Genomic DNA, 72,089 nt, shown 5'->3' on the forward strand with positions numbered 1-72,089 from the left:
TGATAAATTTTATGTTTATATGTACTTTACTGCATTTTAAAATATATATATACTTTTATTTCTTCTAACACAGTAGAGACAATGTAATCTAAAAATACATCTGCAAGGACTTCCCTGGTGGCGCAGTGGTTAAGAATCCACCTGCCAATGCAAGGGACATAGGTTCGAGCCCTGGTTCAGGAAGATTCCCATGTGCCGCGGAGCACATGTGTGCCACAACTACTGAGCCTGCGCTCTAGAGCCCGCGAGCCACAACTACTGAAGCCAGCGCAGCTAGAGCCGGTGCTCTGCCACAAGAGAAGCCACTTCAATGAGAAGCCCGCGCACCGCAACAAAGAGTAGCCCCCGCTCGCCACAACTAGAGAAAGCCTGCGTGCAGCAATGAAGACCCAAGTCAGCCAAATTAATTAATTGATTGATTAATTAATTAAAAATACATCTGCTACAAAATACCTATAAATTCTAGGTGATTTATAAGATCTTTTTTAAATGAATAATCTTATAAAATCCCATAGAATTTCATATCATATATAACCTGGCAATTACCAAATTTATATATATAATGTGGACATTTCCTCTCATGTCTCCCAGCATCATATATTCAACTATCAATCTACATCTCCATTTGTATGGCTTAACAGACATCTCAAGCTTATGATCTAAGTGTCCAAAACCAAATTCTTGATTTTCCTCCACCAAACTGTTCTATCCAGTCTTCCTCATCTCAGCAAATAGCAATACATTTCTTGCCAGTTGTCTAAGCCTAAAAACCTTGAAGTCTCTCCCATATATTCAATATTCAGTTTATTATCAAATCCTATTTTCTCCACCTTCAAACCATACCCAGAATTTTACCACTTCTCACCACCTCTACCATAACCACCCAAGTGTACACCATCATCACCTCTCACCCACAATACTGCACGAGCCTTCAACTTTGTCTCCCTACTTCCATCCTCGGGCCCCATGGTCTATTTTCTAACTGCAACCAGACAAATCCATTTAAAATACAAATCAGATCACATTCTTGCATGTCATCTCTTTGCTCAAAACCCTCCAATGATTTTTCATCTCACTGAGAGTATAAGCAAAAAATCTTGTCCTGACTCACAAGGCCTTACATGTTCTTGCCTCTCATTACCTCTCTGGCTTCATATCCTGCCATCATTGCCCCTCATTCATTACCCTCCAGCCTCACTGGCTTTCTTATTTTCACTCAGACAGGAGGCAAGGGGCCTGAAATCCCTGCATAAGCCTGAATCTTCAAAGGGCTACTCTCAGAGAAAGGGAGAACTGGAAAAAAATATACCCATGAAAGATGACAAAGAAGTTTGTCGGTCTTGTCCTAGACTCTGATAGAAAAGGGGAAGTCTCCCTTTATGAGTTAGTAAGCACATACCTGCCTTGATAAAGGTCTGAAATTCTAATCCATACTACCTGTTCAATTCAGGAAACCTCAATCCAATAACTAAGTAAATAAATAAGCAAGTAAGCTGGGGCTAATTCCCTAGGGGAACTTGACAGAAACAAATACAAACTCTTTCTGAATTCACACACTCAAACCAAACCACACAGAATTCCCATGGTAAATCCCGCCAACCATAATATGATTCACAATCCAGATTTACAACAACATGAGAAAACCATCTAGGGGACATCCCTGGGGGCACAGTGGTTAAGACTCTGCACTCCCGATGCAGGGGGCCCAGGTTCGATCCCTGGTCAGGGAACTAGATCCCACACACATGCTGCAACTAAGAGTTCACATGCCACAGCTAAGGAGCACGCAAGCCGGGCTCCTTTTTTAATATTCTCACCAATATCATGAGATCGTAAGTCTCTCCAAAAGCCTTCCCTCTGGTCCTGAAGTGTAATGCACTTTATTTGACAGCTCTCTTGGTTTTCTTGGAGCTTCCCTGATCCATTAGCCCTGGAACAGATAAGGCACCCGCCTCCATGCTCCAAAGAGTTCTCCCTAAAACTTTAAGTCACCATACTTGAACAGCAAAACAGTCATCCAGAATCCAATAGTTTTCTACATAAAAAATCTCTTAGCTACACCACAACAATAATAGCTATTACGTCCTCCCAAATTAAAAAGAAGGTCATTCAAAGATGATGTGAGGTTCATGTTCATTTCAATGCCCGAAGAAGTAACAGGCTAATTTTCTGTTTCCCTTTTTTGAAGGTCTGGTCTATACACTGAAATAATGGAACAGATTGAACCCAATGAGGTCTCAGCGTGTAACTATAAGTCTGCTCTTTGCTGTAAGAGGTAATGCTTAGGGAAATGGTTCTCAAATTGACTGGACGTCTTAGAATCACCGGGAGGGCTTTTTAAAAACAGAAATTCCCCAGTTTTTACACTGAAAATTAGGTCTGGAATAGGGTCCCCAAATCTATTCTTGTTTGTTAACTCCCTGTGTAACGCTGCTAAATTTTAGAACTACTGCTTTAGAGGATGACATTCTTACTCAGCCTCAGTCCTGATCTGGCTCCAACATAATGGTCTTCAGGGTCAGAAGTTAGAGTTGTTGTTAAATATGGCAGCATATTCCTAAGCAATTCATGGGTCAAAGAGAATACCAAACCTGCAAGTACAGAAACAGTCTAGAAAGTCTAGAAATAGACCTACAAGATATATTCAACTGATTTTCTTTCTTTTTTTTTTAAATTTATTTTATTTATTTTTGGCTGCATTGGGTCTTCGTTGCTGCTCGCAGGCTTTCTCTAGTTGCAGCGAGTGGGGGCTTCTCTTTGTTGCGGTGCACGGGCTTCTCACTGAGGTGGCTTCGCTTGTTGCGGAACTCAGGCTCTAGGTGCGCGGGCTTCATTATTTGTGGCTCACAGGCTTAGTAGTTATGGCTCACGGGCTCTAGAGCGCAGGCTCAGTAGTTGTGGCACACAGGCTTAGTTGCTCCGCAGCATGTGGGATCTTCCCGGACCAGGGCTCGAACCCATGTCCCCTGCATTGGCAGGCGGATTCTTAACCACTGTGCCACCAGGGAAGCCCTCAACTGATTTACAACAAAGGCACCAAGATAATTCAATAGGAAGTGGACAGTTTTTTCTACAAATGGTGTTGGAACAACCAAAGAGCTACTGGGTAAAAAATAATGAATCCTGACCTCTACACTTCATCCCAAAAGTTAATTGGGAATGATAGGATCAAAAAAAGCTAAAACTATAAAGCTTCTACATGAAAATATAGAATATATTTGCAATATTCAGGTAGGTAAAATTTTCTTAAATGAAACACAAAAAACAATAACCATAAAAGAAAAAATTACAAGAATGGAATTCATTAAAATTAAAACCTCCTATTCTTCAGAAGACACTGCAAAGAAAAGATAAACCACAGACTAGAAGAAAATATTTAGAATCATAAATCTGACAAAGAACTCATATCCAGAACATATTTATATAAAGAATTCCTACAACTCAAATAACAAAAAGACAACCCAATTTAAAAATAGGCAAAAGGCTTGAACACTTAACAGAAAAAGCTATATAAATGGCCAAGAAGAAGCACACAAAAAGATGCCTAATATCATTAGACAACAGAGAAATACAAATTAAAACCACAATGAGATTCTATTTTATACCCCCAAAAATGACTAAAATGAAAGACTGACAATACCAATTGTTAGTAAGGATGTGAACAACTAGAGTCTCATGCATTTCCGGATGGAGTCTGTAATGGTACAACTACTGGAAAAAGATTGGCACTTTCTTTAAAATTAAGCATACATCTACCCCTTGGCCCAGCAATGCCATTAAGTATTTACCCAAAAGAAATGAAAACATATCCACAAGAAGACTTTTACAGGAATGTCCAGGCAGCTTTATTCATAATAGCCCAACACTGGAAACACCCCAAAAGTCCATCCAGAGGACATAGGATAAACTGTGGTACAGTCATACGATACAATTTTTAAAACTCAGTAATTTTAAAACTCAGCAGTTTAAAAAAAAATGTGCCGCTGATACAAGCAACAATATGGATTAACCTAAAAATCATTATGCTGAGGGAAAGAACTCAGACACAGAGAGCACTACTGTATGATTTCATTCATATGAAGTTCAAGAATCAACAAAATGACTCTGGTGATAGAACTCCAAACAGTGGTTGCCCGGTGGGTGACTGATTGGAAGGGCGGCAGAAGGAAAGCTCAAGGGAGGGGTTCTGCATATTGCTTGGTGTGTTGGTTACACAGACTTGTCAAAACTCAACAAACTGTACAATTAAGAAATGTATTTCACTGTACATAAATTTTACTTCAATAAAAAACTTATCAAACTGTACTATTCAAATATGTGCATTTTAATGTTTGTAAATTATACTCAATTTTTACAAAAGTTTAAAAAAAGTGCAGCTATAAAACATTACACCTATAAAAGCAACAAAATCTACAAATCAAAATTGATATGATGAGGACAACTACATTCAGAAGAAATCTCACAGCCTTAAATATATTTATTTTTAAAAACAAAAAATGGAAATAAATTTGAAAAAATGTCAAAAAAGAAGAGAAACCTGAGAGATAAGGAGAAATGAATTAATAATGATGTAAAAGTAGAAATTATCAGAAAACAAAAATATGAAAAATAAATCCTAGAAATAATTTCTTTGAAAATATCAATAAAATAGACAAAGCTTACAGATTTAGACAACAGAAAATACATTCAAATCATTATAAATGAGAACCAGGCTTTATTCACAGATATACAAGTACCCTGTAATGCTATAAGAAATTTAAATGCGCCACTCTAAGCTAAAAATTCCAAAAATAAGGATGAAACACACGATTTTCTAAAAAACACATAACCTTCCAGAAATGATTTGAGAAAGTAGTCCATCTGGATACCAACAACCATGGAAGAAATGGAAATTTTTGCCTAGGGAATAACTCCAAACGCTGTACCATTTCTAGACAATTTTACTAGTGAGTTCTAGCAGAGCTTCAAGGAAAGATAATTCACATATCACTTAAAGTGTTCCAGAGTACAGAAAAAGATGGCACACTGCCCAATTCATTTTCCCAAACCAGCAATACTCTAATCCCCAAGTCCAACAAATAGAGCACAAAAAAGTAAATCACAAACTAATCTCCCTATATAACATGTTAATCCAGTAGCATGTAAAATATAGCAGTCAGTTAATTACTCACTTCAGTACCTCAGAAGATTAAAAAATAGTTCTTTTAATAAATGCAAAGATTAAAAAATTAATGAAATATTAAAATAAATACAAAAGCTTCCTGACAATAGAAGAAAACCTCCTTAATCAATTAGAGAATAGTTATTGTATAGAGATAGCCAATATTAGAGTTAATGATGAAATACTAGAGCCCATTCCCATTAAATTTAGCAACAAGAGCAGTGTGCTGGTTATTATTTAGCACTTTCCTGGAAGTTCTAGCCAATGCAATAAAGGATAGAAGAATCTTTTAATTGGTAAATTTTAGAAACATGGGGACAAATTAACCTCTATTTTCAGATCATGCTTCTTTAAATGGTAAACCTAAGTAAATCAAATGAAAATTCACTAGTAGAAGTCATTAAGGTAATTAGTTTTAAAATATAAAAAAGTCGAGAGACCTTCAAGATAGCGGAGGAGTAAGATGTGGAGATCACCTTCCTCCTCACAAATACATCAGAAATACATCTACATGTGGAACAACTCCTACAGAACACCTACTGAATGCTGGCAGAAAACCTCAGACTTCCCAAAAGGCAAGAAACTCTCCACGTACCTGGCCGAGTGGCTGACAGGTCTTGGTGCTCCGGCCAGGTGTCAGGCCTGAGCCTCCAAGGTGGGAGAGCCGAGTACAGGACACTGGTCCACAAGAGACCTCCCAGCACCATGTAATATCAAACAGCAAAAGCTCTCCCAGAGATCTCCATCTCAACGCTAAGACCCAGCTCTACTCAACAACCGGCAAGCTACAGTGCTGGACACCCTATGCCAAACAACTAGCAAGACAGGAACACAACCCCACCCATTAGCATAGAGGCTACCAAAAATCATAATAAGGTCACAAACACCCCAAAACACATCACTGGACAGGGTCCTGCCCACCAGAAAGACAAGATCCAGCCTCATCCACCAGAACACAGGCACTACTCCTCTCCATCAGGGAGCCGACACACCCCACTGAATCAACCTTAGCCACTAGGGGCAGACACCAGAAACAATGGGAACTAAGAACCTGCAGCCTGCCAAAAGGAGACCCCAAACACAGTAAGTTAAGCAAAATGAGAAGACAGAGAAACACACAGCAGATGAAGGAGCAAGGTAAAAACCCATCAGACCAAACAAATGAAGAGGCAATAGGCAGTCTACCTGAAAAAGAATTCAGAGTAATGATAGTAAAGATGATCCAAAATCTTGGAAATAGAATGGAGAAAATAAAAGAAAGGTTTAACAAGGACCTAGAAGAACTAAAGAGCAAACAAACAATGATGAACAGCACAATAAATGAAATTAAAAATTCTCCAGAAGGAATCAATAGCAGAATAACTGAGGCAGAAGAACGGATAAGTGACCTGGAAGATAAAATAGTGGAAATAACTACCACAGAGCAGAATAAAGAAAAAAGAATGAAAAGAATTGAGGACAGTCTCAGAGACCTCTGGGACAACATTAAATGCAACAACATTTGAATTATAGGGGTCCCAGAAGAAGAAGAGAAAAAGAAAGAGACTGAGAAAATATTTGATGAGATTATAGTTGAAAACATCCCTAATATGGGAAAGGAAGTATTCACTCAAGCCCAGGAAGCACAAAGAGTCCCATACAGGATAAATCCAAGGAGAAACACACCAAGACACATATTAATCAAACTACCAAAAATTAAATTCAAAGAAAAAATATTAAAAGCAGGAAGGGAAAAGCAACAAATAACATACAAGGGAATCCCCATAAGGTTATCAGCTGATCTTTCAGCAGAAACTCTGCAAGCCAGAAGGGAGTGGCAGGACATATTTAAAGTGATGAAAGGGAAACACCTACAACCAAGATTACTCTACCCAGCAAGGATCTCATTCAGATTCGACGGAGAAATTAAAACGTTTACAGACAAGCAAAAGCTAAGAGAATTCAGCACCACCAAACCAGCTTTACAACAAATGCTAAAGGAACTTCTCTAGGCAGGAAACACAAGACAAGGAAAAGACCTGCAATAACAAAGCCAAAACAATTAAGAAAATGGTAATAGGAACATACATATCGATAATTACCTTAAATGTAAATGGATTAAATGCTCCCACCAAACGACACATAGACTGGCTGAATGGATACAAAAACAAGACCCGTATATATGCTGTCTACAAGAGACCCACTTCAGACCTAGAGACACATACAGACTGAAAGTGAGGGGATGGAAAAAGATATTCCATGCAAATGGAAATCAAAAGAAAGCTGGAGTAGCAATTCTCATATCAGACAAAATAGACTTTAAAATAAAGACTATTATAAGAGACAAAGAAGGACACTACATACTGATCAAGGGATCAATCCAAGAAGAAGATATAACAATTGTAAATATTTATGCACCAACATAGGAGAACCTCAATACATAAGGCAAATGCTAACAGCCATAAAAGGGGAAATCGACAGTAACCCAATCATACTAGGGGACTTTAACACCCCACTTTCACCAATGGACAGATCATCCAAAATGAAACTAAATAAGGAAACACAAGCTTTAAATGATACATTAAACAAGATGGACTTAATTGATACTTATAGGACATTCCATCCAAAAACAACAGAACACACTTTCTTCTCAAGTGCTCATGCAACATTCTCCAGGATAGATCATATCTTGGGTCACAAATCAAGCCTCGGTAAATTTAAGAAAATTGAAATCATATCAAGTATCTTTTCTGACCACAACGCTATGAGACTAGATATCGATTACAGGAAAAAATCTGTAAAAAATACAAACACATGGAGGCTAAACAATACACTACTAAATAACCAAGAGATCACTGAAGAAATCAAAGAGGAAATCAAAAAATACCTAGAAACAAATAACAATGAAAACACAACAACCCAAAACCTTTAGGATGCAGCAAAAGCAGCTCTAAGAGGGAAGTTTATAGCAATACAATCCTACCTCAAGAAAAAAGAAACATTTCAAATAAACAACCTAACCTTACACCTAAAGCAGACAGAGAAAGAAGAACAAAAAAACCCCAAATTTAGCAGAAGGAAAGAAATCATAAAGATCAGATCAGAAATAAATGAAAAAGAAATGAAGGGAACGATAGCAAAGATCAGTAAAACTAAAACCTGGTTTTTGAGAAGATAAACAAAATTGATAAACCATTAGCCAGACTCATCAAGAAAAAAAGGGAGAGGACTCAAATCAATAGAATTAGAAATGAAAAAAGAGACGTAAGAATTGACATGGCAGAAATACAAAGGATCATGAGAGGTTACTAAAAGCAACTATATGCCAATAAAATGAAAAACCTGGAAGAAATGGACAAATTCTTAGAAAAGCACAACCTCCCAAGACCTAACCAGGAAGAAATAGAAAATATAAACAGATCTATCACAAGCACTGGAATTGAAACCGTGATTAAAAATCTTCCAGCAAACAAAAGCCCAGGACCAGATGGATTCACAGGTGAATTCTACCAAACATTTAGAGAAGAGCTAACAACTATCCTTCTCAAACTCTTCCAAAATATTGCAGAGGGAGGAACACTCCCCAACTCATTCTACGAGGCACCATCACCCTGATACCAAAACCAGACAAAGATGTCACAGAAAAAGAAAGCTACAGGCCAATATCACTGATGAATATAGATGCAAAAATCCTCAACAAAATACTAGCAAACAGAATCCAACAGCACATTAAAGGGATCATACACCATGATCAAGTGGGGTTTATCCCAGGAATGCAAGGATTATTCAATACATGCAAATCCATCAATGTGATACACCATATTAACAAACTGAAGGATAAAAACCATATGATCATCTCAATAGATGCAGAAAAAGCTTTCGACAAAATTCAACACCCTCCAGAAAGTAGGCATAGAGGGAACTTACCTCAACATAATAAAGGCCATATATGACAAACCCACAGCCAACATCGTTCTCAATGGTGAAAAAATGAAACCATTTCCACTAAGATCAGGAACAAGACAAGGTTGCCCACTCTCACCACTATTACTCAACATAGTTTTGGAAGTTTTAGCCACAGCAATCAGAGAAGAAAAAGAAATAAAAGGAGTCCAAATCAGAAAAGAAGAAGTGAAACTGTCACTGTTTGCAGATGACATGATACTATACATAGAGAATCCAAAGATGCTACCAGAAAACTACTAGAACTAATCAATGAATTTGGTAAAGTAGCAGGATACAAAATTAATGCACAGAAATCTCTTGCATTCCTATACACTAATGATGAAAAATGTGAAAGAGAAATTAAGGAAACACTCCCATTTACCACTGCAACAAAAAGAATAAAATACCTAGGAATAAACCTACCTAAGGAGACAAAAGACCTGTATGCAGAAAAGTATAACACACTGATGAAAGAAATTAAAGATGATACAAATAGATGGAGAGGTATACCATGTTCTTGGATTGGAAGAATCAACATTCTGAAAACGACTATACTACCCAAAGCAATCTACAGATTCAATGCAATCCCTATCAAACTACCAGTGGCATTTTTCACAGAACTAGAACAAAAAATTTCACAATTTGTATGTAAACACAAAAGACCCCGAATAGCCAAAGCAATCTTGAGAAAGAAAAACGGAGCTGGAGGAATCAGGCTCCCTGACTTCAGACTATAATACAAAGCTACAGTAATCAAGACAGTATGATACTGGCACACAAACAGAAATATAGATCAATGGAACAGGATAGAAAGCCCAGAGATAAACCCACACACATATGGTCACCTTATCTTTGATAAAGGAGGCAAGAGTATACAATGGAGAAAAGACAGACTCTTCAATAAGTGGTGCTGGGAGAACTGGACAGCTACATGTAAAAGAATGAAATTAGAACACTCCCTAACACCATACACAAAAATAAACTCAAAATGGATTAAAGACCTAAATGTAAGGCCAGACACTATAAAACTCTTAGAGAAAAACATAGGCAGAACACTCTATGACATAAACCACAGCAAGATCCTTTTTGACCCACCTCCTAGAGTAATGGAAATAAAATCAAGAGTAAACAAATGGGACCTAATGAAACTTAAAAGCTTTTGCACAGCAAAGGAAAGCATAAACAAGACAAGAAGACAACCCTCAGAATGGGAGAAAATATTTGCAAATGAAGCAACTGACAAAGGATTAATCTCCAAAATATACAAGCAGCTCATGCAGCTCAATATCAAAAAAACAACCCAATCCAAAAATGGGCAGAAGACCTAAATAGACATTTCTCCAAAGAAGATATACAGATTGACAACAAACACATGAAAGGATGCTCAACATCACTAATCATTAGAGAAATGCAAATCAAAACTACAATGAGATATCACCTCACACCAGTCAGAATGGCCATCATCAAAAAATCTACAAACAATAAATGCTGGAGAAGGTGTGGAGAAAAGGGAACACTCTTGCACTGTTGGTGGGAATGTAAATTGATACAGCCACTATGGAGAACAGTATGGAGGTTCCTTAAAAAAGTAAAAATAGAACTACCATATGACCCAGCAATCCCACTACTTGGCATGTACCCTGAGAAAATCATAATTCAAAGCGTCATGTACCACAATGTTCATTGCAGCACTATTTACAATAGCCAGGACACGGAAGCAACCAAGGTGTCCATCGACAGACGAATGGATAAAGAAGATGTGGCACATATATACAATGGAATATTACTCAGCCAAAGAAAGAAACGAAATTGAGTTATTTGTAGTGAGGTGGATGGACCTAGAGACAGTCATACAGAGTGAAGTAAGTCAGAAAGAGAAAAACAAATACCGTATGCTAACACATATATATGGAATCTTAAAAAAAAAAAATGGTTCTGGTGAACCTAGGTGCAGGACAGGAATAAAGACACAAATGTAGAGAATGGACTTGAGGACATGGGGAGGGGGAAGGGTAAGCTGAGACGACGTGAGAGAGTGGCATGGACATATATACACTACCAAATGTAAAATAGATAGCTAGTGGGAAGCAGCCACATAGCACAGGGAGTTCAGCTCGGTGCTTTGTGACCACCTAGAAGGGTGGGATAGGGAGGGTGGGAGGGAGACGCAAGAGGGAGGGGATATGGGGATATATGTATACGTATAGCTGATTCACTTTCCTTATACAGCAGAAACTAACACACTATTGTAAAGCAATTATACTCCAATAAAGATGTTAAAAATATATACATATATACAAAAGTCAACAATATTTTTTTCTATATACCACCAGTAATCAGTTAAGACATTTAACAGGAAAAATGTCCCATTTTAAACAACAATCAGAAATATAAAAGGCCTAGGAAACTTCTTAATAAGAAATGTGAAACACCTTATATGAAGAAAACTACCAAACTTTACCAAGGTCCAGAAAAGAAAATCTGTTTATTTGAATGTTTAATATCATAAACATTAAGGTAATCTTAATGAAAATACCAATAAAGTGTTTAAGAAGTTAACACAATAATTCCAATGTTCATTTAAAAGAATAAACAAGTTATAATTGGCAGAAATTATTTTAAAAGATGTGTCATAAGATAATAATAAAAGATGTATAATATTTGTTTTGCCAAGTATTAAAATGTACTATAAAGATACATAAATTACAATAATAGAGTATTACAACAGGAACAGAAAGAAAGAATCAGAACCAATTATATATAATAATTTCCCTCTGTGAGAAAAATGCCATCTTGAATCAAAACAACCCTCTGTGGGAGGAAGAAAAGGAGTTGTTCCCATTTAGCCAAGAAGGAAGTTGAGCATCAGATAGTAAAGTAACTTGCTCTAAGTCACTCAGTTAGCACCCAGCTAGAAAACATTATTAACTGTGATTATTTCCTGTAGATGGGATTACAAATGAATTTTTTCTACTTTGTGATGATCCCTTTCTATAACAAACAGAAATAATAAGGATGATATTTTTGAAATATTAAACTGATGTAAGTTTCATTTCCCATATGTTGTGTTATCCTGCCTAATCAACAGCATTCATTCAACATTTTGGGGAGACAGAGAAGTATTGCTCAGGTTTGATCTTCAAACCAGAATTCTAGCACATAGGAACAAGAAAAGATCTGAAAGCTAGGTCTGGTTGTTTGTTTTTTGAGGGGACAATACCTCAAAAGTGTATTTAATATCTTTCATATATCAAGAGAGTCAAATCTGGCCAACTTGATCAGAGCTTTACAAAATCCATAGAACAGGCAAGAAAGAAGATATGTATGGCATTCCCATCACATAGAGAGGAAAAGTAGAAAGCCCTTTGGCCACTGGGAAAAGAAGCTGGGAGAGGAGAGAGAGAGAAGTTATCAAGGAGAGTCCTCAATTCTGTCCCCCTGCCTCCCATATCTCCCACTGTCAAACTTTGGGTAAGGTTTGCAATAAAAATACTCCAGATGGTTTGAGGTCATGCCAAAAGCAAAGGGGAGACTTGAATTTCCTTTTCCATTTGGAACTTTGATAAAAGAATGCCTTGCAGGTACCTTGTGCCAACATATGATAGAGTGAAACTGAAAGGGGAGGGGAGAGGGGAGCAATGTTGCTGGGTCACATAAGGGCATCAGCGTCAGTAGGAGTCAAGTGGGAGCTTAGGAATCAGTGCGTCATCTTGCATTTCCCTTGACTAGAAAACACAAGCTACATCGGCCACAAAGGCATCAACAACAGCTGCAGAAAAGACAGAAGCAGACTCTCAGAGAGGAAGTGGCACAAATTACACATGGATCAGAGTTCAGTGGGAACCAGCAGAGAAAGCCCTTTCTTAGGATAGAAATCTTTCCTTCTACCAGGAGGTCATGTAAGTATCTCTGTGCCCAGATAGAGGTAAAGGATGAGGAAGACAGGGCAATCAAGAGGAATATGGCAGGGAGAGGAATCCTCCAAGATTGTCCATTTACCAACAAAATGGGGAAATAATCTGAAAGATACCAGTTATCTGAAAGATACTAGAAGAGACATTGACCTGTGATGGGAAATTTGACTTTTGTCCCCTCAACAGCAGAAACAATATTCAGCCAGTCACAGAAAAGTTAGAAAGCTATACTATTTTACATATCTTGAGTTTTAGTTTATCAGCTTTGGCCCTGCTGGGTGTTTTTCCTAAGAATATCTAACATGTTTTTCTGCACTTAAAGTGTGCCAGGCACTGTGTTAAATGCTTTACATGCGTATCATATTCCATACAATAATCCCAAGAGGCAGGTGCTATCATTATCCTTGAACTGCAGAAAAGCACATTGTGACTTAGAAAGGTTAAGTAAATTTGACCAACATTAGACAACAAATAAGTGACAGTGAAGATTTGAACCCAATGCCAGAACCCTCTCAATACAACCTGTGTACCACTATTACACTCACTCTTTGAATGTTTAAAGAAACAGAATAAATGACTAACCCAACCAGCAAGAGGCAGAACTGGGGTTTGAACCAAGGCAGTCTGCCTCAAGATACGCCAGTTTCTATTTCTTGAATAATTTTCAAACCATTTTAACAAATCTACTTATTGAAAATGTAAACCTTACTCTTGCTTGTATTACTATGGAAAACAGGGAATATACCAATTAGGGAATACATAGATTAGGGTAGTGGGAAATGAAATAAAAAGGTAACAGAATATATAGTAAGTTCAGCAAGGTTTTATGAATAGAAACTTGGTGAAAGAAAGACAAACTATAGGAAGGAGTAAAATTACTGGTAGCTGGACATTGGGAACAGTGAGAGGAACCTAACTATTATAATCTAGCAATGCAAGATTACCACTAACAACTGGCTCAGTGAATGGGTAGGAGCCCAAGAAAGAATGCTGAAAAATCCTTGTGGATTGTACATGCTCAGTTCTCATAAGACAACCACACTTCCTACTGGAAAGAAGCTTCTTATTTATTTTTTTTATTGAAATATAGTTGATTTACAATGTTGTGTTAACTTCTGCTGTACAGCAAAGTGATTTGGTTATACATATATATATACATTTTTTATATTCTTTTCCATTATGGTTTATCACAGGATATTGAATATATTAATAGTTCCTTGGGCAATACAGTAGGACCTTGTTGTTTATCCATTCTATATATAATAGTTTGCATCTGCTAATCCCAAACTCCCACTCCATCCCTTCCCCAACCCCTCCCCTCAGCAACAACAAGTCTATTGTCTATGTCTGTGAGTCTGTTTCTATTTCATAAAAGTTCATTTGTGTCATATTTTAGATTCCACATATAAGTGATATCATATGGTATTTGTCTTCTCTTTCTGACTTACTTTACTTAGTATAATAATCTCTAGTTCCATCCATGTTGCCGCAAACAGCGTTATTTCATTCATTTTTATGGCTGAGTAGTATTCCATTGTATATATGTACCACATCTGAAAGAAGCTTCTTAAAAAATGACACACATGCAGAGGAGTGCTGGACAGCCCATGTCTAAGTGTACAAGGATTCAACATACAAGGGTGGAAGGTATGGGAATGACAGACTGGACAACGTGATTTGGTGTGCATTATGGGGGGAAGATAGTTGTGCAAGACCTTTGTAGTTGTAGACTATTAGCTAAGGCACCTTGCACCTGCTTTCAACAGGGATGAATAACTAAAGAAATGTAATTTGCTGTTATGTAGGGAGGACGGAAGGGAGAAAGAAGATTTGTAAATGTTCGAAGTACAGTTAAAACTAATGGAAAACGCTCCAACATCCCAAATAATCAGCATGTGTTGATTCCTCTGTTTGTAAGGAGGAGATTTCCTGGGAGTTACTGTCTGAAATCTTTTCATTAGAACTTAGGTAATGTCTATACTTCAGAGACAACTCTAGTTGCTTAACTCAGTTCATTAAATCACAATATTGACAAGGCAAGTGTCTTGAGTGTCCAGGTCAGTTAACTGCCTTGTTTCAGAGCTAAAGGCTGCTCTCCTAACCTCAGAGTCAATGGTGAAGAGTCTGTATAGCATTGCCTTTCATATTTGGATTCACACTAGGCTGTAGGCTGCTTAAGCGCAGGGGATATTTTTTTCATCTCTGTGTCTCCTGAGCCTTGCAGAGCTATGGTGCAGGCACTTGATAAATGGGTGAGTAAAGAGCAGGCATGCAACCACCACTTGCCAATGAGCACAAACTGAGAGATTTTTTAATGTCTGTCAGCTGAAACCTGCACATAGCCATCCTTAACATAGTAGCTGCGCTACGTTCCTCCACATGCCGAGGTAGGAGAAATATACGGCTGACGTTTCTGATCCTTGCAAGTGTACAGGAAGGTCTGTAACAAAAACAGCAGGGCTGAATACTGCTTATGAGGGGTATTTGTTTTACCAGAGAGTGAAAAGATGGGGGGAAACAAAAGACTGAGATAAGTTCTCACCTCCCAGTGGTTGCCCTTTGGAAGGAGGACGGATTTCAGAAATTTGCAAACAGAAAATTAAATGTCATCAACGACTCTTTGAAAGGAAAACTGACTTATACCTCTACACCACAGGATTGACTACTTTCCAACAGTTTCTGAAAGTATGTTTCTTCTATCTTAATTTTAAAATTCAAGCATCATTTTTTGAATCTCTTTAAATGTGATCTTCCTATGCTAATGGTCTTATTTGGGCTCATCCGCCTTTTCGACTTGTGAGTTACTTTGAAAATTTCACTTCTCCTGTCACAAGGAATATTAAAAATATTCTTCCTCTTCACAAAAATTCTGTCATTGCAGTTTTAATTCATCCGAGCTAGAGTTCTGCCCTTTTTAGGCAACATGCTCAAAATTTGATTATCTTATCATGTGTTTTAAAACCTTACCAAAATCTGGGATGAGTTCCTTTTCTGTGCTGGGCTAACTTTGAAATTTGTTAAGCAATGAGATGGAAATTTCAGGACACCAATCAAAGGTCTCTGTTCACTCATTTCCAAGGCAGGACTAAGCAACATTAAATATTACTTCGCAATTTTCAGCCATCTGCCACAGTGTGACACCATCATCCCACCCCCACTGTAAGCTGGGAACTCACTTAGTACCAAGGGTTAGACATCCAAGTTCTGTGCACACAATAGGGCGAAGTTTCTGACTATTTTTGCTTAGGCCCTGGGGTAGAAATAAGTGGTCCTTGGTGAACCCAATCGTAACTCCAGAACCTCGCTTGAGGCAAGTTCAGTGGGCAGAGTCCCTCTCTGATCCTCTACTTAAACATTAAAACAGCAAGCAAGCATCATTTCTAGAGAGAGATTTCTCAAAAAAATTAGCAACTACTGTATATTCTCTTCTCTTGTTGTAATAAATATCATTTATTTCCCTGAAAGGGAGAATACTGTTCTTAACTGACTTAAAATTAACAAGTCATAATTTGATGACCCCTTTTTTGTTGCTGTTATGGTAAGGATAGAGGAAGAGGGTAGTGGGCTTCAGGCCCATAAAGGATGTTTAATAAATATCTCCGAAAACATTAGAGTGAATACTTTAACCACTGGGTCACTGGATTAATTACGACTCTCTCAGTTGTTAATGACAACAGTCTACCGCCAATCAGTTTAAGTAAGAAAGGGTATTATCACCTTAAGTGGGATACAAGGATGCAAAGTGAGAGCTGGATCCAACAATCACATTGTGTCACCGGAGCTCATCTCTCAACTTTGCTTCTGGTTATGGGCTGGTTTCCTTCTTCAGAGAAGCCCTTCACCATGCAGAAAGAAAGGCGGCTGCCCAAAGACGCAGAGGCACATCCTTCTAGCTCAGCAACTGCAACAGGAACAAAGGATTTTCCTCCCCTAACATCCAGGTACCTATTCCGGGCAGAAATCTGTATGGGCCATGTGCCTATCCCTAAACCAATCACTTGGCCCAGGGGACCCCTAGCCATGTGTCCACAACCCATGTGGTGGAAAGACAGGGCACCAGGCCTGACAGGTTGACAGAATGATAGCTCATCTGGTGGGATGAGGGGGGGACTAGTTGCCTGAGAAAGTTAGACTTGGCAGATATATGGCTACTACAGTCAAACGTTTTAAAGTGACAAATTCTATTCTTTTCTTTAAAATCAAAAAAAAACAACTATGGTTTATTTACCATCAGTAACAGGTGTGTGTGTGTGTTTCTACTGTCATGGAAGTGGATTACTTAAGAAACGTGTAGGGACTTCCCTGGTGGTGCAGTGGTTAAGAATCCTCCTGCCAATGCAGGGGACATGGGTTTGAGCCCTGGTCCGGGAAGATCTCACATGCCACAGAGCAACTAAACCTGTGCACCACAACTACTGAGCCTGTGCTCTGGAGCCCGCAAGCCACAACTACTGAAGCCCATGTGCCACAACTACTGAAGCCCACACGCCTAGAGCCCGTGCTCCACAACAAGAGAAGCCACCGCAATGAGAAGCCCACGCACCGCAACAAAGAGTGGCCCCCACTCACCGCAACTAGAGAAAGCCCGTGCGCAGCAATGAAGACCCAACGCAGCCAAAAATAAATAAATAAATTTATTAAAAAAAATAAAAGAAGCGTGTACTTCTGATAAGGGGCTAATACCAAAATACATAAAGAACTCATACAACTCAACAGCAAAAAGAAAAAAGAAAAGAAAAAGAAAAAAAAGAAACAACCTGGTTAGAAAATGGGCAGAGAATCTGAATAGACATTTCCCCAAAGACAATTCAGAGATGGCCTACAGGTGCTGAACAGCACTAATGATCAGGAAAATGCAAATGAAAACCACCATAAGATACCACCTCACACCTATTAGAATAGCTATTATCAAGAAGACAAGAAATAACAAGCATTGGCAAGGATGTGAAGAAAAGGGAACACTTGTGCACTGTTGGTGGGAATGTAACTGGAGGTTCCTCAAAAAATTAAAAATGGGGAATTCCCTGGCAGTCCAGTGGTTAGGACTCTGCTCTTTCACTGTCGAGGCCATGGGCTCAATCCCTGGTAGGGGAACTAAGATCCCACAAGCCGTGCAACGTGGCCAAAAAAAAAAAAAATTAAAAATAGAACTACAGGGACTTCCCTGGTGGTCCAGCTGTTAAGACTCTGTACTTCCACTGCAGGGGGCCTGGGTTCGATCCCTGTTCAATCCCTGGTCAGGGAACTAAGATCCCACATGCCGCATGGTGTGGCCAAAAAAAAAAAAACCAGTAGAACTACCATATCATCCAGCAATTCCACTTCTGGGTATTTATCCAAAGAAAACAAAAACACTAATTCGAGGAGATGTATGGACCTCTATGTTCACTGCAGCATTATTTACAATAGCCAAGACATGGAAACAACCTAAGTGTCCACCAACAAATGAATGGATAAAGAAGATGTGGTATATATATATAATGGAATATTTTTCAGCCATAAAAAAGAATGAAATCTTGCCATTTGTGACAATATAGATGGACCTTGAGGGTATTATGCTAAGTGAAATAAGTGAGACAGAGAAAGACAAATACTGTATGAGCTCACTTATATGTATAATCCAAAAGCAAAACAAGAAAAAAAAAAAAAACCTGAGCTCATTTATAGATACAGAGAGCAGATTGGTAGTTGCCAGAAGTGGGGGGAGGGGGGAGGGTTGGGAAAAATGGGTGAAGGGGGTCAAAAGGTGCAAACTTCCAGTTATACAGTAAATAAGTCATGGGGGTATAATGCATACCACAGTGACTATAGTTAATAGTAATACTATTGATATATTTCATATTTGAAAGTTGCTAAGAGAATAGATCTTAAAATTTCTCATCATAAGAAAAAAAATTTTGTAACTGTATCGGCACAGATGTTAACTAGACTTATTGCAGTGATCATTTTGCCATATATACAAATATCAAATCATTATACTGCACACCTAAAACTAATACAATGTTATATGTCAAATATAACACAATTTAAAAATCAATTTAAAAAAGAAAGAAAGAAATGCCATTTCTCTGGTCCCACTCCAGACACTGGGGATGGAGCCCAGCAATCTGTACTGGAACAAGCCTTCCAGGTGATTCTGACCTATGCTAACGTTTGAGAACCACTGGCCTAGTTGCCTTTCCCATTTGAGTGAAAAGATTTTTTTTCAGTCTTTGGTAGTTAAGATCAGGGATTGCAAAATGTTTCCATAAAAGGCTAAATAGTTAACATTTTAGGTTTTGTGGGCCAAGAGGCAAAATCAAGGTTATGTAGGTATTTATGTAATCCCCTAAAACAAAACAATTCAAAAATATAAAAAACATTCCTGGCTGGTGGGCTGTACCAGAGCAAGTGGTGGGCCTGGTTGAGAGCTTTGGGTCAGGCAGACTTATAAAAAATATTTCTTTAAAAAAAGAAGAGAAACATGTACTTCTAGATGCAGAAAAAACATTCACATTCAGTGGAAAAAATAAGGACTTTATCACCCTGAATTTTTTCTCAGTGAAAGATAAACACATCACCCAGAAACTGACCTGAGGGCAGCAAACAATGCAGTCATCCTCACCCTCCTTGGCCGGAACTTCAGATCATTTCCTATCAGTGTTTTCATTCACAGGGTCAAAAAGCCATTGAGGACTTCCCTGGTGGCACAGTGGTTAAGAATCCGCCTGCCAATGCAGGGGACACGGGTTCGAGCCCTGGTCTGGGAAGATCCCATGTGTCACGGAGCAACTAAGCCCGTGTGCCACAACTATTGAGCCTGCGTTCTAGAGCCCGCGAGCCGCAACTACTGAGCCCGTGTGCTGCAACTACTGAAGCCCGGGTGCCTAGAGCCCGTGCTCCACAACAAGAGAGGCCACCGCAATGAGAAGCCCGTGCACCACAACGAAGAGTAGTCCCCACTTGCCGCAACTAGAGAAAGCCCGCACACAGCAACGAAGACTCAACACAGCCAAAAATAAATAAATTAAAAAAAAAAAAAATGAACTTCTCATCCCTACCCCTCAGTCCCAATGCTCTTCCTCCAATGTTCATTATCTCAGGAAATGATATCACCATCCTGCCCATTTCTCGACTATGAAATCTGGGAGTCATCCTTGATACCTCCCTCTCCTTCAGAATCTCCTTTCACATTTAAACAATCACAAAATCCTATTCTACCTCCTAAATGTCTCAAAACTGTCCACTTCTCTAAATGTCCACTAATCCAAGCCACCATCATTCTTTCCTTGACTACTGCAGTAGCCACCTAACTATCCTACCATTCTTGTTCCCTCCCTCCACCAATCCATTCAAATCCAATTATATCAATCTCTGCCTTTTAAAATTTTCAAAGGCAATGAAGTCCAGAGACTCTCAAAGGGATATGTTGGGACTAACTGCCCCAGAGTCCTACAGAAGAGCTCCTTAAAACCATTGGCTCTTGAGTTGCACCAAACCCAAAGAATCAAAATCTCTAGGGATAGGCCCAAGACACTGAATTCTTAATCCCAAATCCTCACTAAAGTTTACAGGACCTCCATAATCTGACTTCTTGAGATCCCGGGCTAAGGCAGGCACTTTATTCACTATCCACCCTGTACTTCCCCCGGAGTTGTACTCACTCAGGGCATTGATTCCTACGTGTTAAACTGATTCCCTGCCAGAGAGTAAGATCCAGGAGGGAAAGAACCGCAGCCGCCGTGTTTACCGTTTATACCTAGTGTGCAGACAGCGGGGGGCACACACCTGCTGTTTAATATTCATTGCCACTCAAAATCAAAGAGAATTTAATGTAAAGGACTTTCTCTTTAGCATGGTTAGTTGAACATGCCTGAAAACATCTTCATTTGTTGATATAGTTCACAGGCCAAGAAAAGAAAGGGCTCAGATAACAATGACTGGAGTAATTAATTAGTGGCCTAAAGGAGAGAGTATAATCTTCAAAATCAAAGTAATTATTTGGAGGCTGACAACAAGCTCTTCTTCTGTCTCCAATGAGATCAAACGAACAGACATAAGCTTTGGACTATGTTCAAAGACTTTCTGATCCTAAGTACTGTAATGGCACATAGGGAAAGACACCTCCCCCCTCCATTTCCCTTTAGAAAACTTGTAATTATAAATTCTTTCTCTGTCCTTTTGAGAGGTATGTCAATCTTTTTAAAAGCTAAATAAGCTTCTTGCCAGTTTTACAACTCCGGAAGGTCTTTCTCAAGGACCCAGGAGCCACCTCTTTGAAATGTAAACATCAAGGGAAAGAACAGCCCAGTCTCCCAGTCTCCATGAGAGTTTAACTTAGTCCTCTGGCTCCAAATTCTAACTACCTACTGTCATAGAGAGAAGAGAAGCTTCATTATTCTTCCAGATGAAGACAGTTAACAAACACAGATGGTCACCCCAATTACCAAGTGAATCTATGAGGGACTATTCGTGACGAATGGTGCTGTCACGTCCTCTTACCTGAGGACTGGTTACCATTTATCTTGAGAACATGGTGTAGAGGTACGTTTTATCTGCCTGGCTATATGAGAGGGTGAGATTTCCTTCTGCCTTTACATTCTCTTTAGCTGACTGCCTGTGATGTGCATCTGTTCTGCTCAAACCCTCATTCAATAATAAAACTGTTTCGTCTTCAACCTTTATGGAGCAGTTTCCTGCGGTGGCAAGAGATGCTGTTTTCAATTCTATTTCCCCAACAGCACCGATCACCAGCAAGACTGACCAAATGAAAGGTGGGGAATTTGTGTCCAAGAAGTTGTTTACCAGCAGAGAAAGCAAGCCAAAGCTGCTTGAACATTTCATCAGATCCTATGCACCTGGAGGGCCCTGCACAGCTGAGTTTGGGTGAGATATCCTGCCCTTAGAAACCAGTCTTTTCGGGCTTCCCTGGTGGCGCAGTGGGTGAGAATCCACCTGCCAACGCAGGAGACACGGGTTCGAGCCCTGGGCCGGGAAGATCCCACATGCCACGGAGCAACTAAGCCCATGCACCACAACTACTGAGCCTGCGCTCTAGAGCCTACAAGCCACAGCGACTGAGCCCACATGCCACAACTACTGAAGCCCGCGTGCCTAGAGCCCATGCTCCGCAACAAGAGAAGCCACCGCGATGAGAAGCCCGCGCACCGCAACGAAGAGCAGCCCCCGCTCGCCGCAGCTAGAGAAAGCCTGCGCGCAGCAACGAAGACCCAACACAGCCATAAATAAATAAATAAAATTTTTTTTAAAAAACCAGTCTTTTCCACTTGTACGATACTTGCCCACTGTACTCCTGTCTCCACTGACTTCTCCCTCTTGGTCTCAGTATACTTTTTTTTTTTTTTTAACTTGGGCATATTGGCAATAGAAAGCTCAGGCAGGGCACACTCAGACCCAGACCCACAGAGGGGCAGATATGCAGCCTGAGGGACTTAGCGAAGAAGGATTTATAAACATAAATGAGGAAGTGGTTATGATGAAAAGGATGAGACATCCCAGAGGGAGTAATACCCGCAAAAACTTCACATTAAATGGACTCTCGGAAATATTTCACGACACTGAAAGAGGAAAAGCTAAAATGTTGGAGGCTGATTTACAAACACAGATGAGAAGGCAAGCACTGCTCAAACTAATCTTGGTATGTTACAGTGAAACAAACACTTTCATCTTTAATGTTTTTAATGTTTTAAATTACAATGTACTATAAATATTAGTTTTACTAATTTTTTTCATTTCCCAATACATTAATAAACAACAGTTAGAGCTAGTTAAAATACAGAATGTTTTGACGAAAACGTTAAAGGTCACATCTTAATCTTTCTCACTGATTTTCAAGATTGTTTTGCATGGTTTTAGTGCATGGGGTCTTACACTATCATGCAAACCAAGGACCAGCTGTATTTCTTATTCCTCATTAAACAAATTAATACAAGTGCCTAAAACAGTGTCTGTCACACAGTAAGTGCTCAATAAACGTCACCTATTACTTCAAAGACGTTACATACTGTTTATCACTTTTAATGTAAAACTTTATTTTTTTAATGTCTATACTTCTTGCTCCTATTTCTCTCCTTCCATTCTCTCTTGAAACCATTCCAATCAAGCTTTTGTCCACACTCCTCCACCAAAACTGCTCTCCTCAAAGTCACCAATCACTGCTGAAGGGCTAAATCCAACAGTAGCTGTAAATCTTACTTAATATACTAGACAGCAGAATTTAATTCAGTTAATCACAAACTAGTTTGGTTTCTAAAGACACTTTCCTGGTTTCCTCCTACCATGTAGGCTGACCCTTTTCAATTTCCTTTGCTAGTGTTTTCTCTCCCTCTCTCTCCCTCTCTCTCACACACACACACACACACACACACACTCCTTAACAAAGTCATCAGCATATTCTGTCAGCCTGGTACCTTCTAGTCATTAGAATTATCCCTATTTTATAGATGAAGAAACTGAGCCACAGAAAATTATGCACTTGTCCAAAGTCATGCAATTAATTAGTTGCAGAAATGGGATTTGTACCCAGGTAGACCAGCTTTAAGAGTTTTTAAATGGGAAATTTCCTCAATTCTAGACATCAAGGTTTCCCAAAAAACTGAGGTCTAATTTCAAGAGTGCTTTCGATAAAGACGAAAATAATCATTTTCTAACAGTTTCATCCAACTAGACAATTCAGAAAGGAAATGTACACCTAACACAAAACAAAGCTTTGTAAACCAAAACATAGCTCTAACAGTCTGTAACGAAATTTCCCTTTCAGTTTTCTAACCTTTGTGTTTGTATATACAATTTTTAAAAATTGGAATACTTTTTTGTTTTTTAAATTTGTTTTTTTTTTAATTCAAATGTATCATAATGTCTTACCCACTGTAATAGAGTGCCCTCAATAAAATTAAACTTCAATTTTTTAGGGAACCTTAAGGACTAGGAATAAGAAAATCTGCCATTTTAAAACTGTAAGAACTTTTTCCATTTCTCCAGAAATAGAGGATTACTTCACTTTTAACACACTGACTGTTTTGACAAAAACACTCTTTGGTTTTGCAAAGATGGGGCAAAGACCCTATTCTGGAAAAGGAAATATTGAGAAAATGAAAAGCTAAGATTGCTCAGTAAGGAGGCAAGAAAACTAGAAACACTTGATCTAATCTAATCTGATTTAATCACTGTCCCATTATTTCTGGGTGTCCCTAGATGAGATTAGCATTGGAATTGGCAGCCTGAGTAAAGCAAGTTGCCCTCTCCAATGTGGGCAGGCATCATCCAATCCATTGAGGACGTGAATAAAATGAAAAGTCATAGGAAGATACACTTGGCTCTCTGCCTGACTGTTGAGCTGGGACATTGGTCTTCTCTGCACTCAGAACTTACTGGGACTTACATCATCTCTTCCCTACAAGTGGTTCTTGGGCCTACAAACTGATTGGGACTTAACAACACTGGCTCCCTGGTTCTCAAGCCTGTGGGTCTGGACTGGATCTACACCACAGGCTTTCCTGGGTCTCCAGCTTTCACTCACAGGATTTCTCATTCTCCATAATTGCTTGAGCCAGTTCCTTATATCAATCTCAATCTCTCATATATATCATCAATAAAAGATTTGAACAGACATTTCATAAAAGAAGATACATGGATCATAAATAAGCACAGGGAAAGATATTCAATATCATTAATTACTTACATTAGAGAATACAAGATACCACTACTGCTATGCTCTGAATGTTTGTGTCTCCTCAATATTCATATATTGAAATCCTAACCCCCAGGTGATGGTATTAGAAGGTAGGGCCTTTGGGAGATGCTCAGGTCATGAGGGTAAAGTTTTCATGAATGGGAATAGGGCTCTGAGACCCCAGAGAACTCCCTCGTCCCTTCCACCAGGTGAAATTACAGTGAAAATACCGTCATCTATGAACCAGGAAGCAAGTCCTCACTGGAACCCAACCTTGCTGGAGACTTGATCTTAGACTTTCCAGCCTCCAGAACTGTGAGAAGTAAGTTTCTTTTGTTTATAGGCTACCCCGTCTATGGTATTTTGTATAGCAGCCCAAACACACCTATTAGAATGTCTAAAATTATAAAGACTCACCATAACAAATACTGGAGAGGATGTGGAGCAACTGGAACTCTCTTACACAACTGGTGCGAATGTGATATGGAACAATAACTTTGAAAAACAGCTTGGCAGTTTCTTGAAATATTAAACATATCCTTACCATATGATCCAGCCATTTCACTCCCAGATATTTACCCAAGAGAAACAAAAGCATCTGTCCATACAAAGACTTGTTCATGAATGTTTATAGCAACTTTATTTGTAATAGCCAAAAACTGGAAACAACCAAATGTCCATCAAAAGGTGAATGGGATAAACAAATTGTATTATATCCACACAATGGAATACCATCTATCAGTAAAAAGAATGAACTTCATGTCATGCAATGACATGAATAAGTCACGAAATAAACATCCTGAGTGAAAGAAAACACAACCCCAAAAAAAGTATATATTGTATGAGTTCACTTACATAAAACTCCAGAATATGCAAACTAATCTATAGTAACAGAAAGCAGATCAAAGGGAGACAAGGATTGGAGGAAGGACCAGAAAGTGAGTGGAAGGAAGGATTACACATTATAAAGGAAGGAGAAAACTTGGAGTGATAGACATGTTCATTATCTTGATTGTGATAAAGATTTCACAGGTATAGACATATATCAAAATTTATGAAATTATATGCTTTAAATTTGTGCAGTTTACTGTATGTCAATTATACTTCAATAAGGCTGTTTACAAAAAAAAAAAAACCCTACTACTATATTTCAATTACTTCCTACATGTCCAGCAGTTTTTGCTTTATATATTTCAGGGTCATATTATTTAGTGTTCAGAGTTTCATGACTAAAATATTTTCACTGGGAATTATACCTTTCCTTTAAAAAAAAATTATCCTCTCTATAAATCATCTTACTTTAAATTTTATTTAGGCTAGTACTAATATAATTGCTCCTCTCTTTAATGCTTGCATTTATCTCCCTTTGGCCTGGTCTCTCCATTAGATAGATGACATTGGGCAAGTTACTTATCTGCCTTAACGGTTGCCATGAGGGTTAAATGAGTTAACATTTGTTAAATTATTTAAAATTTTCCAGCATTTTTCAATCTTGGCACTATCGACATTTTGGTCCTGATAATTTTCTGCTGTGAGGGCTTGTCCTGTGCATTTTAGCATGTTGGGCAGAATCCTTGGTGTCTACCACTAGATGCTAGTAGCAGCCTCTTCCCAGCTGTGACAACCAAAAATATCTCAGGAGATTTCCAAATGTCCCCTGGGGGACAAAATCACCCCCAGCTGAGAACCACTAATTTAAAACAATGCCTGGAATATAATAAAGGCTATGTAAGTATTTGTTACATAATTGTCCTGTGGCTTTGGCTGTGGCCTTCCTCCTTTCTAAGGCCACGGGCCACTACACTATGGAAAAGCCCAGCTGTATCAATAAGCAGCCCATTGCCCACATACTGCTATGTTGATGTTGCCACGTTTATCCTGGGGCCCCTTGGTTTAACTGCTTTACATGCTGTTGATTCACATCACAGTGTTTACTTTTTGTCCCACAGCCCTCACCTCTAGCTCTCACCCCTCTAAATGAGGGCTCTCAGTAGGGTTCTCCCATAATCTCCCTTCATTTCATGTGGTACTGATGATTTTTTAAAAAACAATATTGCAGGCCAGTTCTAATGTTTTCTTGCAACATAGTTCCTCCTGTATTACAGTAGATGGTCTCTAGTATCGGGGCATGTGGCTTTCTTCCCTACTTCCAGGGCTCTCTCGGATTTCTCCTCTTTTGGGGTCATCTTAAGTCAGTTTTGGGAATGTGGGGAAGCCTGTGGCAGAGTTTACATATTTCCTAGACCTCTATCCTACATAGATCTCCCCCCAAAAAAAAAAAAAAAAAGCCTCTTTTTTATTTTCCAAAGAGAAAAGATTTAGCTTTTCTCAGTCAAAAATGTGGAACAGATTGGATTTTAGTAGAAAAACAATGTGCTTAGAAACTCTTGGTAGGAATTAAACATGTTTAAAAAAAATCCTGCAGTTTTCTTTTATAACAATATAAAAATACTAGCAGTTCACAGATTTATTAATAAGTTAAATTTCTGAAGCTCTGACCTTTGCCAAATGTCAATGTTATTCTTTCACTATAGATAGCAGAGATGTTTTCCCTGGGATTGTTTGATAAAGTGTGCACAGTGTATTTATGAAGTCACCTGAGATAAAATTTTGTCAAGGAGTCAGAAGGTCATATTTTCTTGACATGCTTAAATTTGAGGTCACTACTGTATCATAAGGAAGATTATATTTCAGTTATCTATTATCTGGAAGCTGTCTGAATAGATGTCATATTCACTGACTTACAGAATTGGAGAGGATCAGTGCTCACATTCTTTAACCTTCAACTCAATTCTGCAATCTGGGCTACATTATCTCTGCCAAATGATCATCTTCTCCCTGCAATAAAAGACTAAACTGCTCTACATGAAATAAGCTGAAAAATGTGGGGATATTTTTTCCTGAAGAAGAGGAAGAAAAGAAAGGTAAAAAGAATAAGTTGAAATTAAAAAGCAAATAGCAAATGGGTGGGGGGGATTGCAACAAGGGATGATATCATCCTAAATACATAAATAGGTTTCTAAAATTAACTAAAAGAAAAACATTGCTTCTACAATACAAAATTACATGAACAATTCACACAGAATGACAATTGGACAATGTAGGGATAAAAAAGTTAAACCTTAATTATAAAGAATAAAATATAAGTGAAAAATATATAAAGAATAAAATATAAGTGAAAGATATATATAATTCAAATTGCCAAAAATTATTTTTGGAAGATATTATTCAATACCACTCACCAAGGGACAAGGAAATGGGCACTCCCATACATTGCTGAAGGTAGTCTAAATTGACACTAAACAATACGTTAAAACACAAAATACCATAGTCTATTCTGTAATATCATTATGGTTACGGTACTAAGAAACCTCAGCTTAACAAAAATAGAGATATTAAAATCAAGGCTATAATGGGGAAAGAGGGGAATGGACTAGAGAGTTTCAGAACTGCAATACCAAAATTACTTTTCACTGCATGAAACTTCAAAAGATATTTTTATTCACCCAAGTACAATTTGTTATTTCAAGCTACAAATAAATTTATTCAATAAATGTCAAAAAATAAAATAAAAACTACCTTCATAGACTGTTTTCTATAATGCAGCACTGAGAGATTGAACAATCCAATGTACCCAAAAACTATAGTCTACTAAATAATATGTTTTAAAGAGAACATTATGAGCGAATTTTAAAAAGACTTTAAGCTAGATAAAAGCACTACATGAAAAATTTGTGAGATGCAGCTACAGCTATATTTAGAAGGAAACATTTTGATATTAATAACTAATAAAGCAATAATAAATAAAAAATGTAGAGTACTTTCTATATGTGATGCATTTGCTAAAGTTTTCCTATTTAACTTTCTAACTGTATTTTTATTGTAAAATATATACTGGTGAAAATAAAACATACATATTTTAGAAAGCAAACACCTAGGCAAAAAACACATCTTATAGAAAGAAAATATTGCCAAAACCTTAGAAGCTTCCTGTGTGCCCCTCTTCCAATCACATCCTCTCCCTCCCCTGTGAAAGTAGCCCACTGTCTTGATACCGACTTCATAGTTGTTCCACATATGAATATATTACACTGCTTAATTTTGGCTGTTCCTTTAACTTTACCTAAATGGAATCATATTGTATGTATTCTTTTGTAGCCTGATTATTTTGCTCATCACTGTCTTTCAGCCCATCCATATTGCTGCATGTAGCTACAGATCTTATATTCACTGCAGTATCATATAAACACACTGCAATTAATTATACAGTCTACTGATGATAAATATTTGGATCGTTTCCACTTTAGGGCTTTTATGAACACCACTTATACTTGTCTTCTGGTGCATACGTGCAAGATTTTCTCTAGGTTAAAAATCTAGAAGTAGAACCACTGGATTTTAGGATTTGCACATATTTAAATTTACTAAGTAATGCCAAATTAGTCTCCAAAGTAGTTGAACCAATTTACATTCTCATCAGTAGTGCTTGAGAGTTCCTATTGCACCATATTCTTTTTTTCCCAGTTTTATTTATTTAAAATGCATTTTTGGGACTTCCCTGGTGGTCCAGTGGTTAAGACTCCATGCTTCCACTGCAGGTGGCACGGGTTCAATCCCTGGTCCAGGAAGTTCCGAATGCCATGTGGTGCAGCCAAAAAATAAAATTAAATTTTAAAAAATAATAAAATGCATTTTTATTGGGGTAACATTGGTTTATAACATTATATGTTTCATGTATACATCCTTACAGCTGCACCACATTCTTAATCCCAGGTATTATCAGACTTTATAATACTACCAGCTGCACCACATTCTTAATCCCAGGTATTATCAGACTTTATAATACTACCAATCTCATAGGAATGTTTTTTATTGTACTTTAAATTTGAATTTCCTAATTAATAAGGAAGTTGAACATATTATCATGTTTATTGACATTCAGATTTCCTCTTTTGTGAAGTACCTTTTCTCATGTTTTTCTCATTTTTCTATTAGATTCTTTCATTTTTGTTTATTTGGTAGGAATTCTCTATATATACTGGATATCAGTTTTTGTCAATTATATGATTTGTAATTATCTTCACCCAGTTTGCGACTTGTGTCTTTACTGTCTTTATGGTAGCTTTCACGAAAAGAAATTCATTTTAACAATCTTTTCTTTTATGCTATGTGTATGTGTGTTTCTGCACACAAACACACATGACTGCACTTTATTTTATTTTGCTTTTAGCATGCATGCGTGAGGGTAGTCTTATTTAAGAAATTCTTCCTTATGTGGAAAATACAAAGATATTTTTTCTGGAATTCATTTGTGTATGGTATAAAGTAGGGGTCCTGTTCCATTTATTAGAATATAGGCACCCAATTGTCCCATTAATATTTATTGAAGGAAAAAAACTATCCTTTCAAACTGATTTGAAAACCATCTTGTTATATACCAAGGGTCTTTTAAAGTGTGGTTCTGCTCCTGGATTCTCTATTCTGCTCTTTTGGTCTATTTGTCTATCCCTGCAACAATACCACACTCAACTAAATTCAGTAGCTTTATCAGTCATTATATCTAAGAGGGCTAACTCCCCACCTTATCATTCTTCTTCAAGAGTGGGCCAGTACTTAGGCCTTTGAACCTCAGCATAAATTTGAGAATCATTTTATCAAAGGTCTACAAAATAATAAGGTTGGGAGGCTTCCCTGGTGGCGCAGTGGTTAAGAATCCTCCTGCCAATGCAGGAGACACGGGTTCGAGCCCTGGTCCGGGAAGATCTCACATGCCGCGGAGCAACTAAGCCCACGTGCCACAACTACTGAGCCTGCGCTCTAGAGCCTGCGAGCCACCACTGAGCCCACGTGCCACAACTACTGAAGCCCGCGCGCCTAGAGCCCATGCTCCACAACAAGAGAAGCCACTGCAATGAGAAGCCCACGCACCACAACGAAGAGCAGCCCCCCGTTACCGTCAACTAGAGAAAGCCCATGCGCAGCAACAAAGACCCAACACAGCCAAAAATAAATAAATAAATAAAAATTAAATTAAATTAAAGTTTAAGAAAATAAATAAAATAAAATTCTATTACTATTGGCCTTGAACTAGCAATTTTGGTAGTAATTCACTGCCACTAAGAATAAGCAAAAGAAGAATAAAAAATTAAATTTAATTTATAAAAACCTAAGTGGCCAGCCATTCAAATAAACAGTAATGTGTTCCTATGAGTTACTCAACAGCTATTTTCCTATTAGGCTCTATGTTATATACAAAACGCTATCACTTTGTAACAAAGAGAGGTCCATGTAATAAGACTTTCACACTGTAATCCCTAATCAATTCATCATGTTATATCCATTTCGCTTTATGAAAACATATATGTATCATGAGTAACCTTCTAGCCTTCTGGGGTCATATTTTCCTTAAGATCTAATGAAAGGAAATCAAGCCCCTTCTTTTATGATAGGTAATTCAAGTCCCTCCTGTACGTTTGAGGATTCCCGTGAGGGACTTCTATGTTTTGGTTGTCACGTGTCACCTTTCACTGGTGACTGCTGTTCTACAGCTGCTCTCTGAGAACCACCGACCAGCTTATTGCTACAGCTTTACCTGCTCACTTCTCTCAATTTTCCTTTGCTAATTAATGTTCATGCCAGACAGTAGGCATTTAACAAATTTCACGGAAAGTATAAATTACAACACACAAAAAGAAAACCTAAAATTATAGATTCATCATCAGAGCTCCTTCAGTTCATCAGCCAAGGGAGCTCCCTTTGGCCATTTTTTTTTCCTTTACATTCTCCTGGAATATCTATTCAGCTGAGTCCTTTCTTTTGTCTTCTACTCTTTACCAGACCCAAGGAGACTACCAGGAAAAAAAAAATTATTTGACTTCAAAATAATTCTCTGAATTCCACCCCCTTCTCCAGAAGGTACAGCTTCATCCTCTCCCTCCTGGAATGTGGGCTGCACTCAGCAACTATCTTCAAAGAATTTTGAGTATGGAAAGGGCAAGAGTAAAAAATCAAACCTAAGTCTCATGCACCCACTAGATACAAATGCAAAATTAAATGGGAAATACAGATGGGGAAGCATACACTTGCTATATGATATTAAGAAATCACTGTTGAAATTTTTAGGTAATCATATCATGGTTATTGTTTTAATTTTTTTAATAGATACAAATGCAAATTAAATGGGAAATACAGATGGGGAAGCATACACTTGCTATATGATATTAAGAATCACTGTTGAAATTTTTAGGTATAGTAATCATATCATGGTTATTGTTTTAATTTTTTTAATAGATACAAATGCAAATTAAATGGGAAATACAGATGGGGAAGCATATACTTGCTATATGATATTAAGAAATCACTGTTGAAATTTTTAGATATAGTAATCATATCATAGTTATTGTTTTAATTTTTTTCAGAGTCCTTACAGAGCTACATACTGAAATATTTACAAAAGAAATGACATGCTGTTTGGGGACTACTACAGAATAATCTGTGAGGGAAGAGAACAGATGGGGGTACAGATGACATTAAGAGTAGAGCAAACTGTTCAAGCTGGATGAAAGTCTATGGGGGTTCATTATACTACTCTTTTAACTTGTACTATGTCTTAAATTTTCTTTAAAAAATTTAAATAAATTTCTGCTGAGATGTACCCTCCCTCAATGAGAATCATTTACATGATTAAACAGATTACTTTGTATCTCCATTTGACTTATTTGCATTCTGATTGCTTTTCTCACATTATTAAAAAATACAAGAATATTATAATTGTAAAACCAAGAAGCATTTTGATGATCTTACTAAAGCCGAAGTCTGTTCAAAGATGATTTGCTGTCACCTTTGACACAATCTGCTACCAACTTTAAATATTTATGGCAGGAGAAGTACATTTCAAAGTCTGCCTCACTGAGCAGCCTGCTACATATATAAACACAAAGGAAAAAAGGGCAGGCATCAATATACCAGTGGCGGTCTTCTCTTTACAGTGTGGTTATTTTCTACAATATTCACTTGTTATTTTATAATCAGAAAAAAAACTGACATACAAAACAAACAAACAAAAAATACATACAAAACGAAAAAGCAAGATTGCGCAAAACAAGATAATGAGAAAGGAAGCCTAGAGGAAGCAAATCAGTGACCCAAAAATTACACAGAAATCCAGTGCAATTCTAGAAAGATCTAAAAAGTGTTCTTCGTTGTGAAGCAAAGATATTTCATGATCAAGCCTCAACTGAACCCCTACAGAATATTCCTCGAGACTTTCTTGAGCCTATTCTAAATTTACTGAGTAGGCTTCTGATTACAGACTCATTTTCCCAGTGCCCTGATGCTGGAGAAAGGGCTGCCCCATACAGCACCCGTTAACATGGTATTTTAGTCATTAGAAAAGGAAACCCCCATGAAAACTGACCAGCATTCAGAATTACACATCAGTTCCTAGTGCGTTTGTTGGGAATAAGTTCCTCCTTAAGGGACTGGTATAATGCTGATATACTGATGAAATCGAATTTCTGGGCCCGGAACACGGAACCTAAAGCTTGGGCACCCTACTGAGATCCTGCTCCAGAGTCTCTGAGTTGATCAGTTGACCATCATCCCCAGTGATATCCACCTTTCACTCATGATCACTCCTTTAGTCTGCAATAAGGATTTGCTGTAAAAATCTTACACTCATTCACTCATTCACTCAGCACTTACTAGGGCCCTATTAAGAAGAGCCTAGAATGTCCCTTCTCCCTTAGCTCACTAAGCTCCATCGAAGTTGACTTTCAAAGACAGTTCCAAGAATACAACAAGTTCTTTGCTACCTCAAAGCCATAGTCTTGTATGCCTCCTACGGCCTCCTTCTTGTCTTTCTGGACTAGACTAAAATGTTACCTGATAAAGGCGAACTGCACCAGCCATTCTAATTAAAGTAGCCCTTGCTCCTCCTCAGCCCCTACCACCATCTGTCTTTACCACAGCACCTTTTTAATAGCACAATTAATTTCTTTCTACTTATGTATTTTCTGTCTTGTTCACTAGAACATAAACTCTATGAGGAGAGGGATATGTCTAAGTCCTGGCTGGACCCTCGATTTTTAAAACAATACACAGCACAAATCAGAATCTCCAATAAATATGTATTGAAATGACAAGTGAAAATGTGAATTCTTATTCATAAAATTGTTATTTTCTCATTAGCAACTAAATAATACCTGATTTCTCCAGATATTTGGACATGTGCCATTACATTTAAGTAGTTTGTTTTCAGAGAAGAAATTCCCAAAGCAATGACCATCCTCCCATATAATTTTAGAACTGTTTTTATCAAGGGGCTGTAACACTCCATTCCCAAAGATCTTTTAGTGTTTAAACTCAGTGTTTCAAAGTATTTGTCATGTTTTTCTCAAGAAACAGTGTTAACCACAGGAAACACTTAACTATATTCTTCAAACCTAAACTAGATTTAGGATTTAATTCAAATGAAATTACCTGAAAATTTTTCAGGCTGTATCTGAAACTCTAAAATAATTTAAAAACTCATTATCTGTCCCCCTCCCACTCTCCACCCATCTCCAGGAAGCCAATGTTTGAATATTGAAGACTTTATAGCTAAAGGTCACATAAAAACAATTTCAAAATGTCAAATCTAGGAAAACAAAGTTTCAAATAACAAGGAATTTGCAGCATTCCTAGAATCACTTGGGAAAGCTGTGCAAGGCCAAGAATAGCATAAAACACACGAACAAAGCGTTTTCCTTTGATGCGCCGATCATGAGCACATCACACAATTTCATCTCAACTAGACCACCATGGGCTTTTTGGATATCTTCGAAGTCTTTTCGTTTAATGACTTGCAAAAAGAATAATTTGGGTAGTATAGAATGTAACTTCTCTCTCTTCTACTCCTCCAGGAGAGTGTTTTGGCCAAAAGTCCCAGGCATACATATGCCAGTGATTCTCAAACTCCAATATGAGGACTGATACGGGCCCAGGATGAAGTATGTTTTTTAATCAATCTAAAGCACAATAAATAATAATAATAAGAAGGACATGATTGGATTTTACATAAAGCTAAATGTATTCCATTTAAAGTAACTGTCCTCCATGTAGCACAGGGAGATCAGCTCGGTGCTTTGTGACCACCTAGAGGGGTGGGATAGGGAGGGTGGGACGGAGATGCAAGAGGGAGGGGACATGGGGATGTATGTATATGTATAGCTGATTCACTTTGTTATACAGCAGAAACTAACACACCACTGTAAAGCAATTATACTCCAATAAAGATGTGAAAAAAATAAATAAATAAAAAAGAAAGTAACTGTCCTTTATTCTAAAATTATGTCTTTTTATAGGTTTGAAAATGTCTTTTATGAAATGATGGTGCTAAGAGATGGTATTTTCAACATCCTTAATTGGCAAAATAAAAGTTGACAATCTCTACAGAGTATCCAGATAATGTAAAATGTTTACTATTTATAAAACCCAAAGCTGTGTAGAACGAGCACTGACCGCCTGAGGAGGGAACAAGGTTTGGCCCTGGAGCGTGTGAAGTCAGCCACCACCATATCTGGAAGCTTGTATTTATCGTAACTCGTTCCAGCAGGAGCAATGTTTGCTCCTCTTCCACTCGAGGAAGGGCTAGGAATTTTCCTCACAGCGTTCCTAACATCTGTCCTATTTCTTAATTCTTCTGAAATTACTTTCAGAAAAAAAAATAAAATAAAATAAAATGAAATAGTTTTCTGCTAGTTGTTAAATGTGAACAAAAAATGACCGGGCTATCGTGTCAACCTATTTCACAGAAGACTGTAAAAGAATAAGAAGGCAGAAGGATATAACAAGGTACTTCAGAACTCCTAGAATAGTAGAGATGAGTGTATACGAAAAATAAATGAATGATTTGAACAGAGAGAACACAACCAAGATGAGTGAAAATAGAAAACTATACACAGTCTCCAGCAATGAATTCCACTGCTCAGTATGAATTGTGAGCTGGTGAGATGGAATGCAAAGTGGAAAAATTTCTTCCACAAAAACAAAATAGGACTGGGTTCCAGGACAGCCTAGGTTGGCCATTAACCTAGATTAACCAAGAAGTACACTTAGCTCAGAATTCAGAAACATCTCTCCCCCAATCCACATGGCTAAATTTGGAGAGAAGCAGCAGGCGGCTAGACGCTCCTCAGGGATATTAATTTGTTAAATTTCCTTTGTCTGTAAACAAAACCAGCAATTCCTCATACCACTCTGACGCCGACATAACAGAAAACACCACCCTAAATTACCCGCTTCCTGCCATTCCAAATCAGGGAAACAAAGGGAACTCACTCTTCCCACGGGCCCTAGCAAGGGTCCCAGATTCAGCTCCTCCAAGCTGGCTCCCGTTACTCCTTCGTCCTAAGACAGGATCATTCTGAAAATGAGTCATGGTCAATTACGCGTCCTTTTTTGTGGTAAAATATACATTACATAAAACGTACCATTTTTGCCATTTTTACGTGTACAGTTCCGTGGCATTAAGTACATTCACATCATTGTGCAACCCAAATTCTGCAACTTATCCGGGGTCCCCAAGGATTCTGCAGGCTGTATGTTTTCATTTGCACAAGAATATAGTTTTGCTCCACACTCCACAACCTTCCCATTTTCTAGGGCTCATTCCTAATGAGAGACTCTTATTTTCCAAACAGTAGAATACCAGTGAATTCCATTATAACCCAGGTGCAAAATTTAACCGATTAAATTATCCTTGAAGACCAAGTTAAGTCTCAGGCCCTATGCATTCAACTTGGCAAGCTGAAAGCAACTATTGCATTTTGCCTGCCTTCTAGTGGAATGAAGACTTATAATCCCTTCTTTTCTGCAGACTTTTTAACGTATATATTAACAACTTTATTGAGATACGGCTGACATACAGAAATGATATATTTAAGGTGTACAACTTAATGATTATACATATATATATAGTGGAAAAATCACCATCAAACTAAGTAACTTATCCATCATCTCTATATACCTCTACATAGTTACCCTTGTGTGTATGTATGTTGATTTAAGACCTATTCTCTTAGAAAATTTCAAGTATTCCTCTTCTCAATAGAAAATACTCAACTAGGGAGGAACTCTTCATTTATATCACCACCATCGCTATCGTTCTATCAGGAGCCATATAAGGCGGGGGGAGGGGAGGGTCAAAAGGTAAAAAGAAAAAAAAAAAGCCACATAAAATTAAAGGCTTCGCTCAAATAACTAAAACTCAATTAATTTTCACAGTAGATATACAGCATCTATCAATAGATATATAGCATAATAGCTTTTGCTTCATCAATAGATACAGAACATAACAGCTTTTGCATCAACCTGCTACATACGGCTTATCCTTGCAACCACCAACTTTCTACTATCCTTGCCACTTATTAATTTTTCAAGATAGGCATTCGAGTGTACCTAGGACTTTTCATAGACTATCACAAGGCAATCAATATGTCAAAATTTATTTAATGACAAAACTGCACTTGACCACTATAACTAGCTATTCCTTATTTTTTCATTAAGGCCTACACATGTTAAGAACACCAGTTGTGCCAAAGGAAACTATCAATTTCCCCATGAACTTGTCAGCTGGTTTATTAATAAAGGGATATATTGTTTTGTAAATGAGGAAACACAGGTGTCTCAAGTTCCATTCTTAATCTCCTATGGCTAAGCTGCCAGAAGAAAAGAGGGTCTCTCTTGCCCACAGGCTCAGTACAATGGCTAGATTACCATGAACACTCAAGGAATACTGACTGGAGATTATCATCACAGTACTGGTTCATTCACCTCCTGAGTTTAATGCAGGGGAAGTATATCTGGATGATCCTAAGAATATAGCTTGCAGGATAATTACAGCACAGACAGAACCACAGAACCACCAAACCACAGAACCACCAAATGAAGAGCCCCAGCAGCACGGGAGTGGCAAGCTCTGCTAAACAAACATACTGATCGTTTTTAAGGCTGTAGTTATATTTAAACCTATTTGCATTACAGTTCATTTCACAGAAATTACTTCCTAGACTCAGGACTCCCTTGTGAAATAGTTACCAGCACTATAAATTTAAATTTCTTATTTTGGAGCAGACCAATAAATAATGAACTAATCACTGAACCATCACGTCTTCATACAGACCTACATCAAACCAGACTGGCTTATCTCACAGGTTGCCAATTATTTTACTAAAAATTAACACATGCCCCATTAGGGGATAACAGAGAATTCTGCTACATAATGAAGCTACAGAACAGAGGATTAAAACAGCAAGCTGGCCATTCCTGTGACACAAGATTTAAAATGAACACCAGGAGTTAAGATTCTCGAGAAAACTAAACGGTAGGGCTCAAACAGTGAACCTGGTGAATAAACAGGCCAGCTGGGTGGGAGAAATCCCATGACATTAATAGTAGTATCTGCTTCCTCTGAACCGCTTTTTCAAGTCTAGAGTTTTCATATGTCTTCTTGCATTAGAATTGATAACATTCCTCAGAGCCAAGTAAGGACAGAGACCATCTTGTCAAATTCTAGTTAGAAGCACTAAGCCAGGTCAAAGTCACGCTGTTAGTGAGGTTTGTAACAGTCCTCAGCATCACAGTCATGGGCATTAAGTGAACACTGATTGAAGATAAAGGCCCAGGCACCATAGCTATGGACCAGAGCAGCCCTTCCCAGAGATCCTGGCCTGAGTCAATCTATCACCATCACGCATCAGCCATCCTGACAAGGTACCTACTGTGTACCAAGAACTGAGCTCAGAACTATGTGTAGTATGTAATTTAATCCTGACAAATCCTGACAAGAATCCTGACAATTCTTTGAGTTAGGTAGTGCCATTCTCACTTTATAGATGAGGAAAGCGAGGCTTCAAAAAGTGAACTTGCCAAAGTCACTCAGTATGTCACGGAGCTCAGATATGGACCCAGAGTTTGACTCAAGAGCCCTGTTCTTAACTACTATAAAATCCAGCCTTCCAACCCGCTGCAGTTGGTACATGAGCTAAAACCCATGCCATTCTGAGAAGTGGAAACAGCACTGGTCAGAAAAGTCAACAGACTTAACCTTTTCATCAACTCACGCTTCCTACACTTGTGAATTTGAGCCTTCACTTACTCATTTAGAGAAGTACCACTAAAGCCTCTCTCCACTCATAGGTTGTTGTATAAGGTTAAACAACTTAGTCAACGAAATTATGAGGTAATTCTAATCTATAGTCCAGTGACTTCTGTCTGTAACTCTCACATTAGGATCACACTGCTATGTTGATATAACGGCCATATAATCGAGTTAGGATGGAATCTGAGATCAGCACAGAAGGCTTTTAGTCCGGTGGTTCTCTAGGAGATGTGGGTCACCTGCGGGCCCGTCCCCATTCTGATTCCTTGTTTTAGGGGGCATCTCTGAAGGAGATTTGTTGTAAAGACAGATGATCCTAATGCACCCTCTGGCTGAGGACTAAACTATCTACTGTGCTCTAAAGTACATAAACTTAGGAGTCAAGATATTCAAACCAAAATCCTTTCTCAAATACTTGCTGACCATTAGACCTAGGGCAGCCAACTATTTACATTCTACAAACCTAGCACCGTGGCTACCTTGCGCATAATAGCTATTCAATAAGCCTTAGTTATTACCTACAGAATCACTGTCTGGTGGCTTACTTGAATTTCTTGAATGTAGCAAAGAGTAGCTATTGCAGAGCTCTGACAGTTCAGTAACTATAACTAACTATGAGCCCAATTTGCTTCTCTGAGCCTATCTCCAGTTATTCTATTCTTGACTTGTAAAGCAAAACAGAATAAGTTCACTTCCTATTTAACATAAGAAACTTAACCCACTCCTAATGGCATTATGAGCATTTAAACATTAGGCATACCACCTAAAAAAGAAAAAAAACCCATCATTTTCCAGTCATTAAACTACTAAAGAATAGATGGTACAAAAAGGGTTGCATTTCAATAGAACTAGCTTTATTATTTTTTTTTAAACAAAAGAAATGGTCTAAAAGCAAATACAGATATGTGCCAAGGGATGGATGTGACCTGGTACTTACAAAGGAGCTGCTGTGTCATAAATGAAAACAGTATGTTAGGAGAAAAATAATTTCCAGGTGCTGTGTCCTTGAATAATCAGGAGACGCAAGTGCACTGAAGGAAGGTGCTCTGCCAAAGCAGTCAGCGTGAGCCCAGTGGGAGAAAAAGAAAAACCACCAGAGGTCCTTCCAGAGAACTACGTGGTGGCAGCATGAGAACTGGCATCAACTCACAGTCTTCTCATTTTCCCCATTTTCTATAATTTTCCTCTTCTTCTCATCTGTTTTTTTCTTGAAGATGTTATTTCGGTAAAACTGAAGTTCTTTGATGCTTTCACTAATGTCATCAAGTGCCCTACAAGCAAACATACCACGCTGAGTTGAAATGTCCAAAACCCAGAGGAGATGATCACCATTTTGCAAAGCGTAACTTTTTATAAATAACTTAAGAACAACAAGGACTACTGTAAATGCAACTATCTGACATCATCAAGAAGTGGAATATTTCAGCATAGCAAATTTAAGTGCTTTGTTTTTTAAAAAATGTTTGAATAAAAAAAAAAAAAAAGATTTCTAAACTATAACAGATTAAAGTTTACCAAACTGTTCCATAAGATAGTGAGGTGTTCCCCAGGGGGAAAAAAAAGGAATTCCGGGGTCAAATAAATTTAGGAAAACCTAGATTAAACATTTCTTCTTTTGAAGTTTTTTGCCAAGCATTTAATGTACTGATGTGTTGTGAATTCCCCAGAGGAGGTTGTACTATATACAGAGTATTTCTAAAACTTAATCAACCACCTGTGTGGAATGCATATTAACAGCTCATAGCATGTAGTTTGGGAAACACTTCACAATACTTAATGACGTCCTGCACAAAATACAATCACGTACTCGAACGTAACTCGTGACTCCATCATCATAATGAACATCAATTATCAGACAGTACCTAACCACAAAAGAGGATCTGCCTCCCCTCTCGTGGTGATTTGTGCTATAATCAGTGGCAGCCTGCCTCCATCTAACAGCCTTTCTTCTCCTCCAACACGCTGTTTCTCATCTGTCGTAGTCTGAGAAATCAGGTAACCAAGATTACTAGAACAGTGTGCAAGTAAATCAATCTGCTCTGATTGTCAAGGGCCTCTTCTAGAGAACAAACTGCACAAACTTTAGTGCAAGAGCTTTCAGACAGTTATTTCTGTGGTTAAGGCAACAATTTTGCTTTCTTCCCAGGTCTCGGATAACCAGTGGAGAGCTGAAGCTGTCAAAAATACAGCCTCTGGCTAAATCAAGGTACACCACAGCTTAGCCACAATACTGAAACCCAAAACAAGATCTGAAAACCCAAAGTTCTTCTACAGCCCACTATGTGGCAAAACCTGACCAATCTTGATGCGAGGCTATTTATAGTCATTAGTTATGCCATTTGGCGTGAATATCTGTACATTTCACTGTAGAAACAGCAATGTGCTTGATTATGAGGTGCTTCCTCAGGCCTTGTTAGGGGTATTACTACCTTTCTAAAACCTGAAAACTCCTGAAATCCAAAACACATCAAGCCCCAACTGTTTCACATGAGGTATCCCAGACCTGTGTTATTGTGCTATAGTCCATGAAAGCCCAATAAAAAAACATTAATGCCAGGCTCTTTAGGGCAGGGACTTGGTCTTCCTGTTTGGCTAGAAGTGTACACGGTACACAGTACACAGTAGGGGCTCGGTACATGGATGAAACAAATGCCAGCTGCTACATCTCCCACCAAGTTTTATGTCCTTCCTCAGAGACTACAACACCAAAAAGTAAAAGAGGACTCTAGATACACAAGTTCTTTAAATTCCTTGTGTACTTCAGCCTAAGGTTGAAGACATAAAAAGAAACAATCTGAAAAACTACAAAGTGTCTAAGTTAGGCTAACTGTGTTGCACAACTGTACACAAAGTGTTCCAATTTTAAATGACTACAAATCCATATGCTTGATGGGAAGAAAATTATACTGCTCATTACTAGAAAAAAAATTAGACCGCTTCACATACCTACAAACTAAGTTATCTGCAAGTTTCAAAACAGCAATAAAGACATTAGGACCATACATATCTCACAATGGAATGTTAGAACACTGATCAGAATTCCTGATAATCTTAGCAAAAGAAGGTTATTTTTATGTAGTTGTCCTTTACTTTTCCCCCAAGGGAATAGAGACATTACTTCAAGCAGTCAGGAATTCGGGAGTTATGTGCGTGTCAGACGGCCAAGCACTTGGAAGGACCCAAACTTACCTGTGAGAAGCAGCCTTCTTTGGTGCAAATTCATATTCTTCTGGATACCAGCGTCTACATACAGCAAAAATGGAACTCTCAAAGGAAACCGTCTCAAATACACTGAATAATTACGTCCTTCAAGTAGTTTAATAACTTTGTAAAAGGCATTTGGGTTGTGACTATCGAGCTGCCTCCCTGTCTGGGACTCCACCTTCGTCCCTTTCCTCTCTTCATACTATAGATTCTCTTTGGGCAAGATCAACAATGTATAAGATTGCTAAATCTGCGCACTCCAGCCCAGCCCTCTCCTGCGCTTCTGTCATGGATATCCAACTGCCCAATGGACATCTCCACCTAAAATCCACCAGACACTTCCAACTCCACACACACATATGGTCATACTCATCATCCTCAACATCTCCCTTCCCCCATGGGCCAAATCTACTCTTCCTCTTATTTTCCCCTTTATCTTTGATCAGTTCCATCATCCACCTAACCACCCAAACTAGAAACGCGGGGAATCACTTTATACGTCCTCCTTTTACTCACGCCCCCATTCAAGCATTCAGTGCCGCGCTACTGACCTTCTCAAATGCTCTACCTCCTGCTCTCTACCACCCACTGCCATTTCCCTAGCTCCGCCTTCTCTCTCCAAGATGGTGAGAGTCTTTCTCATCTCCCTACCTCTTTTCTTACCACCTTCTAATCAGAATGATCTAATCGCATCACCTTTATCTTCCTGCTCCCGCCTATCTTCATACCTCTGCCCATTCTCGGGAAAGCTCACTCCTCACCTTAAATACCTGGAACACGGCCACTCTTCCTTAAATCTCAACTTGAAAGCTATTTTCTCCGTGAAGTTTTTGCTACCTCCCCATTCCCCTCACTCCAGCTGCCGGGTGCACCTTCTCTCGTGCCCACAATATTCTACCCGCACTTTCCCCTAACAGACGTCATCACACAGTACACTTCTCAGGTGTGTTTTTTACACATCTGTCAATGCACTAGACTCTAAGCCCTTACGGGCTTCTCATCTGTATGTTCCCAGCACATAGGCCAACACGTGGCACAGAAAATGGGTGCTCAATAAATTTTCCAGATTAATGAAATTTATACGGAAGATTTTTGATGTTCTTTCTCCCAATTCTCACCAGTTCAAGCGAGAATGGGACGAGGAAGTTATACACCCACTTGGCCCCCTCAGTTCTACACCTTTATTCAATTACTCTGTACAAATTCTCAAGGAAAACATGCTAAATGAGGCAGTTGAATGGATCCTAAATATAGCCCTTACCTGCACAGCTCTTTAACAGTGCTCACATCAATTATTCTATAATGAAGATGTTTCATGAACTGGGGCATGTATTTGTCAAGAAACTTCTTATCTGCATGAACTGAATTTCCTAGAAAGACACGAAGCATACCGCATCTGTGTATTTCTAGTAGTATACAAAAGGATATACAAATTCACAAACTGTATTTAATTGGAGGTGTTTTTTTAAAGAATTCAAACAATTCCTCAAAGCATCTCAAAACTTCGAAATTAGGTTTGAGTGTATCTGATTAGATTACAAGTGCAGATTTCGGAGTATTTAGACAGTTTAGCTCATAATAAATTTGTAAATGGCCTCTTTATGGACAAAAGGATGAATCTATCATTCCACATACTAAAAATAACGCTCAAATCTGTAACTTCTTTAGATAATACCACATGCACAAATTTTCTCCCAGTATCACAAAATCTACACCACTAACACTAAAAGTTTAACTGTAGATAAACTCATAAGTAGATAAGCATTTATTTACATTTCAATTTTAATCAATCATATCCACATTCATGTTTCCACACAGTAATTTATATTAAAAACACTAAATTTTAAATAAGAACTTTAAAACAGACACCAGCTGCATTGGCTAGGGGGAAAATTGATACAATACATGCTATATAGTACTTAAAGTCAAAACTTTTTTATGAGTATTTAAGGGAAGTGTTAGTTACTATACCAGCTTACATATACAAATACAAACACACCACCGGACGGCCATTACCCTCCCTTTGACAATGGCAGTCCCTTCAAAATCCTAGCAGAACTGGCCTAGTTTCTTTAAAAAGGCAATGTCACAATGGGAAAAAAAAAAGACAGGTGCACACTTTGGATTAAGAGACTAAAGCGACATAATAACCAAATGAAATGCGTGAGTCTTGACTGAATCCTGGTTAAAAAACAAACAGACATTTCGGATGTGGACTAGTGATCAGATGATGTAACTGAATTGTTTTTAATCGTCTTAAATGTGACAATGATATTGTGGTTACTTAAGAAAATGTCCTTATGCTTAGGAAATTCTGGGTGAACTATTTAGGGATGAAGTGTCATGATGCCTGCAATTTACTTTCAAATGTCCAAAAAAATAGACAGATAAACATGGCACAAGGTGAACAACTACTAGATCCAACTTTTCTGTATATTTGAAATTTTTCCATAATAAAAATAGGTGGAAAACTTTTATTGAGTTAATCTGGGTATCCCAGATCTCATGTCAGTTTTCGGGGCATTTTCCCCGATATTCATGTATAAATTACAAAAGGAAATTTGAGCAACAAAAAGTAAGATGGATAATCCAAATCAGGATTAAGTGGAAGGCACGATGATCCTGGCTGATCGTTCTGGAACCGCAGTCTCTTGAACCGCTACGATGGAAGACTATCTACAAGGCAGACATAGGACTGGATTTTACCTGCAAGTGGACAGAGCCCCGGAGGAGTCAGCTGTCGTACAAAGGACAGAAATTCATACTCTGCCTGCTGCAGTGTCATTGTACTCTCCTTCACTGCTTTGGTTAGACCAGACTGCAAGAGAGAATCCCCAGCCCCACCAAGACACATGAAGTCAGCGTTCAAAGGCATCCAGATATGAAACTTCACTTCTAAAATGGGCAAATATAACCACAGATGGACCATTTACAGAGCTCAAGTTCACACTGAAACTGCCATCTTGGCACCGATTTTTTTCTTAAAGAATCCAAGTCAGATAAGCTATGTTCCTGATTGTTAATAGCATTTCCACACAGTCAGAAAAGATGGCGCTCAAAGTCCAAGGATATAACCTCTGGGAAGAACCAACTTAACAGGAGAGCGGCATTCTCCCTTCTCTGAAAGTTGATCGTCTAACCTTATCCAAAAGACTGACTTGAGCAATACTTGATAATCCGCAATGTGCTCGCGACAGACTGAATGCAGGAGAGGAAAAAAGAGGACATTCAGGAGAAGATGGTCTCGAGAGGTCCCAAAGATGAAAAGTGAACAAGCAAGCAGTTTCCCAGGCTCGCCAAGCAATCTTCCTCTACCCCTTTTATGGTAATGTTACCTTCCCATGATGCTCCTTACACCAATCTGACATGCTGTCCAGTAACTCATCTGGCTGTTTTATAATCAGGTTAGGACCCTGTGGATAGGAAAAACTGTTATTCATCCAGAATCAATGGGGATAAGCTTGGTTTCTCAGTTTAACTGCTTTAGGAATTACATATATATACTAGAGAAGGGAAGAAAGATGAGGGACTTTGTTAACTCTAAAAGTGGTCCTCGTTCATTCCAGCACTATTTATGACGACAAAAAATAATGAACGAACACACACATAACACAACCGAAAACTGAAATGCCTATCAACAGAGGACACAGGTATCCACCAAAGGTCAGCAAACTATAGCCCCAGCCTGTGGCTTTTTTTTCTTTTAATTGCCAGCAAGCTACAAATGACTTTTACATTTGCAAATGGTTGTAAAACAAACAAATATGGGACAGAGAGGTACGTGGCACTCTAAGCCTAAAATACTTAATATCTGGTGTTTTTTAGAAAAGGCTTGCCAGCCCCTGACTATGAAAAGTGTCTATACTGCCAAGTGAAAAAAGCAAATTGCAGAACAGTGTACGCATGCTTATGAGTTCACTTATACTTGATTTAAAAAAACACACATTTGTATATGCATGGAAAATACTAAGAAAATACATAAAAGTTGGGGAGTGGGATGAGACAGGAGAAGAACAGCACAAAAAAACAACTTACTATACATAATATTTTGCATAAAGCTATACTGTTTACTTTTAACAGCATTTTCACATTAAAAAGTTCAAAAAGTAATTGGTGACATGTGAAAGATTGAAAAAAAAAAAAAAGTGATGCTGGAATTCTCAGCTCCACTTAATAGAACATTCAACTGTGAGTCAGATAGAATCCCAGCAGTAGCAGAAGCTCAACTTGTGGCTGTAAAGCAAGTCACCTTCGGCTTAGTTTTACCTTCTGTACCATGGAGATAACAGCACCCCCCCAACCCCTTCCCTCACAGGGATGTTAACAGGATAAAAGAAATTATAGATATGAAAGTTCTTTGAACTCTCTGGGAAAGAAAGATTCTCTAAATCCAAGGTATGATTACTACTAAAGCGGTAAAAGTACTTTGCAATTAGTGAGAGGAATGGCAAGAATTTGACTAAAATATGCCTGACAGCTACAACTAACAAGGAGTTTTAGCCAAACAAGAAAACTGGTGACGGCAATCTCCATGAAGAAGCAAAAAATTTGCTCTGATAACTTTTTTTTTTTAACTGAAGTATAGTTGATTTCCAATGTTGTGTTAATTTCTGCTATACAGCAGAGTGATTCAGTTTTACATACATATACATTCTTTTTTATATTCTTTCCCATTCTGGTTGATCTCAGGATATTGAATATAGTTACCTGTGCAATACAGTAGGACCTTGCTGTTTTGATAACATATTTTTTAAGAAACCAAAAACCTCATATTGCAAAACACAATTCTAACAAACCATGATGGAAAAAGCCAACGACTATCAACTTAAGGCTATTTAACTTACTCTAGATCCCAGTGTGGCCCACTAAGCTACTTACGGAAAAATTTCCAGGTGGGATGTCTGTTCTTCTAGCGTAAAACATTTTCCTCAGACTCATATACAAGAATAAAACATATATTCCATAGAACTGACACTTCAGTGTTAACAGCCCCTAAGCAATTTTTTTTTTTTTACATCCTTATCCTCACAGGAATAAAGATGCAGATGTAGAGAATGGACTTGAGGACATGGGGAAGGGGAAGGGGAAGCTGGGATGAAGTGAGAGAGGGGCATGGACATATATACACTACCAAATGTAAAATAGATAGCTAGTGGGAAGCAGCCGCATAGCACAGGGAGATCAGCTGGGTGCTTTGTGACCACCTAGAGGGGTGGGATAGGGAGGGTGGGAGGGAGACGCAAGAGGAAGGAGATATGGGGATATATGTATATGTATAGCTGATTCACTTTGTTATAAAGCAGAAACTAACACACCATTGTAAAGCAATTATACTCCAATAAAGATGTTAAAAAAAAAAATCCTTATCCTCATCAGACTGGGTCTATTTACAAATGCCACCCTCATGTGCAGCTGTGTGACTACAGACCCAAATTTCCTCCAGGGTACATATCAACTAACTGGTCCATTAAACTGTCAGTATGTCACATTATATCAACAGTCTAAGGGAAAAACTCTTCTTCAGACAAGGGTAAGTAGGGCTGGTGAATAAACACACTTCTCTTCACTATTCATATCTAGGAAATTCCAAGTGACAGGAAAAAACAACCAAACCTAAAACTCAAGGTTCATATAAAAGATTTTTTGTTTCTTTTGTTTTGGAAAAAAAAGAGGTAGTTGCTACAGTGAGATACAAAGTCTCATGATTCCCCTCCAGCTGATGTATCAGGAGGTACTCCGATATATGCCTGGTACTCCATGAAAGTAGCAATTCATCTAAAATGGTTCCTCCCCTCTCTTACCTACCCAGGAAAATAAGTAGAACTCTTAACTGTAGACTTGTGAAATTTATCCAGTGCCAGTAGCACATCAATCCGACCCTCTGGAAACTTATTTTAACAAAACTGTCTTTCCCCAAAACATCCCTACTGTGTTCCTATTCTAGAGTTTCTCACCACCTCCGAATACTGCTGACAATATGACACAGAGTTATTCAGGGCCCAGGATTTCACCCTCTACCAATCACACGTTCTCATACGCTTATTAAATGCTTTGTGAGTGGCCAAAAGGCAACAGGTGTGTTTTATTTGTTTTGCTTAATGTTTCAGTTAAAAGCAGCATGTTAAAACCTTAATCATGCCCAATATGTCAACAGGAGGATATTTTATGATTCTGTATCAACAGGAATTCTAAAATCTTAATATAGATCTAGACGAATCACATGTCCTAGCTGAAAAGGTAGAAACTGGATATATGGAGTTATAAGCTAAGCTATATATAAGCTAAGATTATAATATAAAGAAGTCAACTTTGGCATGAGTCACCAATCCTGGTGGGACCACAGTCAAGTGTCTTATTGGTTGGGAGCACTTTACTCAGACTGCTTGGGTTAAACTCCTGGCACTCCCAATAACTAGCCAGGTGGCCTTAGGCAAATTACCCAACAACTGTCTGCCAAAGCGTCTCTCTCTATATAGTGAGTATAACAGTACCTACCTTATAGTTGCTGTGAGGATTAACAGTGAATACATGTAAAGCACTTAGAACTGTGCCTGGCACACAGTAAGCTCTTAGCAAATGATAGCATTTATAGTTCCTAATTTTGGGCAGTACTATAGAAAATTCCTAGGCTCTGAGATGGATTACTTTGGTTCTCGTACCAAGCCCACCATGACCTAGAACATTATTTTGGACCTTAATCTACAGGGACCTCAGTTTTCTTATCTTTTAAATAAAGAGATGGGGGGGGGCACCAATCTTTAGATTTCCAAAACACTCTAAACAGTATGGTTGTATTACAAGGCATAACCTACTTCAGCCAAAATGTTGAGATCAGAGTCAGTTATCAGACAGGCCATCTCAATAATCTGGTCCTTCTCAATGTCCAATCCTGTCATCTGCAATAAAAAATACATCACACACACGAAACCGTCTTTCTGGCCTACTGTATCCAAGTTTATTTAACAGGACATCCCTCAAGCATATTCAATTTATATCCCACAGCCAGGATAAAAGAGACAAGAATGCTCCTTGAGCAAGTCCTCAAGGCACTCATTATGAGTTATTTACTCAATAAACATTTACCAAGGGCCTGCTACATGCCAGGCATCACAGTCCTACTCTGGGGCCGATGCAAAGTAAGCAAAATTGAGTGCTGACAGCATTCAATTTTGGAAGAGTTAGATAACTAACATTACTACATCTCTGCAGAGTGTACAAAGTTTTTATGTTAATTACACCACTTGATCTTCATCACAATCTAGTGTTATGATCCCCATTTCATATATGAGAAAACTGAGGCTCAAGGGAGAGGGGAGTGCTTGGCTGAGTATGGAAAACCTAAAGGGATCAGAACCGGGTTGTAGTGCTAACCTCAACCTTCACTAAATGCGCGACCTTGAATGAGCTGAGTCCTCTCTCTGGGCCTCAGTTTTCTCCTTTAGGGAACGTGGGGTAAGGCTGAGTCATCCCCGGAGTCCCGTCTAGCTCTAACAACCTAAGGTCCTGGGAGACTGGGGAACTGGGGTCTAGCACAGCCATTGTGCGCACCCCTACCCCCGTGACCCTGAGCCCATCAGAGGGTTAGGGAGGTCCACATCTGGGCGGAATTGGGGGCTAGGGCAAGCCATATGGATGACTCCACCCTCTGGAAAATAAACTCCACAGTCCGGCACAATCCCCAACACCCGCAGGACTCCTGCCCCCACCCCCGACCTGCCCCGCGCCGTCCACAGCCGGGAGGCGCTCACCTGCCACACCTGAGACCCAGACACTGCCACTCTCCCCGGACAGGCTCGGCTACTCTGTCCCACGCGCGAAACCTCACTCGTCTCCCCTCACGCCCCACCGCCCTGACTCACCTCCAGGTCTACCCAGACCATCCGCTGAGCCATGCTCTCCCCAGCCGCCATGGCTGCGCCAGCTTCACGGACACCCCACGCCCCGAACGACCCTCGAGTCCCACCCACACCTCGCAACAGCCTGGAACCCAGGGAGCCGCCTAGCATCACCCGGCACAAGCCACCCTGGCCCCAGCCTCTCAGCCGGCGCTGGCGCAGGCGCGATGGTCGCTAAACGTCGCAAACCCGCGGGGAGGTGCAGGAGCAAAAACCGCAAGTCCCAGCATCCAGTGCGCCGGCTGGCCCTGAACAGTCCGGCTTAGCTGCCGAATGGGATGATGGGCCTTAGAGTCTTGTCTGGTGTTGCGCCCGATATCCCCGCCCCCGCCACGTGTTTTCGGATGTTAGTGGACGCGCATGTTTTTCAGAACTAAGTTTATTCGTTTCCAGGAGTTATTTCCTGAATTTGGATTAGTTGTAAATCGCCTAGTTGAGGAGGAACGCTGTTACTTTGTTAAGTCGAAAAAGACCTGGTTACCGGTTTGTTTTTTTTTTTAATGTATCTTTTTTGCTTTTTTTCCCCCTTCTTTTTACTTACTTGCAACTCCACTTCACACACTGGGGATTTTTCTCATTTACATGAAACAGCAGGGCGGTGTGCTTTTTTTCAGGCCAGAAGACCATTTCCGCTATCAACAAGTCCTTTAGAAATCCTTAAATGAGATCTTATCCGAGAGATCACTTAGCACGCTTTAGGTGCTGACTAAAAGTCCCTTTCCTTCATAGGCAAAAGGTTACCTCTTATTCCTTACTGAGGGGCTTGCCGTGGTCTGTGTTTCAGTTCAGCTGTTAGGTGTCGGTGGTAATGACTTCCTAGTCCACCCTTACAAGTTCTCAAGGTTAAATCTCGTCCTTGTATAACGAATCTATGCAGTAAATTAAATGAACTAAAAACAGCTTTGCCCGCTCTGCAATCTGCTTTGGTTTTGATCAAAGTATTTTTAATCTCCTCCACTAACAGCTATAGTTTCCATTATTTCCAAGAATAGAGATGGCCACCAACAAGATCTTTCGACCCTGGAGTATCAAATTGCATTGAGTCTCTTAAACCTTTGGCTATTCAGTGGCAAGTCAGGGTGCTGAGTGCGACATTGTTACAAACATTTGGTCTCAGCCTGGAATTATATCCTCTGTGTATTTTTCTGAAAGCCGTATTGCCACTAATTACAGAGCTGGTGGTCCATCGTGTAGTAATTCATACCTGGTGAGCTGGTTTTGTGAGAGGGAAACTTTGTTGCCTAGTAAGAGCTGTAAGAATAATGCAGTGTCCTGGATTTCACCTTCAACTTCTCTGGTATACCCAACCCACCACCTGCCAGGTCACAGAGAAAATCTCTTCTAAGTGTCATCAAATCGTGTGCAGTTTTATGTATACACACACACACACACACACACAAAATGGTATATATTCTAACTGCACTGCCTGATGAGTCACATTGTTTTGCTTTAGCTTTTTACTCACTTGTAGCCTACTTGATAAGAAATAGTCTACAAAAAGTAAAAAAATTTTTAAATAAAAAAAGAAGTAGTCTACATTTCTTCTGTAGTTTTTTCTTTGTTTTAAACTTGATTCATAGAAAGTAGAATCAGTTGAAGTATATAAACTTTTATCAATTGTGCTTTTTATCCTCCGGAAGCACTGATATTATTTCTTTAAATTTTCAAAGAACACCTTTTGTTTTCAAAGTTACTACTGGAACATTGATCAGTTTTATTACAAATTACAACTTAGGAAATGCTATTTACATTAAAGAACTTGTATCCTGAAAACTTATGATCGTAATTTTTAAATATTGGGTAGTTAAAATTATGTGTGGACTTCTTTGAAACCAGTTTTCATAGTAATGTACTTTCATTTTAACATAAAGACACATTTTAGATGAATGGTATTATAATGTAAGGAGATTTATAGTTTATTGGATTTTGTGTATAATAACATTCGATTGGTAATCTTAAAGGTTATCAGAACAATGTACGCATCAAATTCACAAATCGAAACCATGTAAATAAGAGGGAGGGCAGGGAGTTCCCTAGTTAGGATCCTGGGTTCTCACTGCCGTGGCCCTGTTTCAATCTCTGGTCAGGGAACTGAGATCCTGCAAGCCGCGTGGCCAAAAGGAAAAGAGGGAGGGCAGACAGAAGAACATGGGGCTCTAGAATCTGAAAGCAGCATTGTCCCACGGTGGACTCATTTCGTTCCCTTTTCCTTTCACAACAGAGTTTATCTTAAAGCCACACCACTCTGCTCAGAGACTTTGCTTTTTCAATTCTGTCATGAACCTGTAAGAACTGCTTTTGTTAATTAACAAGGGTAAAATGCCGATAAATCTTGTTCTCTAAAATCATAGACTATGAGAAACTTTGCTGTTTGAAGTCATTTCAGAGAGAACAGCTTCTCTTAAAGAATCTGGGCCATGTGTGTCACTTTGACTCAGAGAAGCTGCCTCAATTTCCAACCCAGGGGCAGAGATTCAGATAAGAGGTTTCCAGACACAGCATTCCACGTTTATCTTAAATTTATAGTTTCTAAGGAAACAGGACCTGAGTCAGCTTTTCAACACTGCTGGTAGTCAGGCTGTGATGTTTCTGGTCCCTCTGGGCTTAAGGTCACAAGGGTGGAGGTGAGCACAGCAGCTCCGCTAGACCCCCACTTGCCCAGCCTCAAGGGCCCCAGGTTGTTAGAGCTAGATAGGATTCTGGGGATGATTCAGCCTTACCCCACATTCTATAAAGGAGAAAACTGAGGCCCAGGGAGAGAGAGGATTCAGCTCATTCAAGGTCATGCTGTTAGTAAGGATCTGAGTTGGGGCTACAACTCAGTTCTGATCTGTTTCTAACAAGACATGGCCGAGGCTACACAAACCCTCCCCTTATTTAAAGATCACTACTTTTTTAAGCGTTTTTTTTTTTACTTTTTGTGTGTGTGTGGTAAAATATACATACATAAAATTTCCCATTTTAACCATTTTTAAGTCTGCAGTTCAGTGGCATTAAATGCATTCATATTGTTGTGCAACCATCACCACCATCCTTCTGCAGAACTTTTTCATCTTCCCAAACTGAAAATTCCATACCATTAAATACTAACTCCCTGCTTCCACCCGTGCCCCTCTCAGCCACAGGCCACCACCATTTCACTTTCTGCCTCTGTTAATTTGACTATTCTAGGTACCTCATATAAGTGGAATCATACAATATTTGTCCTTTTGTGTCTGGCTTATTTCACTTATCATAATGTCCTGAAAATTCATCCAAGTTGTAGCATGTGTCAGAATGTCCTTCCTCTTTAAGGTCAAATAATATTCCACTGTATATATTTACCACATCTTGTTTATCCACTCATCACTCAGTGGACACTTGGGTTGCTTCCACCCTTTGACTACTGTGAATATTTACATGGATTTTAATTTTATTTTTTTATTGCTGCTTTCTTACCAGGACTTCCCCAGCCCTGCTTTGATTCTCTCACCTCCTGAGCAGAGATTACTGTGGTAATCAAACCAGAGGTAACCCCTACTTCCCCTGGTTCTTCTTTAGAATCATCCAAGCCCTATTTTCATTTATTTATTTATTTATTTATTAATGTTTTATTTATTTTATTTTATTTTATTTATTTTTGGCTGCGTTGGGTCTTCGTTGCTGTGCGCGGGCTTTCTTCTAGTTGCGGCGAGCGGGGGCTGCTCTTCATTGCGGTGCGCGGGCTTCTCATTGCGGTGGCTTCTCTCGTTGTGGAGCACGGGCTCTAGGCGCATGGGCTTCGGTAGTTGTGCCAGTGGGCTCAGTAGTTGTGGCGCGTGGGCTCTAGAGCACAGGCTCAGTAGTTGTGGCACACGGGCTTAGTTGCTCCGCGGCATGTGGGATCTTCCCAGACCAGGGCTCAAACCTGTGTCCCCTGCATTGGCAGGCGGATTCTTAACCACTGCGCCACCAGGGAAGCCCCAAGCCCTATTTTTAAAAGTCCTTCCCTACTCCCTCTTAGGAGAGACCCCTGGTTCCTCATGTTAATTGTTATAGCACGTTCATAAACCTAACGTTGTTACAACTATGTCCCCAGTGAGCTTTATCTGATATGCTTTATCACCATCCTATTAAACTTGACTTTAATTTCCAGAATACAATAATTTTTATACTTGTATAGGACTAGCACAGAGCCATGTAGTAATGGTAGCAATACTAGTTAGTAGTCATTCTGCCTGTTTCTCTTTGCATCCGAGCAAAGGTTAAACAAAACCCACCATCACCACCATTCTTTCTTTTTGCCTTTCTCCCTTCCTATTTCATGTTATCAGTTTCTCCGGGTTTGGGGTTGGTTTTCTCCATGAGCTTTGTAGGCAGTGGGTCCTGGAGGCTATTGGACAACAGAGACTCTTTGGTGAGGGAAGGTCTGGTATCCTTAGGGGCAGCCCTGGCTTGTTGCCCAGCAGCAGTGCAACTGGGGACCGAAGAGGGGGCTCTGTGGTCCCCCCACCAAGGCCAGTCTCCTTAGCCTGCTCCTGAGCCAGCCCTTCCTGATTAGCATGAGTAATCTGATCCTTGCTGGTTATCTAGGGTTTCCTCACACTCCCTGAAAAGTACCTTCTGAGGTGTTTTGGCCTCATCCTCCCAAGGGCCATAAAAGTTAATAGATTTTTCTTAGATATCTTGAACTCTAAGAAAAAAAAAAGAACAAACCTGCAAACTGTCCTACAGTTTTTAAATGTCCTATAAAGCATTTTTAAATAGGCAGTAAATACCTCATGAATACCTGTTTGGTGATAGTATCTCTTCTTTTCCTGCTTTGTGATACTTTGTCTTGAGAAATGTTGATGTCAGGTTTACTGCTGATAACTGATAACTGTTGTTTACTTCCTTCTAGTGATCTTGGGGAGGAATAAAGGATGATAAATCTTTTGCCTTTTACACTCTATCACTGTAAAAAATTCAAGTCAAATATAATCTTCAAAATATGCCTTGTAGGTCTTCCCTGGTGGCACAGTGGTTAAGAATGCGCCTGCCAGTGCAGGGGACACAGGTTCGAGCCCTGGTCCAGGAAGATCCCACATGCCGCGGAGCAACTAAGCCCGCGCGTCACAACTACTGAGCCTGTGCTCTAGAGCCCGCGAGCCACAACTACTGAAGCCTGCGTGCCTAGAGCCCATGCTCCGCAACAAGAGAAGCCACCGCAATGAGAAGCCCAAGCACCGCAACAAAGAGTAGCCCCCGCTCGCCGCAACTAGAGAAAGCCGACGCACAGCAACAAAGACCCAACACAGCCAAAAATAAATTAATTAGTAAAAAAAAATACGCCTTGTACAAAATGGACACTATATAGGTTTTCATGAAATTTGATGTTCATCTTATCTCAGTGTAGTCCAATAAACATTTTGTGTGATACTTGATATTTAATACTGAATACTTAGTATGTATCAAACACTGTGCTAGAATGCCAAAGGAAAAATACATTTATTAAGCCGATATTATACCAGACACTAGAAGTATTTAAAATATTAATGGTTCATTTTAGGTTTAGAGTTGTATTTTTGTTGTTGTTGTTGTTTTAATAAATTTATTTATTTATTTATTTTTGACTGCATTGGGTCTTTGTTCCTGTGCACGGGCTTTCTCTAGTTGCAGCGACCGGGGGCTACTCTTCGTTGTGGTGTGCGGGCCTCTCATTGCAGTGGCTTCTCTTGTTGCGGAGCATGGGCTCTAGGTGAGCGGGCTTCAGTAGTTGTGGCACGCGGGCTCAGTAGTTGTGGCTTGCGGGCTCTAGAGCACAGGCTCAGTAGTTGTGGTTCACGGGCTTAGTTGCTCCGCGGCATGTGGGATCTTCCTGGACCAGGGATCGAACCCGTGTCCCCTGCATTGGCAGGTGGATTCTTAACCACTGCACCACCAGGGAAGTCCCTGTTTTTTAGTTTTTGTTGTTGCTGTTTTTGCAGATAAGGAAACAGCTTTAATTTTTCCATCCGTAAAATGGATGGTATGAAGACTGAATAAACACATAGAGAATATCTAATACATTATATAGTAGGTGCTCATTTAATGTATTTTTGTACAAAAATCAGGAGATACAAAATTTAATACAAGGGAGATCATGAAAATGCTTTAAAGAATTAGAGAGTCATACTGGAATATAGGGGAAAAGGATTCATTTTGACCAAAGAGGTGCAGGATGGAAATTGGATTAGATCCTGAAAGAAGAGAACTTTGACAACACATATTATGGGTAAGAAAATCCCAGAGAGATAAAACATCTTGGATCTAAGCAACTAGAATGGTTAGCCTTTATAGTGAGAGAGAACCAGTTGAAGAGAACAAATTACAGAAAGAACAAGTAAGAGTTGATGAGTTCCGTTTTGGAAAGGTTGAAATTTCGCTTTGGACAGGTTCAAGTTGCGATTCAAGGGGGACAACTAAGTAGAGATATCTGGCAGGCTGCTGGGACAAGGGCAGGGATAGAGACATGCACTTGGAGGTCATCTACATAGAGGGCGTAGCTGAAGGCTAGGGGAGAGGAGATTGCAAGTTGTCTGCAAAATACCTTAGGCCCATGCCAACCTTGAGGATTTTAAGTTTTTGCAAATTTAAAAATCTAATTAGCATGTAAAGAGGATCCTCAGCCTGATTTGTATATGTTGGCACCTATTGAATAAACTGGTGAAGAACCTACCAGAAATTTGTTTCTTGGAAGGGTAAGGAGTATCCTGGGAGAGAAATCAGCTAACAGAAAAAGCAACCAGAAACAAAGAGCACAGTGCAGCACAAAAGCTGACAAAGTAAGAGGAAGAAAAAGGAGAATTCTGACAGAACAGCAACTATCAGTAGTAGATTTGTCTCCTGGCTTATTCCCTACTTGACTCATGTGTAAAGAACAGAGAGGTATTCTAAAATAGCTTTTTCAATGAAAAGCACATTTAATAATGGTATCACACAACCCTACTTGAGTTCTCTGCTAGCACACACACACACAAAAAGCAAAACTGAAGCAAGACAGTTATAGAGATGGGGAGCAGAGAGGAATGTTTCTTCTCACTCCTGATATTTCCTTCCACGTGGAGGAAGTACCACTGGCATAACAGTCCTGGCCTCTTGTACCCGGCCTCTCTTATTTCTCCATAAAAAGTGGGGTAAAATTTCAAGATTTAGGACAGATGTTAGACATGCACAACCCAGCACAACAGAGGCAGTATTTTGGGAGTGGGTGGACCTGTTTAGGAAGCCTTGAAATACCTGGGTAGGAGATTTTGCAGAGAGCTGAGGTCCTGTGTTTTTCAGGCAGAGAGCAACAGAAAGTTGTTTCCTTCCGTCAGTGTGACCTCATTTGCACCCATACAACTGTTGAGATTTAACCACCTCCCTGTGGTACCAGTTTACCTGGTGATCTCTGTCTTGATAAAAAGCTTAAATCAAGTAGTAATTGTCATTGCAGCCAAACAAACAATTCTATAATTTTGAATAGTCCAATGTCAATGCCACATTATTGGACAAAAGACTATGAATATGAATATTCAGTGTGGGCCATGTATAATGAAAAAGACAATAGGCTTTGGAACCATACTAGCTGAATTCAAACCCAACCTCAGCTCATTTCTATCCATACATCCTTAAACAAGTTGACTCTAATCTCTCTGAGATTCATTTTCCTCCTTAAAATAGTAATAGCAGGACTTCATTTGAAGAATTACTACAAAAGTTTGAGGTAATATGCATAAAGGCAGCACAATGCCTTGCCCATTGTGGGTGCTTAATAAATAGTATAAATAAATCATTGTTATTATTACTTAATAAGCCCACTCCACTCACCATTTATAAACACGGATCATTTCTGATCATGTAGGCAGTGTTGGAGAAAACAGATTGTGGCAGAGGCTGATCGTTATCTAGCAAATATGCATCTATCTTTAGAAGCATCTTCATTAATAACATGTTTCTGGGTTTTAACAGGGCACTTTGCCATCCCTGTGGCTGGGTATAGACATGTGACTAAGTTCTGGCAAACGATATTATGGAATTTCCAAAAGATTTCTTAAGGGAATTGATATAAGTTGGAGGTGTTATTTTACCCTTCCTGGTTACCTGGAATTTTGAGGTGGTGGTGAAGCCCCAGGTTCTCTCTTGGAACATGATGTGATCTTGAGCATGGAACTAGTGGTGAGGATGGTGAAATAGAAAGATGGGAGCCACCTTGGTCTCTCCATGCATGGTGACTTAAGGGAACTTCCATACTAACTAGAAACTTGGTATAGGTGAAAGAAAAACCCCTATTATGTTAAGCCACTATTTTTGAACCTTTGTTTTTTTATAACCTAATGTAATCCCCAACCCTTACAGAAGAAGTGGTGGGTAAAGAAAGGAATTTAGAAAGACAGATAACTGTTGGTCAAAATGATAGGAAGAGGTTCAAGAAAATGCAGCATTACAGATGATGAAATAAAATTATTTTAAGGCAGGACCCAAAAAAAAATTAATGTAAAATTTTCTCTGCCATTTGAGCCATTACTCCTGCCCCTTTAGTGTGCATTATGCATCTGCATTTTACATTAACCAGATCTCCTTAGAAGACACAGGAATGCCTACTAGCCAAAAAAAAAGAAAGAAAGAAGCAATTTTCTCCTAGTGAAACCATGCACCTCAGACTGGGACTTGAACCGATGCGGCCAGGACTTGAACCTGGCCAAAACCCCATGGTCTTCCAACTGAGATCATACACTTGGTTTCAGGACTTAATGAAGCTCAGGTTCTTGATGTCTCATCGCAGAAGGAATTCAGTGAGAGACAAAGTGATAGGTAAGAAGTGGATTTATTTAGAGAGAAACACTCCACAGACAAAGTGTAGGCCATCTCAGAAGGCAAGAGTGGCACCAGGGTATGGGGTTGTCAGTTTTCATAGGGGTGGGTAATTTCATAGGCTAATGAGTGAGAGGTGTATTCCAGCTATTTCGGGAAGGGGCGGGGAATTCCAGGAATTGAGCCACCGCCCACTTTTTGATCCTTATGGTCAGCCTTAGAACTGTCATGGGACCTGTGGGTGTGTCATTTAGCTTGCTGATGTGTTACAATGAGCAAGTACTGAGGCTCAAGGTCTAGTGGAAGTTGACTTGTCTGCCATCTTGGACCCATTTGGTTCTAAGCAGTTTATGTCATGTCCTCAGACTATGTCATTCTTTCAAAGGTTGTGCCCTGCCCCCTTCCCTCCTGTTTCATTAGTGCCAGCAAGGTAATGTTACCGAATCAAAGCTTGGTCTGCTCACTGCATGACAGGCCAGTAATCAGGAGACGAGGTGTTGAGGCAAGGAATAGCGACTTTATTCAGAAAGTTGGGCATCCAAGAAGATGGTGGACTAGTGTCCTAGAGTACCATCCTATCAGGGTCTGGATGTTAGCTTCTTTTATAGAACAGAGATGGGGAGGAGGTGAGGAAGTAAAGTAAAAAGGCCATAAGTCTTGCAAAATATCTCCTGGTTTTAGCCAGCCTCAGGGAGAGGATGTGTTATTTCTTCTTTTCTGCAGCAATTTAGAGGTGAGCAGGGTCAGGGTGTTTCTCTGTGAGCTGAACAAAGGCACTTTAGTTTAACATTCAGACAGAGGGGCAGGGTTCCCTGAGGAAGGCCATTATGTATGCCTATAGATATAGACAGAATAAAAGCAATGGAAAGCAAAGGTCAAAGTAAAAGAAACAGATCCAACATGGAGTCAGATTTTGTTCTTCCCTGTTACAGTAACTCCTTAGGTGATAACATTCCTTCCTTAATCCTGTAAGGGATCACAATGATCACTACTCATCTTTTTGGACTATGTAAACTGTCAATATATTACTTTGATGTATAGCCCTTTGATGTATATCCGTTTGTCTCAAAAACTTATATGACTTTGCTTTGACCTCTAACAGGTGGAACAGTCCTCAGAGCTTTCTGAAAGACTGTCTCCTGGGTTATAATCCTCAGGTTGGCTCAAATGAAACTATTTCTTTCTTAGAATGACTATTGATTAATTTTTTTTCATTGACACAGAAAATAAAGGAAGAAAAAGTTTGAATGAAGGTGTGAAGTCGTTGGTATCAATCTCGGGATGAGGTCTGCAAGATGTCATTGTATTTGGTCATTAGAGCACAAAATTCTGCTGCAAACTTGAGAAACAAATAAGAGAATCTGCAAGTTGAAAAAGTAGGTAATAAAGGCCCTTTCTTGATATCTTGTATAGAATGGAAGAGAAGTAGTAAATGGGTTTGTTTAAAGAGTACAAGCTGATAGGAAAAAGCTCAAGAAGTTAAAGGGAAAGAGGTGGAGAAAGGCGTGAAGCTGAGAAAAGGATACAGGCAAAAGATTCTGGGAGAACAAAACATAAAAGCACAGCTGCTGAGATGAGCCTTAGAATGATCATTTTAACAAATGAAATCCTCTCCTTTGAATGAACACTGTTTTTCAAAATAATTCAATTGTCCTGACGAGATTTTTCAAACATAAGTTCTGACAACAGTAATTTTATTTCTACATGGTAAATTAAGTACCATCTTCAAACCCTTGCATTGAATTTTAAATAGCCATAACAACACAGTATTTAATTTTGAAAGGGGAGAAATCTTGCAACAACAATAGAAACAACAACAAAACTTCATGTGGAAACATAATTGTTGGGAATACTGTATCATTAGCTTAAATCAAATGGCCCTTCCATTTTTAAAAATTGTCATTAACAACAAATAATATATCAGAAGTATGTTCATGAAATCAGACCCTCTTCAGAGCTTATCATTTACCTTTGAATTTTAGTCATCTTGTGCCACAACTAAAAATTTTAATGACCTATTTGTTTCATCTAATAGCACACATTTGATTTTCTTTTACAAAAATAATCAAAGTGATACTGCTAAATTTAAGCATTGCTTTTGTTAGGGGAACCACTGACCGCAACCGCCCGCCCTGGCCAGGCACCACAGTAACTACTTGCATGAGTTATCTTACAACAGGAGGTCCTGGTAAGGAATGAGGAACTAACAAGCTACCACCAACCAGAAGAATACAGGAAAGGTCAAAAGGAGAGAGGAGACTCCAGTCCGTATGTCCTACCAACCTCCCAGAATCCTTCTCACTGGAATCCATCTTGGTTGAGCCATGTGCACACCACCAGGAAGGACCCTGAGGCGGAATGATTGGCCAGAGACAACCTGGAAACTAATCCCATTACCATAAAACCCGAGACTGTAAGAAATGTGGCAGAGCAGTTCTCCTGGGTTCCCTTACCGTGCTGCTCTCCGCCTGGGCGCCCCTTTCCAATAAAGCCTCTTGCTTTGTCAGCACATGTGTCTCCTTGGACAATTCATTTCTGAGTGTTAGACAAAAGCCCACTCTTGGGCTGTGGAAGGGATCCCTCTTTCTGAAACACTTTAACTGCAAACTCTACAAATTCCTCAGTACTATCTTGTTCTTGGCATTTATTGTATCTATTTTGCTTCCTATAAAAACAATAAGACATATGTACTGTATGTACTTCACATTAGAGAACACTTTGATTACTAATCCCAAATATCCTAAACAGAAAGACATCTTCCATTTCCTAGCATCTAATTTTGCACTGACCTTAAACCAGCCTTTGCATTCCATTCTAAAGGGAAAAGAAATAGACTAAAAAATTAATATATTATTTTCACTTGTATTGGCCACATCTAACCTGTTGTTTCTGTAACAGGGAAGAGCTAAATCGGACTCCATGTTTGATCTGTTTCTTTGACTTTAAACTTTGCTTTTCATTGAGAATCTGCCTGCCAATGCAGGGGACACAGGTTCGAGCCCTGGTCTGGGAAGATCCCACATGCTGCGGAGCAACTAAGCCCGTGCGCCACAACTACTGAGCCTGTGCTCTAGAGCCCGCGAGCCACAACTCCTGAGCCCATGTGCTGGAACTACTGAAGCCCACGCACCTAGAGCCCATGCTGCACAACAAGAGAAGCCACCACAATGAAGAATAGCCCCCTCTCACTGCAATTAGAGAAAGCCCATGTGCAGCAACGAAGACTCAACAAGCCAAAAATAAATAAATAAAATAAATAAATTTATTTAAAAAAAAAGAAGTAACTCCTTAGAAAGAGAAGGGATAATACTTTAAAATATTAATGGCAATCTGAAACTAAAATCCAAGTGATTGTGATAAAGCATTGGAGTTGGTCTGTATGCTGGTGGTGAGAGAGAAGCACCAAGGAAAGTGACAGTATATTAAAGGTGTTTTCTTGGTGGGGTGCAGGGGAGTCAGAGATAATATGTTGTGGTGGTGTTGCACTGTGTCATCTAAGCTGGAACGCTGGTCCCCAGAATTCCGGTCCATGTCTAGTTTTCATTTAGCTTTTGAACTGTATAGTCAAGAATTTGACTGGCCTTTGGTCCTGGTTTCTGGGAGGGAATCTCTAGATTCTCGGAATTTCCCAAGTGATAGGGGTGTCTTTGTTATTCATGGCTGTCGAGCCCCTGGATAGTTCCTGGATGGGGCTGGCCATACCGGAAAGATCAACCATGCGGTTAGAGGGTTAGGGCTCTGAGCCAAGTGATACCAATTCAACCTCCACGGGGTGGGGGGCGAAGATTGGGGGCTGGAGATTGACTTCAATCACATGGCCAAGAATTCAAGCAATCATGCTCGGGTAATATAATCCCAATAAAACTCTGGACTCGAAGCTTGGATAAGCCTCCTGGCTGGTGATACACATTGATATGCCAGGAGTGTGATTCTTCCTGACTGCCTGGGGAGAGGACACAGAAACTTCCCATTTGAGACCCTCCCAAGGCCCACACTATGTGTCTCTCCGTTTTTTGTCTGGTTTTGATTTGTATCCTTTTGCTATAATAAGACTGTGACCATAAGTATAGCTCTTTCTTGAGTTCTGTGAGTCATTCTAGTGAATTATCAAACCTGAGGGGGTAGTGGGAACCCTCAAATTTGTAGCCAGTTGTTCAGAAGTGCGGGTGGCCTGGGAATCCGGGAGCTGCAGTTCGTGTCTGAAGTGAGGGCAGCCTCACAGAGGACTAAGCCCTTAACCTGTGAAGGTTAGCCTAACTCTAAGAAGTTAGTCTCAGAATTACAATGCAGTTCACAACAAGAGAAATTTGCTTGAGATCCAGAAGTCATAAGGGAAGCAGCAGCCATATATTCCACACGGTGGAAGCTTGGTGGAGGGTGCCAGGCACTGTGGTACCTCATGCATGTTGTTGCTGATCTCCTGGCTCACCTTGTTGGTGTGGGGCAGCACCCAGCCTGCAGGCTTCAGGTCATACAAGTCATCTAAGGTAGAGAATGACAGACAGATACAGGCTCCATTATTTTTCCCCCCTGCAGTTTCCAGTTTGTCCCTGCTCCTGTTCTTGTTCAGTTTTCCTTCCCAACTGCTGGGCTGGCTAACTTATAATGACTTCAGGCCAATACCAGAGGCAGGCAACAAATTGTTCCACCAGCAATCACAATTGTGTCAACTTGAATCCCTATAATAAGTTCCTTATTCATTAATGCTCTTACTTCTGCCTCTCTGATTTTACCTTGACTGCCACAGCTGTTTCAGTCTATCCACTGATAGAAAATTATAAATTTAAATGTGATTGTTGAGAACTTAAGAAGAAGCACTACAGGAATAGAAACACTAGGGTTGTCAATCCTGACTTCATGCTACAAGCTTTAAAAACAATGCTGATACCACTCTCCTCCCCGGAGATTCTGGGGTAAAGTTTAGATGTTAAATTGTTTTTTGAAAGGTTCCTAGGTGATCCTAGTATGCATCCAGGGTTATGAAATGCTGCACTAGAAGGAAGAAAAAAAGCAAAGAAAAGGTAATCAATCTTACACACACACAAGGAAGTATTACAGAAATAAATCAAAACATATCTTAATACGAGAGTCACTCCTAAAATCAAGAAGTATTAAAAATTAATAGACAGACATAGCAGGCAAATATTAATAAAAATAAAGATGTGATATAGTAATATAAAAAATAGAATTCATAGTTAATAGCATGAAAATGGATCAAGGATATTTACATTGATAAAATTTATAGTACGTGTGAAGAGATGTCATGTTTCTCTTTCTATCTGGCATAGCTTCAGGATACATAAAACAAATACTGGGAGACATACTCAGAGAAAATAACAAATTAAAATCATCTCTTTTAGAATTTAAAGATCAAGAAGAAAAAACACATACAAGGTTTGAAAAACATAATTAACAGGACTTACCTACCATATTAGAAGCATGTTTAACTTTAAATCCACACAACTGATGTTCTCTATTCCTCCCGTAATAAACATCAAAGTCCCTGACATGCTGAAGGCTGGAGGCTAGTAAGCTACTCCTGTATGTCCACCCATGCTTGTGCTTTTATTTTATCAGATCGTGTTACCTCCCTGCTCTCTGGTACTTCATCACCGTCTGGTATTCTTTTTTTTTTTTTGAATTTTTGAATTTTACTTTATTTTTTTATACAGCAGGTTCTTATCATTCATCAATTTTATACACATCAGTGTATACATGTCAATCCCAATCGCCCAATTCATCACACCACCACCACCACCACCACCACCCCCGCCGCTTTCCCCCCTTGGTGTACATACTTTTGTTCTCTACATCTGTGTGTCAATTTCTGCCCTGCAAACCAGTTCATCTGTAGCATTTTTCTAGATTCCATATATATGTGTTAATATACGGTATTTGTTTTTCTCTTTCTGACTTACTTCACTCTGTATGACAGTCTCTAGATCCATCCACGTCTCAACAAATGACCCAATTTCGTTCCTTTTTATGGCTGAGTAATATTCCATTGTATATATGTACCATATCTTCTTTATCCATTCGCCTGTCGATGGGCATTTAGGTTGCTTCCATGATCTGGCTATTGTAAATAGTGCTGCAGTGAACATTGGGGTGCATGTGTCTTTTTGAATTATGGTTTTCTCTGGGTATATGCCCAGTAGTGGGATTGCTGGATCATATGGTAATTCTATTTTTAGTTTTCTAAGGAACCTCCATACTGTTCTCCATAGTGGCTGTATCAATTTACATTCCCACCAACAGTGCCAGAGGCTTCCCTTTTCTCCACACCCTCTCCAGCATTGAGTTGTTCCAATCTGTTGAGTTGTTCCAATCCTGCTTATGCTAGTTTTTTTTTTTTTGGCTGCGTTGGGTCTTCATTGCTGTGCATGGGCTTTTCTCTGGTTGCGGCGAGCGCGGGCTATTCTTCGTTGCAGTGGCGGGCTCCTCATTGCAGTAGCTTCTCTTGTTGCGGAGCACGGGCTCTAGACATGTAGGCTTCAGTAGTTGTGGCTCGCGGGCTCAGTAGTTGTGGCTCACAGGCTCTAGAGCTCAGGCTCAGTAGTTGTGGCACACGGGCTTAGTTGCTCTGTGGCATGTGGGATCTTCCCGGGCGAGGGCTCGAACCCACGTCGCCTGCATTGGCAGGCGGATTCTTAACCACTGTGCCACCAGGGAAGTCCTATGCTAGCTCTTATTAATATATGTTCTTAATTTAAATATTATATAAACCAATAAAATATGAACGTGAAAAATAGTAGTTGTTTCTAGAAAACTAAGTTGAATACTTTGAAAAGATCCAGTAAGGATATATCATTATAAAAATTTGCTGTCAGATTAAGTGTGTGCAAGACAACTGTAAAAAAAAAAAAAAAGGATGTGAATTCTAGAAAACTTGAATACTTCACATTCACAAGTGTTTTTCAAACATCTATGGAACCATTATGAGAGTTGGGAAAAGAAACATCACGCAGGCATCACTTTGAGCAGGATGAAACTCGCAGGCAGGAGGGTCAGCCAAGAATGATGGATGTGGTTTCAGATTCCCTCAGCAGCCCCTGGAGAGCTGTGCCTGGGCTGTGGGTTCAGTCCTGCTAGCTCACTGCCAGGCAACCTAGAAAAATCCTGTGATCATCCAGCTAGTGAACTGGTTTGTCTCTCTACAAGTTTTTACCACACAGGCCACATTTTCTGTTCACAAGGCTATAAAATTAGAGGTCACAATAGAAGCATGGAGAAAAAAGTCATTTAGAAATAACTAAATAGAATCTAAGTAATTCAAGTTAGAGGGGGAAAAAAAATCAAACCTAAAAATACAGACCATTTAAAATGAAGAATGGTCAGTGCACTATATATCAAATCCCATGGATTAACTTACACTTCCAGTCAAGAGGGAGTAACAAAGGTTAGAATTACATTTCTGCCTGAAACAATCAATACACAAAGACAATGGACATCAGGTACAAAGGACAGTGATCCCTGAGAAACAGGAGACGAGTGGGGTGAGCTCTGTGATGGCTGCAGCTTGCTGCCTTGAGAAAATTTTCAGGCTGCAGTGTGGTCCGGGGGCAGACAGGCAGAGCTTGGCAAACTCCGAGTTGAGGAGGTAAAGTTGAGTGTTCAGGGAAACTAAGGTCACTAGAATGTCCATTACACAGTACTGAAGAGGATTAAGTTGTACTGAGAGAAAACTAGAGATCTGCAGAAAGTTTCCTCCAGTATTCATGAGAGTACTGATCAGCATACAGGTTTAAAGAAAGTACCCAAGCCTGGGGAAAGAATTGTCCCACAGAATTATAAGTAATACTACCCAACACTCACATAAGACCAGGAACGGTATCTGCTATCACTGGCCAGACCGAAAAACTTCATAATTCATGAGGTACCTAGTAGAGAATTAAAAAGTGTCTTGCCGGGCTTCCCTGGTGGCGCAGTGGTTGAGAATCTGCCTGCCAATGCAGGGGACACGGGTTCGAGCCCTGGTCTGGGAAGATCCCACATGCCGCGGAGCAACTAGGCCCGTGAGCCACAACTACTGAGCCTGCGCGTCTGGAGCCTGTGCTCCGCAACAAGAGAGGCCGCGATAGTGAGAGGCCCGCGCACCGCGATGAAGAGTGGCCCCCGCTTGCCACAACTAGAGAAAGCCCTCGCACAGAAACGAAGACCGAACACAGCCATAAATAAATAAATAAATAAAAATTAAAAAAAAAAATAAAAAAGCGTCTTGCCTCAGTAATGGGGTGAATTAACCCTAGACATGATATTTCTCAAATCCTGCCTAACAAATCTTAAAAGCAAATCCTGAAGTGATGCAACTGTTAACAAGTAACTGTGTCCCAGAATAAAACTCAAGAATATTTATAGAAATACGACATATCAAGCATGCAATATGGTAAATTTCACCAACGCCTAGCATTCAATCAAAATTACAAGGCAAGCAAAGATGCAGGAAAATACATCCAATAAGGAGAGAGTGAATCAAAAGGTATTAGAATTAGCAGACAAGAATATTAAAAATTGCTATAACTTTGTTCCATATGTTGAAAATTTTAAGTAAAGGCAGTGAAGATATTAAAAAAAAAAGATCCAAATCATGTGTTAACTAACTCCATGGGGGGAATCCTTTCACAATGTGTGTGTGTGTGTGTGTGTGTGTGTGTGTGTGTATAATCATGTTGTACATTTTAAATATCTTATAGTTTTATCAATTGTACCTCAATAAAGCTCACAAAAAAAAATGAGAAAAATAGAGATCCAAATCAAACTTCTAGAGAGAAAAACTACAATGTCTAAGATGAAGATTATATTGGAACTAATTGCTGATTAGACACTGCAGAAAAAAAAGATTAGTGGACTTGAAGACATAGCAATAGAAACTATCCAAAATGAAACACACAGAGAAAAAATAATCTAAAAAAGAAGCAGCGTATCAGTGAGCTATGGGACTATATCAAGCAGACTAATTAGAGTTTCCAAAGAAGAAAAAAATGGGGACAAAAATTTTTTTAAATAATGGCCAAAATTTTTCCAAATTTAATGAAAACTGTAAGCCCACAGATCTATGCAGCTCAATGAACCCCAAAGCAAAAGAAACATGAAAAAAAACTACGTTAAGGCACATTATAATCAAATGGCTCAAAACCGGCTAGAGAAAATTTCTCACATTATATATCCATTATGTATATATAATGTGTGCATGTTCACAAATGACTCCAAAAGCACCACCAGCCTTTTGATTTTGGGGTTACAAATAAAATTCAGTGAGTAGGGGAATTCACAAATAAGAAAGCCGCAAGTAATGAAAATCTAGTGTATATCAATACAATGGAATATCATTTGGCCATAAAAAGGATTGAAATGCTGTCACATGCTACAACATGGATTAATCTTGAAAACATGATAAATGTGAGAAGCCAGACACAAAAGGACAAATATGAATCTGCTTAGATGTCCAGAATAGGCAAGTCCTTTTTTGAGTGTTTTATAGATGACGTTTATCAGTTTGAGAAAGTTCCTTTTCATTATTACCTTAACTGTTTTATCATGAAGTGTGCTGAATTTCGTTAAATGCTTTGTCTATTGAGATGATTCTGAGGTTTTTATTTATCTTTTATTCTGTTGATAGGGTGTGGTATATTAATTGATTTTAGGATGCTAATCAAATCTTACATTGCTAAGATAAGTCCTTCTAGGCCATGTTATATAATCCATTTATATACCTCTGGTTGTTTTGTTTACTATTTTATTAAGGATTTTTGTGTCTATATTTATTAGATATATTGCTCTGTGGTTTGATTTTCTTATTATACATTTTTCTGGGTCTTGTGATGAGAGTAATACTGGCCTCATAGAATGAGTTGTGAAGTGTTTCCTACTCTTCTATTTTTTGGAAGAGTTTGAGAAAAATTGGTATTCTTTATTAAATATTTGGTAGAATTTATCAGTGAAGCCAGCTGGGTCTGGGTTTTCTTTTTTGGGTAGTTTTTGAGTACTAATTCAATTTCTTTGTTATGTCTATTCAGATTTTCTATTTCCTCTTGAGTCAGTTTCAGTAGTTTGCAACTTTCTAAAAACTTGTCCCATCATCTAAGTTATCTAATTTGTTGGCATGCAGTTGTTCATAGTAGTCCCTTATGAAAGAGTCCCTCTTTCATATATGATAGCAGATTTCTTATAGGAAAAAATGCAAGAGGACATTTTAAAAATATAGGCATACTTCATTCTATTGCACTTCACTTTATTGCCCTTTACAGATATTGCTTTTTTTTTTTTTTTTTTTTTTACAAACAGAAGGTTTCTGGCAACCCTGTGTCAAGCAAGTCTATTGGCACCATTTTTCCAACAGTTGCTCACTTCATATGACTCTGTGTCAATTTTTGGTAATTCTTGCAATATTTCAAACTTTTAAATTATTATTATATTTGTTATCATGATCTGTAATTAGTGATCTTTGATGTTACTATTGTCATTGTTTTGGGGTGCCACAATTGTGCCTATATAAAATGGCAAACTTAACCGATAAGTGTGTGTATCTCAAATGTCCCCTAACCTCTCTCTCTCCCCACTCAGGCTTCCCTATTTCCCAAGACATAACAATATTGAAATTAGGTCCATTTATAACCCTACGATGGCCTCTAAGTGTTCAAGTGAAAGGAAGAGTCAAACATCTCTCACTTTAAATCAAAAGCTAGAAATGATTAAGCTTAGTGAGGAAGGCACGTCTAAAGCTGAGATAGGCTGAAAGCAAGGCCTCTTGCGCCAAACAGTTAAACAAGTTGTGAATACAAAGGAAAAGTTCTTGAAGGAAATTAAAAGTGCTCCTCCACTGAAAACATGAATGACAAGAAAGCAAAACAGCCTTATTGCTGATATGGAGAAAGTTTTAGTGGTCTGGATAGAAGATTCAAACCAGTCACAACATTCCCTTAAGTCAAAGCCTAATCCAGAGCAAGGTCCTAACTCTCTTCAAGTCTATGAAGGCTGAGAGAGGTGAGGAAGCTACAGAAGAAAAGTCTGAAGCCAGTAGAGGTTGGTTCATGAGGTTTAAGGAAAGAAGCCGTCTCCATAATATAAATTTACAAGGTGAAGCAGCAAGTGCTGATGTGGAAGCTACAGCAAGTTATCCAGAGGATCTAGCTAAGTTAATTAATAAAGGTGTGTGCATGAAACAACAGATTTTCAATGTAGACGAAACAGCCTTATATTGGAAGAAGACGCCATCTAGGACTTTCATAACTAGAGAGATGTCAATGCCTAGCTTTGAAACTTCAAAACACAGGCTGACTCTCTTGTTAGGGAATAATGCAGTTGGTGACCTGAAATTGAAGCCAATGCTTATTCACCATTCTGAAAATCCTAAGCGCCTTAAGAACTATGCTAAATCTACTCTGCCTGTGCTCTATAAGTGGAACAACAAAGCCTGGATGACAGCTCACCTATTTACAACACGGCTTACTGAATATTTTAAGCCCACTGTTGAGACCTACTGTTCAGGAAAAAAAGATTTCTTTCAAAATGTTACTGCTCATTGACAACGCAACTGGTCACCCAAGAGCTCTGATGGAGATGGACAAGATTAATGTTGTTTTCATGCCTGCTAATACAACATCCATTTAACACAATATCCATTCTGCAGCCCATGGATCAAGGAGTAATTATGACTTTCAAGTCTTAGTATTTAAGAAATACATTTCAGGACTTCCCTGGCGGTCCAGTGGTTAAGACTCCACGCTTCCACTGCAGGGGGCACCAGTTTGATCCCTGGTGGGGGAACTAAGATCCCGCATGCCGTGGGGCGCGGCCAAAAAAACAAAAACAAAAACAAACAAAAAAGAAATACATTTCATAAGGTTATAGCTGCCATAGACACCGTGATTCCTCAGATGGATCTGGGCAAAGTAAACTGAAAACCTGGAAAAGCTTCATCATTCTAGATGCCATTAAGAACATTCATGATTCAGAGGAAGAGGTCAAAATATCAACATTAAGAGGAGTTTGGAAGAAGCTGATTCCAACTTGAATGAATGAGGGGTTCAAGACTTCAGTGGAGGAAGTAACTGCAGATGTGGTGGAAATAGGAAGAGAACTAGAATTAGAAGTGGAGCCTGAAGATGTGACGAAATTGCTGTAATCTCATGATAAAACTTCCACAGATCAGGAGTTGCTTCTTATGGATGAGCAAAGAAAGTGGTTTCTTGAGATGGAATTTACTCCAGGTGAAGATGCTGTGAAGATTGCTGAAATGACAACAAAGGATTTAGAATATTACATAAAATTATTTGATAAAGCAGGAGCAGGGTTTCAAAGGATTGGCTCCAATTCTGAAAGAAATTCCACCGTGGGTAAAAATGCTATCAAACAGCATTGCATGCTGCAGAAAAATCATTCGTGAAAGGAAGAGTCAATCAGTGCAGCAAAACTTCATTGTTGTCTTATTTTTAGAAACTGTCACCGCCATTCCAACCTTCAGCAACCACCACCCTGATCAGTCAGCAGCCATCAGCATCGAAGCAAGACCCTCCACCTGCAAAAAGATTATAAATCGCTGAAGGCTCAGATGATTAGCATTTTTTAGCAATAAAGGATTTTTAAATTAAGGTATGCACACTGGGGTTTTTTAGACATAATGTTATTGTACACAATGGAATACAGTATAATATAAACATAACTTTTGTATGCACTGGGAAACCAAAAAATTTGTCACTCACTTACTGTGATATTGTTTCTAGTGGTGGCCTGGAACCGAACCCACAATATCTCCAAGGTATGCCTGTATAGAAAGGAGAAAAGAAAAAACTGTCAACTTAGAACTCTATACCCAGACAAATTGTATTTCAGAAACAAATGTGAAAGAGGCTTTTTCAGACATAGACAAATTAAAAGAGTTCATCACCAGCAAGACTGCGCTATAAGAACTATCAAAACAGGTTCTTCAAGCAGGCGAATACCAAATGGATAAATGGAGCTACACAAAAGGATGAAGAGCTCCAGAAATGGTAATTTTGGAAAAATATGTTAAGATTTTTTTCTTATTTAAATCTTCTTAAAAGAAAATCTATGTTTTAATACCAACAGTAACAACAAAAAAAAAACCCAAAGAACAAACAAAAACAATTCTGTGTGGGGTATGTGCCTACACACACACACACATAAATGTAAAGTGTATAACAGCACAGTCTCTAGCAAGCTTGAACAGGGTGTGGGAGGGAAGATAAAATATATCGGGAACTAAAACTGGACTACATATAACTCGAGAGAGAGGTTTACAAAAATTATGAGAAATACTAGGTACAACTCTATATCCATTAATTTGGAAAGACAGAGGAAATGTTGATTTTTAATAAAGATATAAATTCAGCTGGCCCACAATGAATGGCCAACGCTGCTGCCGCTGCTGCTGAAGCAGAGGCCGCGG

At 39.1% G+C, this 72,089-nt stretch overlaps 1 protein-coding gene, 1 long non-coding RNA gene and 1 pseudogene across 2 annotated transcripts; 2 read left to right on the top strand and 1 right to left on the bottom strand.

Moving 5' to 3' along the window:
- The first annotated feature begins 12,793 nt into the window (after positions 1–12,793).
- LOC132370400 (uncharacterized) lies at positions 12,794–32,355 on the top strand. The gene is made up of 3 exons (XR_009504561.1): positions 12,794–12,984; positions 27,418–27,594; positions 32,089–32,355. It is a non-coding gene; the product is annotated as an uncharacterized LOC132370400 (long non-coding RNA).
- A 7,287-nt stretch (positions 32,356–39,642) lies between these two features.
- On the bottom strand, positions 39,643–50,074 carry REXO2 (RNA exonuclease 2). Its single transcript, XM_059930352.1, has 7 exons — positions 49,874–50,074; positions 48,827–48,910; positions 45,350–45,427; positions 44,721–44,832; positions 43,276–43,384; positions 42,000–42,053; positions 39,643–40,081 (listed from the first exon to the last, which is right to left on the bottom strand). The coding sequence occupies exons 1-7, from the start codon at positions 50,018–50,020 to the stop codon at positions 39,952–39,954; spliced, it is 714 nt and encodes a 237-aa protein (XP_059786335.1). The 5' UTR covers positions 50,021–50,074; the 3' UTR covers positions 39,643–39,951.
- A 21,972-nt stretch (positions 50,075–72,046) lies between these two features.
- Positions 72,047–72,089, top strand: part of LOC132369616 (nucleus accumbens-associated protein 1-like) — a 1,868-nt pseudogene continuing 1,825 nt past the window's right edge.

Source organism: Balaenoptera ricei, chromosome 8 (genome assembly GCF_028023285.1).
Source record: "Balaenoptera ricei isolate mBalRic1 chromosome 8, mBalRic1.hap2, whole genome shotgun sequence".
In the NCBI taxonomy this organism is placed as follows: Eukaryota; Metazoa; Chordata; class Mammalia; order Artiodactyla; family Balaenopteridae; genus Balaenoptera; species Balaenoptera ricei.

Coding starts and splice junctions, on each gene's coding strand:
- REXO2 (XM_059930352.1), bottom strand. CDS start 50,020: ATGCTAGGCGGCTCCCTGGGTTCCAGGCTGTTGCGAGGTGTGGGTGGG. Junction 45,428..48,826: donor ATCTCAACATTTTGGCTGAA/GTAGGTTATGCC, acceptor TCCTATCCACAG/GGTCCTAACCTGATTATAAA. Junction 43,385..44,720: donor GGGGCTCTGTCCACTTGCAG/GTAAAATCCAGT, acceptor GTGTCTTTCTAG/GAAATTCAGTTCATGCAGAT.